Below are 64619 nucleotides of genomic sequence, written 5' to 3'. Positions count from 1 at the left end.
GGGAAGGGCCCCTAATATGGACCACTTTTTGTTTATTGCTGATAACTATAGCTTGTTTTCTTGCAAAGAAGTTTCATTTTGTGGTTGGTAGTCCTTCTCTCTTAGTTTAACAGTTAGGCCTAATTAGAGTGAAATAGCTTTGATAGACCTTCAGCAAAAATGAAATGCAGAAAAAATCACAAATGGTCCATATTAGGAACCTGGGCGCCCAATATGAATATGGACCAGTGAAGCGGCCTTCACGAATCACTGTAAAAAGCCCCCTATACTTCAAAATAACATGATACAACTTAGTGTGCAAGTCAGACTTATTCAAATATGCTTTAGATTGAGCTGTTTCGGGTTGATGAGAGAGAGCATTATTTGAAGCACACCAGGAAACTGAAGAAGCTTATCAAAAACAGAGTGAAGATAAGTGAAATTATCAACTTCCAAAAAAAAAAGATTATTTGTTATATTTTTTTTAAATCTCGAGGGCTAGTTATAGGTTATTTTCAGCAAGCTTCTTAGTGAATTCATTAAAATTGCCTTTAGTTTTTATTTTCTTCGATTTGTTGAAGGTGGTCCATATTAGGGGACTCACGCATACTTTGAGGTTTTGCTATTATTTTTTGTTTGCAGTAGAAACTCGGGGTACACACTGTTAAAATGTATCAAATACTGTCGATCTTAGCTATCATATATAGCCATTCAGTTTGTGTTGTGAAAGCTTTGGCTGTGGACAGAAACGAGTCCGTTTTAGGCGGCAAATTTAGAGTGAACGCTGCCAAAAGTGAAAAAAAGCGAAAAAGCCTAACGGTTTTGAGGTTTGTGTTTCTGCAACTGTTTTGACATACTGTGCAACGTTATCCAGAGAGGGTGAATAAAGCGAATGAAATTGTTTTGAGCGCTCTAGCGCCGTTAGTTTGTCACTAGAACAGGTCTGGAGGTGGTCCATATTAGGAGCCGGTCCATATTAGGAGCCTTTCCCCTAGTAGTAGTGGTTAGGGACTGGATTGGTATCCATAAGCCCAGGGACCTATATTTAGAAGGCCTCACGGCTTTTTTTGTGTCCCATCTCATGATATCAAATTTGATTTTAGGTCAATCATATTAACATGCTCAAAGTCGTATTTACTCAATATCAATTATCGTACAAATAAAGTGACTCAGTTTTGAAAGTGTTAATAGTTTGTGCATTTTTAACAACATCAGACAGTGTGTTCCATGATGGTGCAATTACTCTGTTGGAACAGGAATGTTTCCGGATATTAGTTTTACTAAATTCAATAAAGATTTTGTCCGTATTTTTCCTCGTTACATCGGTGGTAGACTCAGTTCTTGAAAAAAAGACTCGACTTTGACATTATCAATACCCTGAAAGATTGTAGATGTCTGTATCAGGTCGCCTCTGAGTCTTCTCGATTTAAGGGTCGGGAGATTGAGTACCCGGCGTAGTCTTTCAACATATGTCATGTTTGTCAAGGCCTTGACCAGTTTTGTCGCTCTCCATTGCACCCTTTCAAGGGCGGCTGATTGACACTTTAGATACGGATGCCAGATAACGTTGGCATATTCTAAATGTGGTCTAACCAATGCTTTATATGATTTTGTGTATGTCAAGGGCGGATCAATTCACTTTGGAGGGGGGGGGGGAGGGGGTTACAAAATGACTGCGAAGATACAAGTTGACGGCGCCGAAGGCGCCTAAGCCTCAAGGGGGGTCCGGGGGCATGCCCCCCCGGAATTTTTTTTTCATCCAAAGAAGCAAAATAGAGCTATCTGGTGCATCCTGAGCCAATAAATTACCTCTTTTTTTGGGGTGGGGGGGGGGGGGGTGGGGGGTTACGTAACCCGTGTAACCCCCCCCCCCCAGATCCGCCCTTGAATGTGTCATTGTCAAGATAGGAAAATGTTCTCTTTATTATGCCAAGCATTTTATTCGCTTTATTTATTATGTTTTGAATATATGTTTGTCAAAACTCAGGTGATTGTCAAATGTTACACCCAAATCTTTTTCCTCCTCGCACTTCATAACTGTTTTCATTTCATCATTCACCATCATTGAATAAATGTCTCGGATTATTTTTGCCCATATGCAGAACTTTACACTTAGATACTCTAAAATACAAGTTCCATTTATCTGACCATTTCTTGAGATTATCAATGTCATTTTGTATTGTTTGGTATCGCTGGGGTACATCATACAATTTGGTAAGATCTGCACTTTGTACTATATCCGGTAGGTCATTAATAAAGACTGTAAACAAAACAGGCCCCAGAATACTTCCCCGAGGGATGCCACTTAAAACATCTGTACTATCGATCAGAATGCACATTACCCACTCTGACTCTCTGTTTTCTGTTGGATAGAAAATCTCTAATCCATCGCACGACACTTCCAGTTATTTCATAATACTCCAGCTTAACTAATAGGTCTTTCATGTGGCACTGAGTCGAAGGCTTTCTTAAAATCAAAATACACAATGTCAATACAATTTTTGTCATCTAATATCCTTGTTTATTTGTTTGTTTGCTTAACGCCCAGCCGACCACGAAGGGCCATATCTAATATCCTTGTCAAATCTTCCATTACTTCCAATAATTGGGTAACACAAGACCTCTTTTGACGGAAACTGTGCTGACAATTTGAATATAAATTATTAACAGTCATGTGCTCTACAATAGTGTCTCTCACTATGGCTTCAAGGACCTTACAAATAACATGTGTGTGAGGCTGACTGGCCTGTAATTTCCCGGATCAGAGTTTTTCCCCCTTCTTGAAAATAGTAACATCAGCTGATTTCCAGTCATTAGGCCCCGTCGCGATATAACCTTCGTGGTTGAAAACGACGTAAAACACCAAATAAAGAAAGAAAGTCACATTAGGCACTTATGACATTTCCAGGGATTTATTAAATAGTATACAAAAAGTAACGCAAGTTCCTTATTTCGTTCTTTATAAGAACCCTTGATGGGATCTTGTCCCGTCCCTGAGCCTTATTAGGATTTAAAGTAGCCAATATCTTTTCGACTGCTCTTGGTGTTACCCGAAGCTCGAGTCAAAGTAATACCTTCTGATTTTGAAGCAGGACTTTTTTCAGGGAGAGTGGTTACATCCTCCATTGTAAATACGCTTGAGAAAAACTCATTCAATGTATTTCCCTTATCTTCATCTGTTAGGGCAGTTTGTCCATTTGTCATAGTCGGTGGGCTAATACCATCTTTGGGTTTGGTCTTGCTTTGTACGTATTTCCAAAATTGTTTTGGATTAGTCTTACCATTGTTTGCACTGAGTTTCTTTTCGTACTCCTTTTTTGCTTTCTTTATAACCTTGGTACATTTGTTTGTTTGTTTGTTTAACGCCCAGCCGACCACGAAGGGCCATATCAGGGCGGTGCTGCTTTGACATTTAACGTGCGCCACACACAAGACAGAAGTCGCAGCACAGGCTTCATGTCTCCCCCAGTCACATTATTCTGACACCGGACCAACCAGTCCTAGCACTAACCCCATAATGCCAGACGCCAGGCGGAGCAGCCACTAGATTGCCAATTTTAAAGTCTTAGGCATGACCCGGCCGGGGCGGTTCGAACCCACGACCTCCCGATCACGGGGCGGACGCCTTACCAGTAGGCCAACCGTGCCGGTCTACCTTGGTACATTTGTTCCTCATTTCTATGTACTTCTGATAAGGTCAGCTCCTCTTTTTGATTTTAAAAATCTTTGGTAGCATTTATATTTTTTCTTTATCCACCTTAATGCCTTCTTATTCATCCAGGGAGGTTTCTCTGTATATCTAGTTTTCATTTTCACTTTTGGTATATTCTTTTCTATATTGAGATGGATTTGTTCTTTTATTTCCTCCCAACACTTTTCAACACTCAACTCTTGCAAATGGCTCCAGTCCAGTTGATTAAATTCGTATCTCATCAAATCAAAATTCTCCTTCTTTAAGTTAAAACGACTTCCTTCCTGTAAAACATTATTCTTCGGAATGTACAATGAGAAGGATAAAACTTCGTGATCACTCTTCCCCACAGGATAACAGTGTTCAATATTTGACACGCTCTGTTGGTCATTCACAAGGACCAACTCTAAAACATTTGCCATTTGGCCTGTTTGTCTCCTTGGTGGTTTCTCAACCCAGGGTCGGACCAAATGAGTTGTAAGGGGGGGGGGGGGGTTCCTCCTTTTTGGGGGGGGCAAATCAGCGAAGTGGCGAAGCCACAAGCGCGCGCCTGCAAAGCAGGCGCGCGAACTAGGGGGGTCCGGGGGCATGCTCCCCCGTAAAATTTTTGAAAAACGGTTAAAATCTGTGCAATCTGGTGCATTCTGGGCCTTGTTTTGAGGGTTAAGAGCAGCATTGTTTTGGTGCTAAAACTAGTAAAAGTCAAAGCAAGGTACATGCTTTTTCCAGGGGTGGGGTTCCGGAACCCCTGGAACCCCCCTGGGTCCGGCCCTGCAACCATTTGTTCTAAAACTGCACCATGTAAACATTCTATGGATTCATTATCTTTCTCATTTGCCCAAGCACCATTCCATCTGATCCTTGGATAGTTGAAATCACCAACTATGCAGACACAATCATACTTTGTCAAAAGCTCGGACCGTAACATTTTATACAGCTCTTGTACATTTTCTTCTGGTGTGTTGGGGCTTTTGAGTTTTGTATATCAGCCGAAGAGTACTCTTCGACCTTCCTTGCTCACAAAATGAAACATTTTTTCTTCAAATTTACAACAGTTTAAGAACTTTAACTTAGGGCATTCTTGTGCAGTCTTTATGCGCCCACTGTTTGCAGTCATGGCATGCAACACATTCTTCTTCTTCCTCAACTGCGTTATCGCATCCTAGGCATAGACAAAACTTTGCCCTACACTTTTCCGGGCTTTTATCCTCTGTCTTCTTCCCCTTGCCACTCTGGCTTCCCTTAGCCCAAAGGGGATCGATGAACACACAATTTACAATGTATCCGACGGTAATAATAATATTAATAAGGTGTAGATACAAGCAATGTACTTTACCTTTTCAGTAGAGTGGACCAAAAGTGCAAGTGTTATGTGAGTAGCGGGTTAGTGTAACAGACAACAGTAACACTGTGAACAGGGATGAGTTTGTCGATACTCGATCAAACATCTCCTAAACTTTGAATTTATTACTGTTTAAAACTCCACACAGAAAACTTCCATGGGGTGATAATATCTCCGGAGTGGCTAACGGCACGATATCGTTTGGCTAGCAAATATATGCTAGCGGGCACGATATCGGATATAAAGCAAATTCGAGGGCTTGGATGCAAGCGAAACGATATCGTACGCGAAGCAACTGTGAGAGCTTGGATGCTAGCGAAACGATATCGGATGATCAATGTTTGAAGCTTGATGCCTCTTATTACTGCCCGGCGAAATTGAACAATTTTCATCGCAGCCAAAACTTGTTGACGACATGAGCCATGCACATGACCTTGACCTTTATCAACATTTTCCGGGGGGACATGCCCCCAGACTCCCCAAGAAGTCGGCCTTTGTCTTCTAAGTGATGGTTTGGCCGGGAAAGTAGTAGGGTACTGATTTGTTGGGCTCAGGTTGCACCACATCGGTCAATTGTCCTTAATTGTTGTAATCCAAATTTGTCTTCTTCGAGTTAACGCTTCGCGCCCTCAACTACTGAGAAGCCACGGCCAAATTATATATTTATTCACTCGGTTGCATAAACAACACACACGCTCTCTCACTTGCTCCGGCCTCTCTCTTTATAAGTTCTTAATTTTTCAGAGACGTACAATGTGACATTAAGTCACGGATCAGCATGCAATCAATCAATCAATCAATCAATCAATGAGGCTTATATCGCGCATATTCCGTGGGTACAGTTCTAGGCGCTCTGCAGTGATGCCGTGTGAGATGAAATTTTATACGGCCAGTAGATTGCAGCCATATCGGCGCATATTTACCTTTCACGGCCTTATTCCAAGTCACACGGGTATGGTAGACAATTATTAACTGTGTCTAAGCAATTTTGCCAGGAAAGACCCTTTTGTCAATCGTGGGATCTTTAACGTGCACACCCAATGTAGTATACACGCCGGGGGGGTGGTTCGGATCAGCATGCAATCAATCAATCAATGAGCCGGGCTTATATCGCGCATATTCCGTGGGTACAGTTCTAGGCGCTAATGCATGAACGCACGCGCACACACACACACACACACACACACACACACACACACACACCCACACACAGTCACACACACACAGGTTACAAGAATCGGTAAAGTCATGTTTCTCTCTCCCGGTCAGCAATACGTTGCTCTCGTCTTTCAGTAGCTTTGTGTTGTAAGACAATGCAAGGGAAGTCATTCCGACTTCATTCAAGTTACGTACATCCGCTCGGAGAAAACATGGCGTCTGCCGAACTCCCGATGGCGGAAATTCCGATACTATTTTGTGATAAAACAGACAACCACTGACGGTTCACATTGTGCGTTGGCGAATTGTGCAGCTAACCAAACAATTAATCGTGGCCTGTCTTTCTTCAAGTAGAAGGTGTGAACGATGAGCGGAGAAGGCACAAGATCAAGCGACCAGACACACGACCAGACCGGGGGTCGGGTTCAACCCGGACACCCCTCACATTTCTTCCCGACACTTTCTGCAATCTTGCTTAGAAACAAGTGAGCATTGACAGGTTTTTTTTTAACATGCATTCAGCGACAACAAGCTGCGCAAAGTGCGAACTCTATTTCTTCTGTGGCCCAACAGTTAAATTGCTTCAATTGTAAGAACGACCAAGGTTACAGTTACTTACTTACTTACTTGTACTTGTGCGACGATTTAGGTTAAAAACCTGTACGCCGATCCACAAAGGTAAGCTGCATGGGGCTAGTAGCAGCTTGGTGTGTAGACACTTGATGTGTCTGTCCAGTGGCTGTCCAGTTGTGCTTTAAAGCAGTTAACGCTATCAGCTGTCACAACATTGTCGGGCAGGGTGTTCCAGTCTAAGACAACTCTGTCTGCGAAGAAGGCACTCCTTACTTTCGACTTGGCAAAGTTTTTAAACAGTTTAAAACTGTTTCCTCTCATGTCCCTTTCAGTGGGTGGGGGTCTGGGTAGATTGGGTTTCTGGGTAATGTATATACCTTTGAGGTATTTAAAAGTGTCAATCATATCACCCCTGCGCCGACGATGCTGGAGACAAGGAATTCCCAGGATCCTAAGCCTTTCTGAGTATGACAGTTCCTTCAGACTTCCAATCATCCTTGTTGCCCTTCTCTGGACATTCTCTAGGTCTTTGCAGAGCCCTTTAGCCTGTGGATTCCAAACTGAGTGACCATATTCTAGAATGGGCCTGACCAAGCTTTTGTACAGATAGTACGAAGGTTTCCTTGTCCAAGTTCTGAAAGGTCCTTCTAATTACTCCAAGTACATGTACTCTGTTTGCCTTTGACACTGATGTTGTAATGTATTCCTTGAAAGACAGTTTGTCGTCAATGTGCACACCTAGATCTTTCTCTAGCGTCGTTTCAGATAGTTCATGCTGTACTCCATCTGCTGAGTTTGTCATGTGGTATTTTGCGTCCGATTTCTTTGGACCTATTTTCATGGTGTGACATTTCTGGGGGTGGAAGGACAAGAGCCATGTCTCTGACCATTCCTGGAGTCTGTCCAAGTCATCTTAGGCCAAAAAAAAAAAAATTGTCTGTTTCTGGTCACCCGACCGACCCTAAATTTCGGCGCCGACCCTAAACTGGGACTGGGTGGCCGAGTGGTAACGCACTTGCGCTCGGAAGCGAGAGGTTGCGTGTTCAGGCCTGGGTCAGGCCGCAATTTTCTCCCCCCTTTCCTAACCTAGATGGTGGGTTCAAGTGCTAGTCTTTCGGATGAGACGAAAAACCGAGGTCCCTTCGTGTACACTACATTGGGGTGTGCACGTTAAAGATCCCACGATTGACAAAAGGGTCTTTCCTGGCAAAATTGTTTAGGCATAGATAAAAATGTCCATCAAATACCCGTGGGACTTGGAATAAAGTTTAAAAAAAATTCCATCTCACACGGCATTAAGTCTCAGGAAACATGAATACACGCATGCAGGAAAAAAAAAATATGGGTAGCGCCGTGTGTATGGCAGCTCGCTTTCCCCGGGGAGAAAGCAGCCCGAATTTCCATGAGGGTAACCTCACTAGACTGTAAATCTTATCCAATCCAATCCAATCCAATCCAACTTTTTTTTTCCAAACTCAAAAAATTTTTTTTTGTTTTTTGTGGTAAAGGACAGGGTGAGAAAATGAACAACAAAAACGTGTGAAAACGAAAGTCCGCTGACGATTTGTAAATGTGTTGAGTGTCTTGTCTCTATGTATAGTGAATCCAGTCTCTTTCATTCTTTGCGCGATTTTTAAAGTTAGTTTTATTGGTCTACATTTGGGGTAAAAAAAAAAATAAAAAAAATTTTTAAAAAAATCCCTACCTACCGACCCTATTTTTTTTAGCCATGTTACCAGAAACAGACAATTTTGGGGGGGGGCCTTAGATTGAGTTTGTGAGTTCGGTTGAGTCACTTCTTGCGTAAAGCTTGGTGTCATCAGCGAAAAGCTTCACACTGTTGTTCACCACTAGTTACAGAGCCAGCCTTAAGTACACTGATGTAGTGGTAGTGAGTACACACTAATTTTAGCATGAATGAGTGAAAGATAGAGAGAAGAAAAGTGAGGGAGCACATATATTTCAGTACTGTAGTGCTAGTGCTAGCGGGACATGTGAAATGAAAGTTTTACGCCCTCACGGCAAAGCCATTAGGGGCATGTTACACGGGAAAACCCGGCTTTGTATGAAAATAAAAAATAAAAATGCGGGGGAGGGGGGGGGGGGATGTAGACAGCTGGCTGCCGGCTGCTAGAGGAGACCTGAAATGGGCTTGGGACCTGGTTGGGTCGTCTTGGGTCAGTGCTGAAATGGTTACTTTTTTGGCTGTTGGCCGAACGGACACCCGGGCTTCATAGCGGGACATGCTGAGCTGGCCTCTTTTATACCTTCCAAAATCTACGCTCAGTGTCGTGAGAGTGCTGCTGGCTGGCAGCAGGTAAGTGGGTGGGGGTAACGAGGGGCAGGTGGGGGTAACCAAGTGCCTGCATCTGTGGGCAGGACTGCCGTCCTGCTACATTACACCTTCCAGTTACAGTCGATAAAAGTTGCACTCCGTTTAGTCATGTTTGATTAAAAGAGAACAGAGAAAGCAAATTATTTTGTATTTTCGTGTGTCACTGTCAGGGAATAAAGTGAGGTGAAGGTTATGGAGGCATCTTAAACAGTCATTTGAGTCAATGGAAAGTTGTTCACATTTGATGTGACCGAATGAGAAAGCTGGTCCAGGAAAAACTTCAGATACATACAGCGAAGTAACGAGCTCAGTTTTCGTCTAAGACCAGCTTTTGCATTTGAACTAGTTGATCTCATGTAAACTGCACACTGACTATAATTATATCCCCCCTCCTTTCCTAAGATCTGAACATTGACTTGGCATTCGTGGGGTCAAGTTTGTTCAAAAACAGTAATGGTATTTAAAGTTAGAACATTGCTGCATGAAATGCTAAATCCTTCCCTTCTCATTCAGGGATGTAAACACTCGGTGCACTCACAAAGGAATCATCATTTGGACCGGCACGGTTGGCCTAGTGGTAAGGCGTCCGCCCCGTGATCGGGAGGTCGTGGGTTCGAACCCCGGCCGGCTCATACCTAAGACTTTAAAATTGGTAATCTAGTGGCTGCTCCGCCTGGCGTCTGGCGTTATGGGGTTAGTGCTAGGACTGGTTGGTCCGGTGTCAGAATAATGTGACTGGGTGAGACAGGAAGCCTGTGCTGCGACTTCTGTCTTGTGTGTGGCGCACGTTAAATGTCAAAGCAGCACCGCCCTGATATGGCCCTTCGTGATCGGCTGGGCGTTAAGCAAACAAACAAACAAACAAATAAATCATTGTTTGGGGTGAAGTCTTTGACATTTTACCACCAATGTCCTTCATTTGCGAGAAACTGACATGCTTTTCTCCCTGTATTAAGTGTACAGTACAATTTAATATGTTGACCAGGAAACATTTCAGCCTCGGGTATGCATTTATATTACATGTATTGCTTTTCCAAGCTATTGTATTTAAGTACTTTTAGTTGCAGAGAAACCCCGTATACTAATGTTCTATTATTATTATTTAAGTTATTGAGACATCCCAGTGCACTAAGGGATTTATAGAGCAAATGGAGAAAATTCATTATTGAATGAAGCGCTATGAGTTCAATAATTATTTTCGAGATTTGCTCTATAAATCCCTTAGTGCACTGGGATTGTTTCAATAACGATATTGTCAGTACCGCCATAGAAAAAAGACTCAAAAGTTTTTAACACCATCGGCACAAATTCACTCCCCTGAATCCGAAAAAGTCGGCGATACGATCTGGTGACGTCGGCAGTTCAAGGCAGGTCGGCTGTATACGGGAGTGTTTTGTCACTTTTGTCGGCAGAAGTGTCAAAACACAAATACACACACACACACACCCCACACACACACACACATAACACTCACGTATACACTAACAACTTGAACACTCCACACACTCACACGCAGACGGTTGTTGTTGAAGTATGTTGTCAGTTGTTGTTGTTCTTGTTGTTGTTGTTGTTGTACATGCTGATGTTCCTTTTTCTAGTTATCGCTCTCTTTTGCTCCATTCATTCAATCATCATCATGATAATCATCGACATCAGTATCATAATTTTCACCATCATTATCATCATCCTCGCTAGATCTTACAAAATGCATCATAACTCCCTTATTTTTATTATTTCTGTGACTTAAAACTCGATGTAAAGGCAGATGATGTCCTGAAGATACTAGATATATAAGAATAATTATTAAACGACCGTACTTTAATTTGTGGTCGAGGGATTCTAAAAACAATGCGAACATGGTCGGACGCAGATATCCGATGCTTGCACCTTTGCTCGCTAGCTCTTCGAAAATGCATCATAACTTCCTTATTTGTTATTTCTGTGACTTAAAACTCGGTACAAAGTATGATAATGTTGTGAAGATTCTAGATATATATATATATAAAAATATTACATGAACATTCTTTATTTTGAGGTTGAGCCTGCGTTCTTAGATCAATACGAACATGGTCGGACGCTGAACCACGATGCTTTCACTTTCGCTTGATAGCTCGTCGCAAAATACATTATAACTCCCTTATTTTTACATTTAGTCAAGTTTTGACTAAATGTTTTAACATAGAGGGGGGAATCGAGACGAGGGTCGTGGTGTAAGTGTGTGTGTGTGTGTCTGTGTGTGTGTGCATGTAGAGCGATTCAGACTTAACTACTGGACCGATCTTTATCAAATTTGACATGAGAGTTCCTGGGAATGGTATCCCCGGACGGTTTTTTCATTTTTTCGATAAATACCTTTGATGACGTCATATCCGGCTTTTTGTAAAAGTTGAGGCGGCACTGTCACACCCTCATTTTTCAATTAAATTGATTGAAATTTAGGCAAAGCAATCTTCGACGAAGGCCGGGGTTTGGTATTGCATTTCAGTTTGGTGGCTTAAAAACTAATGAGTGAGTTTGGTCATTAATGTAGCCAAGTGCTGTGCCCCGTCTCTTCAGTTGTGTGATTATCTCCTGCCCGACCCAGTTGCCTCCCCTGTCTATAGCTATTCCCTGTGTGTGTGTTCTAGTCACATTGGGTTTACATTTAAATAATGCCCTTTGTGCTAAGAAATCCCTAACTTGAAATGATGAGAAGCAGCAGCGTAACCTCTAACCATCAGTGCCTAAGGAGTGACTAAATAATACCTGGTTGTCTTTGTGCATTGTACTTTATTGTGTGTTTACTATCGTAGGGTAGACCCCGACCGGATGCATTTCTAATCTCTTATCTCAGATTTAGGTGGTCGTTTTGTAATGTGTCGCCAGACTGTCTGGGTATCGTTGGACGGCGGTTTGTCAAGTGGGTGTCATTTCTTTTGACAGGGTACAATCATTGAAGATGTCAGGTAGCTTGAAGGTTTTAGTCTCTTACCCCCCCCCCCCTTCTTTGTAACTGGTTGTAATCTAATGAGTTTTATCCGGTGTGCACGGCAAACAGGCCCCTTCTTCCCCCTTCAGCTAGTGTAACTACTTGTAATATTTCCGGTGCTTGACACCGACCCGGCTTCATGCCTCGGTAACGATCCCTTTCATTTGGGCAGGCAATCTTAAGACGACGCCCCCCGTTGTCTGACACCGGGTATCTTTCCTATTGGCTATTGGGAATCGGAGTTGACCAGCCTTTAAAAGGGAGAGCATTAGGCTAGATCAGCAGACGCGTCTAGTGAGACCGATCATCGAGTGGGCTGTGTGCTGCTCATATGTTGTTGTCGTGACAGTGTCGAACCTCTGCCCAAATTTATCGCGACTTGTGAATTCGTGCCCTTGTGTTTCGCGACTAGCGTCAGCAGCAGTTTTGTGTTTAGGTTCCAAGTGTGCTCACTGAGGAGAATCTGTAAGTAACTAAATGCTTTATTTAGGTATGTTACAAAAAAATTCAAAATTTTCATTTTGATCTATATCACTTGAAAGAGCAGAAAATCAGCATTCCAATGGTATATATAACTTTGAGATTGGATAAGTGTAACCCGAGTTATGAATTTTTAAAGTAATAAAATTCGTAATAGAGGCAAAGAGGATAAAGTGAAACCATTTTTGACATTTTTCAGCTAAAATTAACTGTAACTCACACATTTGTTTATCAATATTGTTCAATTTGGTATTAAAAGAAAGGTTCAGAGCTCTATCTAAACAACTATAAAAAATTAAAAAAACCGCCATGTTGGATGTGAATACAACATGGGTGACAATCCGGGCGCAAAGCGGCGCATCCGTTAAAAGGTACTTCGCATCGCTTTATCGACTTGAAACTTTGGGAAACAGCAGGAAAATGGTCAAACTAACTGTTCAGAGGGGTCTCATAAGAGTTCAAAGGCTATAAATTGGTTTATAAAAGTACCTCTTTTGTGTCTTCTTCGCCCGATATTCTGGCCGGCGAGCTCGACAGTGTTGGACTCGCCATCTTTCTCAATCTTAAAGTCAAGAATGTGCTCTACGTCTTCGACAGGGTGCCCATGTGATGTAAATTTGGACAAGAATAAAAAAGAGGACCCCAAAACTGAGACAGTGTGAGTGATCAGAAAATGGGGGGTCATTTTCAATGACGTCAAAAATTGAGCTGCGCACGCATTTTGTAACATACCTACTTTATTCATTCCTTATGCTGTATTCATTCCTTATGCTGTATTCTTTCCTTATGCCCTATTCTTATGTTTCATTTGATGCTATGATGTTTGCATATATGTACATTTTGACGCTGATTTGGTCCCGGGCGATGTCCGACCGGTCTCGCGTCAGAGTTGATGACGCCATTTTGATCTAGCGGAGAGATCTGTGTATTCTAGATCAGTTTCTAATTACTTTCATGATTTGGCGCTGAAATTGAGCGTTAATAACTTCTAATATTTGATGACCAGTTATTCTAAAGTTGTTTTAGAGTCTTGTAAATTAAAGACTCGTAAGAATCAAGTAAGGCAGACTCGTTCTCATACGTTTCGTTTTCGCTGAGAAAAAGCCTGTCTCGCAATATTTTATGTCGAGAAGACCCATGTGTATCGTTGCGATCTTTTTCCCATTTTCATCACATATTATTTCTGGAGATCAGTAGAGTCTGAGTAGTAGTCGGTTAAAAGCCCAAAGTTAAGCCCCCAGTGCCATTGGCCCGTAAAGCTACCTATTTACGATTTAGGCGCAGAAACCCCTACAATTGATGAACGGGAATTATGGTTAACACATATATTTTGGGTTATGAACTCGATGAAAAGCTTGTCCCACTATGTTTAAGTCGAGTAGACCTATGTTAGATCTCCTTTTTACAAGGACAGTTTTATAACGATGAAGTCCGGTAAGGTAAGTCGAACCTTTCTCAGATCTCGGTTTTCGATGAGAAGGGATTTGAATACTTTGCTGGACGGAATTCCGCTTCGTAGCCAGTTTGTTGAGGAACAAAGAAGTTCTCAGTTTTCGCTTCGCTGAGGATCGCTCTTTGTTTCCAGTACTGTAACTGTAACTTTGTAGGCGAAGTGTACAACAATGACATGCTTTATGAAGTTTTGTGATGCGTTACGTTACATGCGTTTGATCATGTTGCTGCATTTCAAGCCGTATGTCGTTGACGGTTAATTGGCTGATGTAAGATTGTAGTCCTTTTGACCGGCGTCCCCCGTGTAATGATGTCAGAGCGCCCCCATTCCCCTAGGTCCGCCCCTGATACACATTACATGGCTTACCTTCCCTGTCTTTTGTCTGGCTTTGTGTGAGCCAGTCATGTTATGTATTCTGTCCTGTGTCACTCTACTGGTTCTACTCTGTTTGTCACATGCATTTTCATACTCTGATATTTTGCTAGTCTTCATTTGTATTAATACCCTTTTACCTGTACATAATCTTATGAGTTTTGATTATCATTCCTTTGATGAATTCAGGCATGAGAATGATAGAGCTCTTCTGAGTTAAGATCTCAGACAATAGGAAGATATTGTCTACAGGATGCACAATTTCAACTATTAATTCCCATGTTGCACTTTAAAGGCGCTTGCCTACAGAAGAACTTAGCGACTGATAAAACCCTAACATTTTGTGCAGTTGCATAGGTGCATAGCAGACTTTTAATCTAAAGCGATATGATTTAGTCGCGCTTCCCTGTAAAGTAATAGACTGTTGTTTAACGCTTCATTTTGAAGCATGGAAGCTTGCGCTTACCCCATGCCTGAGTTATCTTTCTTATTCTTGTCGTTATTATTCAACTCGATGAAGAAGTGTCTTCATGGCGATGAACATGCTTAATAATAACTATTATTTTGCAGTTGCGGTTCATGCAGTTGTTTAATTTATGTAAAGCATTTTCCTATGCAAGGCTTAGGCCTAAGGGAAGATGTTGGTTACTTCCCTTGACATTAGCTGTTGTGGAGTTGTTTAACTCACTGTGGATTCTCTTTCAGAGAATGCTGTGTCTGCAGGATTTTGGCTGTATTGTTACTTGTCTATATTTGTCATGATTATTTTGACAAATGATACATTCATTGGTTTATGATTTGTATTATGTCATGTGTGACTTAGAAGGCATGTTGTTTATACTTGTATTTTCTTTTCTTTTTAGTGCCTTCTTCTTTACACTGCTTTCTGGTTTGCACCAGAAATACATATATTGTTTCTGGGTCATTTATATACACATAGTTTATATTTCTGGTTGATACCAGAACTCATAGTTTATATTTCTGGTTTTACACTAAATACATATATTGTTTCTAGCTGATTCTGGTACTGGTAGATATCAGAATTCATAATTGGTATTTCTGGTTAGATGTAAGCATTGCTATTTCTTGTATTAGAGCTCTGTTTATTGTTTCTATTTTATAACTTATAGCATTGTTTCTAGTTGCAACCAAATTTAGCTAAACTGTTTTGGAATATTTATGACTTAGATAAGCTAACTGAGTGGTTATTTTTAGTTACATGATCTCCTTCAATAAAAGATAAGTTAAAGCAACCTCTGTCTTTGGTGTCTTATTTTGTATGCTCCTCTGCCTGTGCATATATATCCTTGTCCTTCCACCCGACTTTCCCACATTAAAAATCGGAAACTTGTAATTAAAATTATTTTTTTATTAAACGATCCAAAAACAATTTCATCTTATTCTTCGTCATGTTTCTGATTCCAAAAACATATACATATGTTATATGTGAACCTCCACCACGGAATGAGTCGCATGTCACCTTTGCATGATTTTCATAGTTTTACATTTTTCTAAAGAGTTTTTTATGCTCTATCCAGTGGTGAAAATCGATTTAGAAAAGAGCGAAAACTTGTTTGTTTGAGTTAGAAGCCTGTGACTAAGGTGACCCTCACACTGTTACCAGACACTCCCCGGACTTTTATTAAGCCTAGCGCAGAACCACGCGAGGTGACATGCGACTCATTTCGTGGTGGAGGGTCACATATTTGGATTAAAAACAAGTTCTGAAAATTAAAAAAATTAAAATTATGATCAAAATTAAATTTCCGAAATCGATTTAAAAACAATTTCATCTTATTCCTTGTCGGTTCCTGATTCCAAAAACATATAGATATGATATGTTTGGATTAAAAACACGCTCAGAAAGTTAAAACGAAGAGAAGCACAGAAAAGCGTGCTATGCAGCACAGCGAAACCACTACCGCGCTAAACAGGCTCGTCAGTTTCACTCCGTTTTGCACAAGCTGAGCGGCGGACTACGGTCATTGTAACTGAAAAAAATGCAGTGCGTTCAGTTTCATTCTGTGAGTTCCACAGCTTGACTAAATGTAGTAATTTCGCCTTACTCCGCGACTTGTTTTTTTCTGTGACTGAAAACTTGGTATAAAGTCCGATAATGTTGTGAAGATACTATATATATATATATATACAAAAAAATAGTACATGTACATGCTTAAGTTTTGTAGCGCAAGGTAGTGCAAGGTAGTATTTAGTCAGACCGGATCACAGATATTTTTAAGAATAATTTAAGAGGGGAAAATGTAACCTAGGAACAAATAAAGTCTTAACTAAAGAATGAAAAGAAAAAAAATATGAGGGAACTGTGGGTGTTTGCTAAAGCCTTTCAAAATGTAAGAATTTTGGGGGTGGTCACAGAAGACTGTGATTACCACCGGAACTTGGAATTGTGTTGACATCAGCGCATCGATATGGTACGGTGAAGGAAGTGAAAGGGTGACACTGAGACAAAGAAATAGACTGGTGCTATGTTTTTAGGGTTGACTGTTTATTGCTGTTGCTGTTGTAAGCTTTGCGATCGGAATACACCGCGCGTCGTGAATCGCGTCGTGAATCACAGCGCTCCTCGAAGCGCTGCTCGTCGTTAATATATCCACTTCGAAACAAAATGGCGCGCAAGGTAGTGCAAGGTCGCGTGTGGCCGCGTGCGGTCGCGTAGTCTTTAGTCAGACCGCCGCAAAGACATTGTCGAACGAAGCAAATGTTCAACATTGGATGAAAGTTTGAAAAACAAGTGGAGATGAGATTGGACAGGGGAGAAAGTTGATAAAGAACTTATTGGAGAATTCATCACAGTATCTATAACTTGTTGACTGAATAATAGTGGAGAGAAGTGAAGATGGAACAGAACACTGGAGGCTTGAAGTAAAGTTGAGAGTGAAATTGTGCTGACTGAAAACTCCTGATAACTAACAGTAAGTTTGAGCTTCAATGCATTAGGCAGGCATGAAAACTTTCTCTTTTCAGCGGAATTTCCGCCGTTTTTTTGTCACACTTTCGCTTTTTTTTTTAAATTTCCGCCGGAAAAAAAAGAAGACCCCCCAAAGAAAGAGGCAAAACAAAAGACGTGGCAAGCGTTACCCCCGCCACTGCTCAACAGACAATTGGATAAACCGTAAATTGCCGAGTCCGCAAACGGATCGATTCGAGCCTTTCTTCACTTCCTGCCGCGCTTGAACACATTTTTCTCTTGGAAATTCGGAGGTTTCCAAAGTTTGCGATGACCCTCTAACAGATGAAATGTGGCGATTTCAACAGCGTGGGGCCGCGAATCGGATCATAGAAGGACTGAAGAACGATTGGAGGTGGAACTGGCTTGACCGAGAATACGATGGCTGTCGTATTGGCGACGTTATTAGACTGGATGAAACTTTTGAAAATAGCCTGATTTCTACCCTGGATCAATTGGACTGAGGATATGAAAGTGAGGATATATTAAGCTACAAGGGAGCTGCATTGTGCAAAGTAAATTGCATGTTTATATGTGTTGTCATCACTGTTTGTGTGTTAAAAGTACTAACAATCGTGTGTATGTTATGACAGACATGAACAACAAAATGCTATGTTTGAGCATGTCTTTGTCTTGCTTAAATTTCTGTGAGAATTGTGTGTCAATAATACTGATATTCTTTATAATCTTTTTAGATTCGAATTTAGTGTTAAAGTTTTCAAAGGGGTCCTCATACAAGCTAACAATTTAATACCCATTTCAATATTTTGAAAAGCTAGAGCCCCTATATTTTCAAGGGCCCCATGCAAGCTTGTCATGTATGGTTATTTAATGCCAATTTCAGATTTTGAAATGCCTACAGCCCCTTCAGTTTCAGGGGGCCTTATAAAGCTTGTGCATATATATATATAAATATGCCCATTTTAAGGCTCAGAAATGCTGAAACCCCTTCAGCTTCAGGGGGCTTTGCCCCCTGGCCCCCACAAGGGGCGTTGCCCCTCGACCCCACTGGGGGCCTACTGCGGCCCCCAGGCCCCCACTTTATTGACTCACATGCGAAGCAAAAGTGAGTCTATGTACTCACCCGAGTCGTCCGTCCGTCCGTCCGTCCGGAAAACTTTAACGTTGGATATTTCTTGGACACTATTCAGTCTATCAGTACCAAATTTGGCAAGATGGTGTATGATGACAAGGCCCCCCAAAAAACATACATAGCATCTTGACCTTGCTTCAAGGTCAAGGTCGCAGGGGCCATAAATGTTGCCTAAAAAACAGCTATTTTTCCCATTTTCTCTGAAGTTTTTGAGATTCAATACCTCACCTATATATGATATATAGGGCAAAGTAAGCCCCATCTTTTGATACCAGTTTGGTTTACCTTGCTTCAAGGTCAAGGTCACAGGAGCTCTTCAAAGTTGGATTGTATACATATTTTGAAGTGACCTTGACCCTGAACTATGGAAGATAACTGTTTCAAACTTGAAAATTATGTGGGGCACATGTTATGCTTTCATCATGAGACACATTTGGTCACATATGATCAAGGTCAAGGTCACTTTGACCCTTATGAAATGTGACCAAAATAAGGTAGTGAACCACTAAAAGTAACCATATCTCATGGTAGAAAGAGCCAATAAGCACCATTGTACTTCCTATGTCTTGAATTAACAGCTTTGTGTTGCATGACCTTGGATGACCTTGACCTTGTTGGTAGGAAAAATGTGTAAAGCAGTTCTCAGTGTATGATGTCATTGCTGTAATGGTCAAGGTCAAGCATGTGAGTCGTATGGGCTTTGCCCTTCTTGTTTTCCTCTTTTTTCACCTCCGGTTGTTTTCATGCCTGATTAGGGCGTCACTTAGATCATACTATTGCCAGTATTGGATTATGGATACATGGTTCATTACGTAATAAAATATGCACCATTACAATGTTACCCTTGTTGTGTGAAAGTGGTTTGTTTGTGTTTGGTTGAGGTTGTTTTGGGTTTGTTTGTTTTTGTGTGTGTGTGGGTTTTTTTTGGGGGGGGAGGGGTGGGGGCGGAGGAGCGAGGAGAATGTCTTTTTTACCTGATCCAAACAAGTACGATTTTACTTTCAGAATGCACCAGATTGCACAGATTTTAATGTACCATTCAAAAAAAATCGAACCCCCCAAGAAAATAGTGATTTCCTCTTTTTTCATCACAAGAGAGTCCAACCCCTGAAAAAACATACAGTAACACACACAAAAACTGTTGCTGCACGGCAGTTTGGAACACACTTTGTGACCCAGAAGCGGTTGTATGCTATGTAAATGTTATTTGCCAACCCTCGACACTCCGAAAAAGAGATAGCGGAAGTCAATACATCATATTGGTTTTTCATTGGCTACTTCCTAATGACTAGTTAGGGGGCATTTCATTAATAAAAGAGTTGTAACAGAGCTTTTCATTGTCGGAGTGTATACAGACCTAGCAATCCTGTAAACACTCGGAGTGCGTATAGCTTTTGCCTATTTCACCTGTTTATCGCTGATTTCTGCATACAATGATTACTTTGCATATAGTGATATATATACTGAGAGGCGCGTGCCATGTTTGTAGTTTGTGAAAACAAAACACTTTTGAAAGACAAGACCACGACTTTTTTCACTTGAAAAATTGAAAATGGCTGTTCAGATACATGTTCCTGTGGTGGCTGTGCTATTTTGGTGGTTGTGATGTCGTGTGGGAAGAATTACCATAACGACCAGCTGCCATAGATTTTTTTTTTTGTACTGCAAGTGCAAGCAGAACCATTGCACCATTTCATCCTCGTTTTCTTGTACCATATTTTTTGTTCTTTTTCTACAGTAACGCCGTGAACAGTGGGGAACCATCAAGGCCTTCATTAGTGACCAGACAGGTACATGCAGAAGCTTCTCACTGCAGCATGGAGGAAGGAGACACAGCAATTCTGTCTGACATCAAGATAGAGATTGATGTCGCAGAAGAGACACCACAGTACTGGCACATGACGGAACCAGAGCCATACGGTAAGGTTAACCAAACCTCTCTAACACTAAAACAACAAATGCAACATCCTCAATATACAATGTACCTTGCTGAAAAAATGCTAGCTTTTAATTGTTAAAGTGACATCTTTTAGGTGTGTGACTGTTAGTGTTAACAAAACCTTTTGTCTTTTGAAGAAAAAGCAGAGAGAGCAAGCTTGCAGACAAAATAGTTTACGGTAAGTGAGGCTTTGTATACAGCAGTACATCACTGAGAAAAAAAATCTGCCTTTGTGTGCAGCTCATTGTAAACGTAACATCGATAAGGCAGTTTATGTTAAAACATACGATCGACTGAATTATAAGTGAATAGGCCAATAATTCCCCTGCGGCTGCCATATTCAGCAAACAGATTGCTTTTGTAAGACGTAGTGGCTATACAGTAGAACAGATTGCTTTTATAAGACGTAGTGGATATACAGTAGAACAGATTGCTTTTATAAGACGTAGTGGCTATACAGTAGAACAGATTGCTTTTATAAGACGTAGTGGCTATACAGTAGAACAGATTGCTTTTATAAGACGTAGTGGCTATACAGTAGAACAGATTGCGTTTACGAGGTATGATCCAAACAAAATGATCAAACCCCGATTATACAAGTCTCAGGCCACTGATCATCATTTGAAAGGCCAAACATTTAACTGGTATACCTCCAAAAGACAAAGTCATTTGGTTACTACGTCATACATGACAAGGTTTTAAAATACGTCACTTTTGGGTTGTGCTTCAAAACGGGGTCTTTTGTCAAGCACCATGAAAATCTTCACTTCTTTGAAGAGTGTAAAACGAAAATGTCTACAAAGCTGAAGAATGTTACATGAATCAAAGCTGTTCCATATTCGACAATCTGACAAAAGAAAAGGGAATTTGAAACTGGGGAAAAGGGGAATAACTCTGACAAGCCAAAAAGATTTCCGAAGAGTGCTTTAAACGAGAATAATGTAGCTGCTGTGTCAACATTTTAGAACTAAGATTAAAAAGTGTACATGCGGGTATAAAGAGCAAAACATCAACTTTCATATGGAACAATCCAGAGAGTTCTACTCAATGATCTTCCGCATCAAAAGCTTGCCGCAAAATGGGTGCCTCATTAGCTGACAGAGGAACGGAAGGAGCATCAGGGTCCTCTCGCATGCGATCTGCTCAACCGTTGTGAACCCAGTACAGCAGAACCCCCTGTTTACGACTTTGGAAAAACCTTGAAAATTAGGTCGTAAAAAGGGGGGGTCTTAAAGGCATATGTACTCGATGACTATACACGCTAATTGCTTTACCAACAGCTGGAGACATGCTAAATTAAGTTCCCTGCAAGATATTGTGGTCTAGGACCCCTTAAATGTTGAGATATATTTGAATTTTTATTTTGATCTAGATCGTCCTATTTATAGATTTGCCAACAGAGGTAGCGTTGACGCAAGGGAAATAACTCCGCGTCTTTGTTGACATCCTCACTTTTTCAGAGGCTAGAACAAGCTGTAATGCATGTATTATGGTCCGCGCATGGTGACATATCGTCATTATATGGTCTTATGGTGCGTTTGACATCGATTATGGGCAAACTACACTTTGTAAACACGGGAGCGCGTACATATGCCTTTAAATTAAAAGGGGGGTTTGAGTTTTTGGCCGGTCGGTCATGAATTTGGTTGCAGTGTATGTACTGTCATGTTTACACACAAACACACAGTTGCAGTTTACTGTCATATCAAAACACACAGACACACACACACACACACCCAAACACATTACAGCAGAACAACTTGAACTCAAATTTCAAAGAAAATTTACTCATGGCGTAATGCTCGCTCCCCGCTGAGTGAAGCACATTTGACATTGTGGCGCAAGCAGTAAAATCCGAATGTCCTAACTCGATAGAAAGCATAACGACTTTTCTCCAGAATCATCTTTCCGCTCATATGAATGATTCGTCGCCTTGCATTGCTAAACTTGACCACGATCGTTGAGGCCTTCGTACAGGCTCCTCTCTTTGCGTACTTTCGCTTTGCTATCCTTCTCACCATCTAGATAACATCGAGTCCTTATTATCCTTGACGACACGCAGGATTTTTGTATTCCCGACTCCCAAGGAAGTCACCGCGGATTGCCACTTCGCTCGATTAGCGATTACTTTATTAGCTCTCTACTCAAGAGTCAACGCTTTTCTTTTTCTTTCGCGAATCTTCGTTTGTCAACAAGACAGTCATCGTGACTAGATAGCGTGCAGAAAAAAAACCGGATGTACGCGAGATTTCGTTTTTATTTCTTCTCGCGATAGTTGGAGGAGCGAGAGCCGCCATGTTGTGTTTTCGTCTGCTCGAAATATGCGCAAAAGTCGTAAATCATCCCAAAAAGCTCGGTCGTAAGTCGCGTTTTGGGTCATTATCCTTGACGATACACAGGATTTGCATCTTCCTGACTCCTAAGGAAGTCGCCGCGGATTCTATCGTGCGTGAGATTTAGTTTTTTTTCCGTCTCGCGATAGTTCGAGGAGCAAGAGCCGCCATGTATTGTTTTTGTCTGCTCGACTACAAATCTGCGAAAGTCATCCCCAAAAGCTCGGTCGTAAGTTGCGTTTTGGGGTGAGTCGTTCACTGGGAGGTTCATTATATAGAATGCATCCGTGGTAGCAAAATCGGTCTACTGTATCAATTTTAATAACAACTTTAATGAGCCAACTCATTAATTAATTTTTAAGCCTCCAAGCTGAAATGCAATACTAAAGTCCGGCCTTCGTCGAAGATTGCTTTTCCAAAATTTCAATCAATTTGATTGAACAATGAGGGTGTGACAGTGCCGCCTCAACTTTTACGAAAAGCTGGATATGACGTCATCAAAGGCATTTATTGGAAAAAAAACGAAGAAAAAAACCGTCAGGGGATATCATACCCAGCAACTCATGTACAATTTCATAAAGATTGGTCCAGTAGTTTACTCTGAATCGCTCTACACACACACACACACACACAGACAGACAGACACACACACACACACACACACACACACCACGACCCTCGTCTCGATTCCCCCTCTATGTTAAAACATTTAGTCAAAACTTGACTAAATGTAAAAAGGACAGAGGTTATGAGCAATAAGAAAACAGGGTCTTAACCTTTGCCGTGCTTCCTGGGTTCACCTGTACCCAGAGACACACTAAAATCATTGTAACTCTGGAACCATTAAAGGTATCGTTTTGAAATTTTAAGTATCTCTCACACACCTAATTTTCTCTCTGTCTGCAAATGTTTAGTGTGTACATGACAAAACATTAAAATTGATTGATTATTGAGTCACTTGAAAAAAAGTGACTATGTAATCGGTCAGTGTTAGTCTGTCCGGCCGGCCGGCCGTAGACACCACCTTAACGTTGGACTTTTCTCGGAAACTATCAAAGCGATCGGGCTCATATTTTGTTTAGTCGTGACCTCCAATGACCTCTACACTTTAACGATGGTTTCGTTGACCTTTGACCTTTTTCAAGGTCACAGGTCAGCGTCAAAGGAAAAATTAGACATTTTATATCTTTTCTCGGAAACTATCAAAGCGATCGGGCTCATATTTTGTTTAGTCGTGACCTCCAATGACCTCTACACTTTAACGATGGTTTCGTTGACCTTTGACCTTTTTCAAGGTCACAGGTCAGCGTCAAAGGAAAAATTAGACATTTTATATCTTTGACAAAGTTCATCGGATGTGATTGAAACTTTGTAGGATTATTCTTTACATCAAAGTATTTACATCTGTAGCCTTTTACGAACGTTATCAGAAAAACAAGGGAGATAACTAGCCTTTTCAGTTCGGCAACACACAACTTAACGTTGGGCTTTTCTCGGAAACTATAAAAGTGACCGGGCTCAAATTTTATGTGAACGTGACTCATTGTGTTGTGAATAGCAATTTCTTCCTGTCCATCTGATGCCTCATATAATATTCAGAACTGCGAAAGTAACTCGATCGAGCGTTTGCTCTTCTTGTGTTAATTAACATAAACACTACCGATTGCGCGGGTTCACGCAAACCCATACTTTTAAAGAGTAGTAGTGATTGTAACTATCCCTCTGCCGACGGCGCGGGTTCTGCTACACCCATAATTACCAAAGCGGCGGAACAGTGTCTGTCTGCCTGTTTGTCTCCAAGAGACTGTTTGTCTCTCTGTCTGTCTGTCCGTATCTCTCTGTCTGTCTGTCTGTCTGTCTGTCTATCTGTCTATCCGTCTATCTGTCTATCCGTCTATCTGACTGTCTGTCTATCTGACTGTCTGTCTCTGTCTCTCTCTCTCTGTCTCTCTCTGTCTCTCTCTCTCTGTCTCTCTCTGTCTCTCTCTCTCTGTCTCTCTCTCTCTCTCTTAGTCTCTCTCTCTGTCTCTCTTTCTTAGTCTCTCTTTCTTAGTCTCTCTCTCTCTTTCTTAGTCTCTCTCTCTCTTTCTTTGTCTCTCTCTGTCTCTCTCTCTCTGTCTCTCTCTGTCTCTCTTTGTCTCTCTCTCTTAGTCTCTCTCTCTGTCTCTCTTTCTTAGTCTCTCTCTCTCTCTTTCTTAGTCTCTCTCTCTCTTTCTTAGTCTCTCTCTCTTTCTTAGTCTCTCTCTCTCTTTCTTAGTCTCTCTCTCTTTGTCTCTCTCTCTCTTTTTCTTAGTCTCTCTCTCTCTCTTCTTTCTTTGTCTCTCTCTCTTTCTTAGTCTCTCTCTCTCTCTCTTTCTTAGTCTCTCTCTCTCTCTTTCTTAGTCTCTCTCTCTCTCTCTCTCTCTCTCTCTCTCTCTCTCTCTTTCTTAGTCTCTCTCAGTCTCTCTCAGTCTCTCCCTCCCCCTCTCCCTCCCCCTCTCCCTCCCCCTCTCCCTCCCCTGCAAGAAGTCGGTGAAGGGAGAAACTTGATGCACCCACTGAAGTAGCGCTGTGGGTTTCCCTGAACCCACCCCGTCGTCAGAGAAATAAACGGTAAAAACCCTCTTTCAAATGTATGGGTTCAGACAAACCCGCATCGTCGGGCGTGTGTAGTCAAAAGCGGCATCCGGCAAAGGTTAAAAGGGAGGGTCAGTCTTAAAAGGGGAGGGGGGGGGGGGGGTGCAACTGTAATACCTGTTATTAATTTTGTAAGAAGGCACATGAAATACACAATGCCATGCAATCACACACACACACACACTTACATAACACACACACATACAGCAATCACCCTAATCTCACCATCCCAGTCTTCCACAAAACAATTAGTCAAATCTTGACTATATTTCAAATGTTAGTTAGTTAGAAAACTTACCGCAATCAGTCTAAGATTATTGCAATTTGCATTCAATCAGTTTTGACGTTATGAAGTGCTGCTTTCATAAAGACTCAACATTGATGCCTAATTGTTACTTCAACGCGCTGTGGCCGGGTGGTAAGACATCAGCCTCATAATCGGAAGGTCGAGGGTTCAAATTCTGGCCGCGGCCGCCAGCTGGCTAGAGATATTTTCGATCTCCCAGGTCAACTTATGTGCAGACCTGCTAGTGGCTTATCCCCCTTCGTGTGTACACGCAAGCCAAAGACCAAGTGCGCACGGAAAAGATCCTGTAATCCATGTCAGAGTTTGGTGGGTTATAGAAACACAAAAATACCCAGCATGCTTCCTCTGAAAGCAGCGTATGGCTGCCTAAAGGGTGGGGTAAAAACGGACATACATGGAAAAATCTACTCGTGCAAAAACACAAGTGTACGAGGGAGTTTCGGCCCATGAACGCAGAAGAAGAAGGAGTTACTCTTAAATACCGGTAGATGCAAAGCTAAGTCTCACCCCCCCCCCCCCCCCCCCCCCGAACACACACACAGAAGTACAAAACAGTCACAAAGGAGATGCATTTATTGCTGTAATAGATACCAGAGACTATAGAGTACATAGAGACGCTTCATCCTTCTTTGCACTGCGGTGCGCAAGTGAGACCGGCCGCCAGCGCTTGGGAAAAGAGCAACTCCCTGCCGCACAAGGAAGTTCGCGTATAGCGGCTGCTGTCGGCTGTGTTTATATATCACGTTTGTATTGATCTATCTGTTCTGTCCGGCTGACAGTGCTGCAAAATGTAACTGAATGAAAAAATATGTTTGGTTTGTTAACATCTTTTTTAAATGACCATATAAACACCGCAGAAAATGGTGTAGATTGAAATTAAATCAAATTTACGTAGGCAATACCCGCTGCATCGCTGTTGTTATGTGAACAGCTCAGATCATGGGTCAATAAAGTGTTACACAGATGGTCAAAATTAAAGTACAAGATATTGCACTAGAAGTGGAACTACACTGTTGCTTAGTGTTTGTATGAAGCTACAAGGTGAAAATAGAAAAAGAAAAACACGATTCTTGACTTTGATGGGCTTTTTCTGCTCGTAAGCACACATTCTTCTACTCATCACAGCATGCCCCATTATTGAGTTTAAAACACCAATTAAATTTGTTTTGAATAAAACTCACAATTTTACAATAAAAATTTAGAGACCTAAATCAATTAGGTATATCCTACTTAGTTTGACTTTTGCAAAACTAAGTAATTACACATTTAATTGAATCAGTCAGACAGACGGAGACATAGAGAGACAGACAGAGGGCAAACAGAAATCTGAGAAAGAAACCCCGTTAAAAATGTTACCATGTTTGAAATGAAACATCGCAAGGTGAAGCCATAATTCATCACCTTTCAGTATGACGTCATGAGCGTGTTCCACACTTGAAATGACGTGTTTTTATCATGTTGTCAGCTGCACGGAGCTTGGAAGTATAATTTCCATTGAACGATCCGAGTTTGTTAAGTTGTAGCCTATTTTCAACGTCAAACACCATGAAACTATATATTTGGAATCAGAAAATGGTAAGGAATAGATAGAAGTTGTTTTTAAGTGTCTTTTTTCATAAATAAAGATAGTGGTTATTTATCGGTTTTCTTCATTTTTGAGCATAATTTTCAATACAAAACAACAAAACTATATAGTTTTAGATACAGGACGCAATAGGGAATACACCAATATAAATTTTTGACTCACATGCGAAGCAAAAGTGAGTCTATGTACTCACCCGAGTCGTCCGGCCGGCCGTCCGGAAAACTTTAACGTTGGATATTTCTTGGACACTATTCAGTCTATCAGTACCAAATTTGGCAAGATGGTGTATGATGACAAGGCCCCAAAAAACATACATAGCATCTTGACCTTGCTTCAAGGTCAAGGTCGCAGTGGCCATAAATGTTGTCTAAAAAACAGCTATTTTTCCCATTTTCTCTGAAGTTTTTGAGATTGAATACCTCACCTATATATGATATATAGGGCAAAGTAAGCCCCATCTTTTGATACCAGTTTGGTTTACCTTGCGTCAAGGTCACAGGAGCTCTTCAAAGTTGGATTGTATACATATTTTGAAGTGACCTTGACCCTGAACTATGGAAGATAACTTTCAAACTTAAAAATTATGTGGGGCACATGTTATGCTTTCATCATGAGACACATTTGGTCACATATGGTCAAGGTCACTTTGACCCTTATGAAATTTGACCAAAATAAGGTAGTGAACCACTAAAAGTGACCATATCTCATGGTAGAAAGAGCCAATAAGCACCATTGTACTTCCTATGTCTTGAATTAACAGCTTTGTGTTGCATGACCTTGGATGACCTTGACCCAAGGTCAAGGTCACATGTATTTTGGTAGGAAAAATGTGTAAAGCAGTTCTTAGTGTATGATGTCATTGCTAGGTTTAGTTATTTGACCCTGAAGGTCAAGGTCATCTAAAGGTCAAGGTCAAGTATGTGAGTCGTATGGGCTTTGCCCTTCTTGTTTGTTTCATAACTCATAACTCATAACATTTATTGATCCAACAAAGGAAATTAAATTGGTCATCAGCACATATAGGTCATTAATTAATAATTATAAAAGAATAAGAGAAGAAAATTCATAAAACCCATGATAACAAAAAAAAATATCTAAAGTAATATATGTACAACTACAATACCCTTTTTACTTGCACACTTGACACACCGACACACCAACACACATGCATACAAGTTTTTATGTAAATGATAACAACAATCCATAATTAACGCTATTGCACTACCAAAAGAAGAGACCAACCAAACACATAAAACCAATCACAGTAATCATCATCAGTTATCACAGGTATCACAGTAGATTAGCCATCAGGTAGTTAGACTCAATTGGGCAAAATATAGTGTCAACACCATCACAACAGTGCTAAAGCTCATTATCACAGCACTAGTTATGATCAAAGGTCAAACAGTCATCAAATATTAGTTTTTAAAAATTTGAAAAAATGACATATTTCGAACAAACATTTCAATAACAAAACTTTAAGTGACCAAACTGAAATGCAATCCCATAATCCGGCCTAGATCTGAGATTGTGTGATAAGAAATTCGATCAAATTGATGAAAAACTGTAACTGAAAGTGCTGCCTCGACCTTTTGGCAAACGGTAAAATATGACGTCATCAAACTGTCCTATCAATAAACGGAAAAACCTTCTATGAGAAAATCTAGTCAAAAATATCCATATCAAATTTCATAAAGATCCACTCCGTAGTTTTTGAGATATGATCTGCAGTGTGAAAAAACGCCCAAAATGCAAACTCATTTGTCATGATTTGGTCGTGTTCTGCCGATACTATAATGTTTTTCTTTCCTAAAACACACTATAATAGTAGCCTTTCCCAATGTCTATGCTAAAACTGACTTGTCTGTGTTGTCAATGATTTTGCTGCAGTGTGAGAACAAAAAGTCTAAACAATCTCACGCCCATAACGCTGTGACACGAAAACTCATTTGGTCGTGTTCTGCCGATACTGTAATGTTTTTCTTTCTTAAAACACACTATAATAGTAGCCCTTCCCAAATAGTAGCCCTTCCCAAATGCAATGCTAAAAATGACTGGTCCGTGGACTATCTGTTTGTCGCAAAGACCGTGTGACACGAAAGTTATGAGCGGAAGACAAATCTGCTGAGTGCAATTACGTTTCAGAAGATAGTTGGTTAAAACAGTTTATCACTCAGACACGCAAAGGAACACGATAACTTTATTATTCAGGCCATATTTGCTTTCCTTTGTCATGTATGAAAGTACTGGCCTTGGTTGAAGAAAGTGACCTGTCGCTGTGCAACAAATTTGTCGCCATTTTCCGCCGTGTTTTGTAAATAAAACGTGTTTACTACCCACACATACAAAACGATGCTGTTGGTTCTTTTTATTTTCTTATTGTTTGATTCATGCTTAGCAGTTTAGTATGCTTTGTTTTCTTCTCAATTCAATGGATGGCTATAAAATAAGCATTTAAATGTGAAGGTGTTAAAATTACCCATGATCTGAGCTGTTCACTTATGCAAACATGATTTAAATCAGTGTCTTTTCGTGAACTAACCGTCATTATTTTTGTGTGTTCTGGTCGAATACAAATACATACTGTATACATGGTCAGTTATGCCTGAGAAAAAATTGTCAGGAATAAATCGTTAACAAAATAGTTTACGGTTAAATCGGTAACTAAGGCATTTAGTCAACTTTGCTTTGTCCCAGCACCTCAAACTGATATGGGTAGATGATATCATTACTGCTGTGGAAAGCGAAAGTAGGTTTTTACATGTGTCCGCGTGGTGGCGCCGCTTCCTGTTTCAATTTTCAGCGCCGTATGAAGCGTCTCTGTGTACTCTACAGTCTCTGTAGATACTAATTTGCATCACCTATATCACTTGCATTCCTTTCAGTGCCGGACAGGGAGGTCAAAACAGCTACCATGACTGCAGTGCAGTCATTGGGCAGAAAAGCTGCAGTCAACACAGCTACCATGCCTACAGTGCAGTTATTGGACGAAAAAGCTGCAGTCAACACAGCTACCATGCCTACAGTGCAGTCATTGGACGGAAAAGCTGCAGTCAACACAGCTACCATGACTACAGTGCAGCCATTGGACGGAAAAGCTGCAGTTAATGGGCACAGCGATGCCTGGCTCAAACCAGAGATTCAGACACCAGAAATACAGACTGCAGTCGACAATTGCAGTCATACTTGGCTGAAACAAGAGATACAGACACTAGAAACACAGACTGCAGTCAACACTCATAGCGATACCTGGCTGAAACAAGAGATAGAGACACCAGAAACACGGACTGCAGTCGACACTCATAGCGATACCTGGCTGAAACAAGAGATACAGACACCAGAAACACAGACTGTAGTCGACACTCATAGTGATACCTGGCTGAAACAAGAGATACAGACACCAGAAACACAGACTGTAGTCGACACTCATAGCGATACCTGGCTGAAACAAGAGATACAGACACCAGAAACACAGACTGTAGTCGACACTCATAGCGATACCTGGCTGAAACGAGAGATGCAGACACCAGAAACACAGACTGTAGTCGACACTCATAGCGATACCTGGCTGAAACGAGAGATGCAGACACCAGAAACACAGACTGTAGTCGACACTCATAGCGGTACCTGGCTGAACCAAGAGATACAGACACCAGAAACACAGACTGTAGTCGACACTCATTGTAGTACATGGCTGAAACGAGGGACATGGATAACAGAAACTCAAAGCATGGGTAGATTAGAACTAAATGAGAGACGTGAACCAGATCCAGTTCCAATGTATGACACCACATTCCCGTGTTCAGGTCGCAAGAATCAGCAGGTTGTGATTACAACACATACAGGGCAGAAAAGGCATGCATGCAATGAGTGTGGTGCCAGGTTTTTACGGTCTGGTCATTTGAAGCAACACATATTAACACATACAGAGGAGAAAAAGTATGAGTGTACTGAGTGTGATGCTAGTTTCAAACTGTCTTCTTATTTGAAGCAACACATGTTAACACATACAGGGGAGAAAAAGCATGCATGCAATGAGTGTGGTGCCAGGTTTTTACGGTCTGGTCAGTTGAAGCAACACATGTTAACACATACAGAGGAGAAAAAGTATGAGTGTACTGAGTGTGATGCTAGTTTCAAACTGTCTTATTTGAAACGACACATGTTAACACATACAGGGGAGAAAAAGCATGCATGCAATGAGTGTGGTGCCAGGTTTTTACGGTCTGGTCAGTTGAAGCAACACATGTCAACACATACTGGAAAGAAAAAGTATGAGTGTACTGAGTGTGATGCTAGTTTCAAACTGTCTTCTTCTTTGAAGAAACACATGTTAACACATACGGGAGAGAAAAAGTATGAGTGTACTGAGTGTGATGCTGATTTCAAACGGTCTTCTTATTTGAAGCAACACATGTTAACACATACAGGGGAGAAAAAGCATGCATGCAATGAGTGTGGTGCCAGGTTTTTACGGTCTGGTCAGTTGAAGCAACACGTGTTAACACATACAGAGGATAAAAAGTATAAGTGTACTGAGTGTGATGCTCATTTCAAACGGTCTTCTTATTTGAAGCAACACATGTCAACACATACTCGAAAGAAAAAGTATGAGTGTACTGAGTGTGATACCAGTTTCAAGCTGTCTTCTTCTTTGAAGCAACACATGTTAACACATACGGGAGAGAAAAAGTATGAGTGTACTGAGTGTGATGCTATTTTCAAATGGTCTTCTTGTTTGAAGCGACACATGTTAACACATACAGGGGAGAAAAAGCATGCATGCAATGAGTGTGGTGCTAGGTTTTTACTGTCTAGTCATTTGAAGCGACATATGTTAACACACACATGAGAGAAAAAGCATTTCGGTTCAGAGTGTAATTCCAGGTTTTAGAGAAGCATCGATGTTGTTGCCGTTTTCTGATCGGGGTCAAGCTCAGTTGGCGTTTTTTAATATCAGATTTTTGTCAAATTTTATACCAATTTGCATTTGGGAAAGTTTTTGAAGAGAATTGGGGTGAGAACCAAAAGGTCGAGGACATTTGGTCAAGAGTCAAAAGGTCAAGGGTGACAAAAGGTCAACGGCAAAACGTCTAAAGGACAAAAGGTGGAGGATTGAAAAAAGGTCCAGGATTAACAAATTTTATTTTATTGTCAGTGTCCATTCGTGAAGAAAATTCTGCTTCGAGTGTCTATTGGATTTTATTGTCAGTGTACATTCGTGAAGAAAATTCTGCTTCGAGTGTCTATTGGATTTTATTTTCTGTGATTTGCAGAGCTCCATTCTGTGTCTGTGTCCCTGTCCGAATGTCACTTTTTCTCCGCTTGGAAATGCTTTTAAAGTTGGAATGTGGAAGAAAAAGAAGAGAAAACAAGTCGAGCTTTATAGCGTATCAGTGACATGTTTCACCAAACAATCTGTTGAGTATCGAGCTGTGTTCACCGTTGATCACACTACGCTTCATTTACCGACAAAACTGTTCTGAATAACTAAAAACAAGGCGCGCAAGTTGAAATTACTACATTTAGTCAAGCTGTCGAACTCACGTGATGAAACTGAACGCACTGTATTTATTCACTAAGACAGTACAGCTTTGTCAATCCCCGCGTGAAGGAAATCGCTCACCTTCCACGTGCAAAACGTAGTGATATTGACACACCAGATTAGTGCGGTAGCGTATTGTGCTAAGCAGGAAAGCGCGCTTTTCTGTATTCTTGTAAACTTTCTGAGCTTGTTTTGAATACAACCTATCGTATCTATATGTTTTTGGAATCAGGAAATGATCACGAATAAGATGACATCATTTTTGGATCGATTTCTTACATTTTAATCGTAAGACTAATTATTCTATTATCGTTAATTGTAATCACATTTTAAGAGTAAACATGACATGTAGATTCAGAATGTGATGAAGAATACGATGCAATCAATTTTAAATCTGTTTGCAAAAAATCGATTTTAATGACAACTTTAATTAGCAAACTCATTAATTAAATTTTAAGCCTCCAAGCTGAAATGCAATACCAAAGTCCGGGCTTTGTTTGAAAAATGAGAACGTGACAGTGCCGCCTCAACTTTCACGGAAAGCCGGATATGACGTCATCAAAGACATTTATCCAAAAAATGAAAGAAACGTCTGGGGATATCATACCCAGGAACTCTCTAAAATTTCATAAAGATCGGTCCAGTAGTTTACTCTGAATCGCTCTACACACACACACACACACACACACATACACCACCACGACCCTCGTCTCGATTCCCCCCTTTACGTTAAAACATTGAGTCAAAACTTGACTAAAGGTAAAAAGAACACACAATTTATAAAATGCACAATAGGCACACAAAGCAGCGTTTTCTTCAATCCCCCCGCGGGTTAGGGGTGTCCCATATTGGGACGAGAAAGAATTTACCCGATGCTCCCCAGCATGTCGTAAGAGGCGATTCTGTTTCTCCTTTTACCCTTAAGTGTTTCTTGAATAGAATATAGTCCATTTTTGTAAAGATTTTAGTCAAGCAGTATGTAAGAAATGTTAAGTCCTTTGTACTGGAAACATGCATTCTCCCAGTAAGGTAATATATTGTACTACTTTGCAAGCCCCTGGAGCAAATTTTTGATTAATGCTTTTGTGAACAAGAAACAATTGACAAGTGGCTCTATCCCATCTCACCCCTCCCTCCTTCGCGATATAACCTTCGTGGTTGAAAACGACGTTAAACACCAATTAACGAAAGAAAGTTTTCTTCAAGTAGTCAAACAATTGAATTTAACACGCAGAAAATTATGTCGACATTTTCAAACTTCGACAGTTTTTTAATCCTCGACCTTTTTTTTAATGTTTGACCTTTTTCAATCCTCGACCTGTTGTCCCTTAGACGATTTGCTGTTGACCTTTTGTCACCTTCGAGCTTTTGTCGCCCTCGACCTTTTGACTCTTGACCAAATGTCCTCGATCTGTTGTGCCTCGACATTGTAAACCTTGACCTTTTGTAACCAATATAGGTGTGTCGATCTGTGTGTGTTTTTGTCACTTTGTGTGTGATTTTGCCGGTGTTTGTCACTGGGCGAAAAGGGGCGTTGCAATTTACAAAACTACTCAATATACCACAGGGTTCATACAGAGTCCTTGAACCCTGGAAAACTCCTTGAAAATTGGAAAACCTTTTCCAGGCCTTGAAAAGTGCTTGAAAATAGAGTTTTGTTAGTCATTGAAAAGTACTTGATTTTTCCAAATTGTTGCCTATACATTTCGTCAGCAGCTTGTCTTATTTAAAAAAAAAATGCAACCCCCTTTTTTTTCGTCAAATACAGTACACACATTTTGGGAGAATAAAAGATCGAGTGAAAACGAAAGTAGACGAACTAACTATTACTAGTCACCCGTAGTTGCTTCCCTTCCCGGAAGTTGGCAAGGCAAACAACTACGGAATGACTAATAGTTTGCAGACTTGAAAAACTGAAGGTAAGCTTGGTGCTTTGCATTAATTTGAGGAAAATCATGTCCTTGAAAAGCATTTATTTGGTCCTGGAAATGTCCTTGAAAACTCATTGAATTGTATCAGCTCTGCCCTGCAGGAACCCTGATACCAACAAAAATTCAAGTTTCAATGGGTTTATTACATTACATCGACTCTCCGATTTTCAGTGGCACGCAGCTTGGATTCTTCTTGTCAGTTTCCCTGTTTTGGACTAAAATCAAGTACACAGTTGTGTTATTATTCTGCTGTGGCGGTAAAGGCAGATAGTGTGTGTTCTGTTCATGTTTTGGTATCACTTAGGAAATGTGACCCTCCACCACGAAATGAGTCGCATGTCACCTCGCGCAGTTCTGCGCTAGGCTTAATTTAAGTCCGGGGAGTGTCTGGTAACAGTGTGAGGGTCACCTTAGTCACAGACTTATAACTCAAAGTTTTTGCTCTTTTCTAAAAACGGTTTTCACCACTGGATAGAGCATACAAAACTCTTTATGAAAATGTAAAAATATGAAAATCATGCAAAGGTGACATGCGACTCATTCCGTGGTGGAGGGTCACAAATGTTCTTTCTTCGAAAGGGACTAGCAGACGAACTTTTGCACCTGTGTTCCAATGTTAAAAATGTATGAAGTTCAGGTTTCTGGTAGGGCAAAATAAGGTATGAAACCGCTGTATGTTCTTTAAATTGATGTGATGCGTGCATTTGGTTGCGTGTGATCTGTTTATAAAATGAAATATTGTCAAAAACTAACCGTCGGATTGCAGTCTTTTGTCCACGCAACTACTCTTATCGCTAGACAGATACTTGCCTTGGAAGTTTGCTTGCACTCATAAGAGATCTAAAGCGAGTTTCTCTGCACTGATAGTTAGATTTGGATTTAGAAAACAACAAAACTTATGGATTTTATATGGAGATTAATGTGTTCAAGCCTGTAGTTGCTAGTTTAAATGCAGTATATGTTTGTATTAATTGTTTGGTCTAGAGATGTATATTTCGTACATTTGAGCGTTCGGAACTTCGCTAAAGTAGTTCCCTCTAAGTCATCAACCTGTGAGCTATCGAGGATTCAGGCCCGTTGTTGGGTAAGTGATTTTGGTTGTTGGGTAAGTTACCGAAAAATAACTAGCCCTACACGTTTACAGACCGGCACGGTTGGCCTAGTGGTGAGGCGTCCGCCCCGTGATCGGGAGGTCGTGGGTTCGAACCCCGGCCGGGTCATACCTAAGATTTTAAAATTGGCAATCTAGTGGCTGCTCTGCCTGGCGTCTGGCATTATGGGGTTAGTGCTAGGACTGGTTGGTCCGGTGTCAGAACAATGTGACTGGGGGAGACATGAAGCCTGTGCTGCGACTTCTGTCTTGTGTGTGGCGCACGTTAAATGTCAAAGCAGCACCGCCCTGATATGGCCCTTACACGTTTACAGAGAGAAAGAAGCAGGGGGGGGGGGGGGGGTGGGGGGGGGGGGGGGGGGGGGGAATAATGCTGGTTTAATATTGTCAAAGAATAAACCAAAGACACTAGAAGAGAAAGTCAGGGTAGCAAAGTAATTAGCGGGGTGACGCTGGCAGGTGATTTATTTTCCCGCAGTGGGGCACTGCGGTTATGAAATTAAAGGCCTCTCCTGTTTTTGGAACCGCAGGAGCTTTCTAGTTTGCTGTTAGGTAGATTTTTGGTTCCTCTTTCCTGTCATGCTCTCTTTTTCTTCATGAATTCTTTTCTTTTTTCTGCCTTCTTGCTCATTCACCTGTATTTTTTCCAAAAATCTCTTCTCTTGCCGCTTGTCTCGCGATTCATGTATAGTTTCATCTGTTAGTGTTCTGATGTAAGTCCAGCAGTAGATAGGTTAAGCCTATTTTAACATACTGGAAACTGGTAATCTTCCAGTAGGTATTAATTTAGTTTTACTAAAGCCTGCTGGGACACAAGTAATGGGTTAGTGCATTTGTAAACAGGAATCGCTTGACAAGTGGCCCCCTTCATCCCCCCCTTCCTTGTCCTGATATGGCTCTGCGTAGTCGGCTGGACGTTAAGCAACAAATAAACAAACAAAAGGTGATTTATTTCGCAAAGTCGAGATCGCGTTGGTACCGCTAGGTCTGTTTGATGTTCGCCATCCTTGGTGGTGTCAGGGTTGATGATAGCTAGGTCTGTTTTATGTTCGCCATCCTTGGTGGTGTCAGGGTTGATGATAGCTAGGTCTGTTTGATGTTCGCCATCCTTGGTGGTGTCAGGGTTGATGATAGCTAGGTCTGTTTGATGTTCGCCATCCTTGGTGGTGTCAGGGTTGATGATAGCTAGGTCTGTTTGATGTTCGCCATCCTTGGTGGTGTCAGGGTTGATGATAGCTAGGTCTGTTTTATGTTCGCTATCCTTGGTGGTGTCAGGGTTGATGATAGCTAGGTCTGTTTGATGTTCGCCATCCTTGGTGGTGTCAGGGTTGATGATAGCACACAGAGGAAACAGGGGTGGGAGCACGTACGTTAGTCTCTGGCAGAGGGTCATAAGAGGCTTTAGGTTTCAGTGCGTTTTAAGGTTTAGAAAATAGTTCCCAATGAATTAATTGATGAATATTAATAAAAGCACAGGGTTTGATGTGGTTTTTGTTGTATGGTTTGACTATGTAATTAAGCATGTGTTGTATTATTGACTCACATGCGAAGCAAAAGTGAGTCTATGTACTCACCCGAGTCGTCCGTCCGCCCGGACGTCCGGAAAACTTTAACGTTGGATATTTCTTGGACACTATTCAGTCTATCAGTACCAAATTTGGCAAGATGGTGTATGATGACAAGGCCCCAAAAAACATACATAGCATCTTGACCTTGCTTCAAGGTCAAGGTCGCAGTGGCCATAAATGTCTAAAAACCAGCTATTTTTCACATTTTTCCCATTTTCTCTGAAGTTTTTGAGATTCAATACCTCACCTATATATGATATATAGGGCAAAGTAAGCCCCATCTTTTGATACCAGTTTGGTTTACCTTGCTTCAAGGTCAAGGTCACAGGAGCTCTTCAAAGTTGGATTGTATACATATTTTGAAGTGACCTTGACCCTGAACTATGCAAGATAACTGTTTCAAACTTAAAAATTATGTGGGGCACATGTTATGCTTTCATCATGAGACACATTTGGTCACATATGATCAAGGTCAAGGTCACTTTGACCCTTATGAAATGTGACCAAAATAAGGTAGTGAACCACTAAAAGTGACCATATCTCATGGTAGAAAGAGCCAATAAGCACCATTGTACTTCCTATGTCTTGAATTAACAGCTTTGTGTTGCATGACCTTGGATGACCTTGACCTTGGGTCAAGGTCACATGTATTTTGGTAGGAAAAATGTGTAAAGTGGTTCTTAGTGTATGATGTCATTGCTAGGTTTAGTTATTTGACCTTGACCCTGAAGGTCAAGGTCATGTAAAGGTCAAGGTCAAGCATGTGAGTCGTATGGGCTTTGCCCTTCTTGTTATACATGTAAGAAATGCAGTGTTTTAGTTGTGTGAGTTAAAAGTCAAGTGTATGAATACTGCAGCCACAAAGCATGGGAACTATTTTGAAAAATGAAAGAGGGGGACATTGGAAAGAGAACGGAGTCGGTGCCAGGGTTCCAGAGACGCAAGATACTAAATCGGCCAAGACTGGAACTGGAGAAAGAGAACACGTCAGTGAAGAACTGTGGTATTCATCTCACAAGGAACCCCCCGCGGGTTAGGGGGAAGAATTTACCCGATGCTCTCCAGCAATGTAAGGGGTGACTAACGGATTTTGTTTCTCCTTTTACCCTTGTTCAGTGTTTCTTGTATAGATTATAGTCAATGTTTGTAAAGATTTTAGTCAAGCAGCAGTAGTCGGCTGGACGTTAAGCAACAAATAAACAAACAAACAAATATGTAAGAAATGGTAAGTCCTTTGTACTGGAAATTTGCATTCTCCCAGTAAGGTCATATATGTGACCCTCCACCACGAAATGAGTCGCATGTCACCTCGCGCGGTTCTGCGCTAGGCTTGATAAAAGTCCGGAGAGTGCCTGCTAACAGTGTGTGGGTCACCTTAGTCACAGGCTTATAACTCAAACAGTTTTCGCTCTTTTCTAAAACGGGTTTCACCACTGGATAGAGCATAAAACTCTCGTTATGAAAATGTAAAAATATGAAAATCATGCAAAGGTGACATGCGACTCATTCCGTGGTGGAGGGTCACATATTGTACAACGTTGCAAGCCCCCGGAGCAATTATTTTGATTAGTGCTTTTGTGAACAAGAAACAATTGACAAGTGGCTCTATCCCATCCCCCCCCCCCCCCCCCCCCCCCCCCTTTGCGATATAACCTTGAACGGTTGAAAACCAGGTTAAACACCAAATAAAGAAAGAAAGATCTGAACTGAATTGATCATACTGAACTGTTCGTGTCGTCTTCTCAGAAACCCTAATAAGTGTGTAACCAAGAACTCTATGATATCTATTCAGTGAACCCAAAAGTGCACCGACCACACAAGATATATATTGACATCCACTGAAAGCAGAGGACCACCACCAACATTCCGTATCTGAGACTCGAAGAGAGATATTGTGACATTGGTGTGGGTGTGTGTGATTGTGCGAAATCAGTGCAGTAGTTAAAAACCTGGCCAGGTAAGGTGAAATATCATATTTTATATTTCTGTTTTCCCGGGAAACCTTAGTGTTTGTTAAATTTTAGTTTGTGTTTATAGTTCAAGATTATTTGGTCAATTGTGAATTGAATTAACTTTACATGGTTTAAAATTGTGTTTATGTTGATGAGAATGCGTATGCATATTTCTATGTTGTACGGAAGAAGCTAAAAGATGTCCAATTGAGTGGGCTCTTGCGTGTCTAGTTTAAATAAGTCAAGTGTTAGAAAATATCATTGTTCCTAAATATTACATCCACATCAAAACATTAATCCTATCTCGCCACCTTTGACAATTATGCAGCACCCAAGGAGTACTGTATTACACTCGATAGGCAGCTCCCCATGTTATGTTGGTGTTACAGCTTGCTCAAATGCCTATTAACACCATGTTTTGTTGATGTTAGGCTTGATCATTAATGTAAAAACACACACCATGTCATGGCGTTCACATCATTGTTTTCACCTGGATGGAATTTTGTGTCAGAAAGGAAAGCATGATGTTTGGGAATTGTGTGCGTGGTTCATGCTTGGATATTGCACTTTGCTGACTAGCCACAGGTTAATATACATTTAACAATGTTAGTTTTCATATGCATCATCTCTTGACACATTATGTAAACATCTTAACATTAACTCTTTGGTTGTAAAAGTATTGCACTTTGTTCAAACAGGACAAAAACAAAAATGCTGACGGTGATAAACCGAATGACACAACCATGTTGCTTTTGTTGTGTTTTTGTGTGTTTTTTTGTTTTTTCAAGTTCCGAAATGATGAGGCCGGTGTGGAGGAAGAGAAGGTGTGCCGCCGAAAGCAACTAATCTTAAGTGTTCACACACACACACACACACACACACACACGGGTATACCCTGATCATAGCAGTCAAACCGACTGACACACACTCACAATCACACACACACACACTCACAATCAGACACACATACACAATCACACATACACACTATCACACACACACACACACCATGGTGTGTCAACTGATTCCGTTCATACACCGGATGTTTCCGTTCATCCGCAGGATGTTTCCGTTCATACAGCCTCATTTTCGTCACTTGCGTGGGGAAAATACGTGGCGGTAAGTGTGGGCAGCGCGCTTTTGTGATATTGCAAGAATAAGGTAGTTAATTGGTTGGGCTATGTGTACGATAAATACCAAGGTGCTAGTAATCCTCATTATAACACACGCGGGCCGAACGTGGCAGAATTGCCTGATTTTTTTTAAACATTTTCTTGTTTTTCTCGCTCTGTTATCGAATCTGACCCCTGATTTGCACATGATCACCAAAACCATTGCCTGTTACGACATTTCGCTTGATCAGAAGTTTATAGAAACCCATGGCTTTTGTACAATCACTTGTCTTTTGAAAACATGCAGATTCTGTTCATACACCATGTTTTCGTTCGTACAAAAGTGCATGTCTTCCTTCGTACGAAAAGCGTTTCCGTTCGTACACATTCGTTAGATCAGAGTGAAACAGGCAAGGGCGGATCAATTCACTTTGGAGAGGGGGGTTACAAAATGACTGCGAAGACACAAGTTGAAGGCGCCTAAGCTTCTAGGGGGGTCCGGGGGCATGCCCCCCCCCCGGACATTTTTTTTAATCCAAAGAAGCAAAATAGAGCTATCTGGTGCATCCTGAGCCAATAAATTACCTCTTTTTTGGGGGGATGGGGGGGGTTACGTAACCCGTGTAACCCCCCCCCCCCCCCCCCCAGATCCGCCCTTGAGGCCCCCACTACAAGTTCTGTGTGTTCCAATGGTCTTCAAATAACACAAAGTACGAATGCGTGTGATATTGGACCTATGTGAACCATGAAATGAATTGAATTTGCAAAAAACAGTTTTGTGTCCGTTTGTACCGATTTTGACGGAAAAATGTGTCCATTCGTACCACTTTCATCAAATTGTTTCGTCGCGATATAACCTTCGTGGTTGAAAACGACGTTAAACACCAAATAAAGAAAAGAATCAAATTGTTTTCTTTCGTACGCTTTTCAGTAATGTGTTCGGTGACGGAAACAAGAAAGGAAGAAATAACGACAGAAAGAAGAACAAAGTTAATATATAAAAATAATGTTAAAACAAATAAAATAAAATAAAATAAATAAATATTTATGGTGGAAAGAAAGAAACAATGGAGAGAAAAAAGAAGAAAGAAAGTAAGACAGACAGAAACAGAGGGAGAGAAATAAGTATCAAGAACAGAAGATAAAACAACAGAAGAAACAAAGAAAAACAAAAAGAATGAAAACAAAATCGAAAGAAAGAGAAAAGACTTGCAGACAGGCAAACAGACATTCAGACATCCAACAAGACAGACATTCAGACATCCAACAAGACAGACAGACAGACTGACATCCAACAAGACAGACAGACAGACATCCAACAAGACAGACAGACAGACATCCAACAAGACAGACAGACAGACATCCAACAAGACAGACAGACAGACATCCAACAAGACAGACAGACAGACAGACATCCAACAAGACAGACAGACAGACATCCAACAAGACAGACAGACATCCAACAGACAGACAGACAGACAGACATCCAACAAGACAGACAGACAGACATCCAACCAGACAGACAGACAGACATCCAACAAGACAGACAGACAGACAGACATCCAACAAGACACAGGTATGAAAATTCTCCGTATTTTCCGTATTTTTGAAAAAAATCAACCGTATTTTTTTTTAATTTCCGTTTTTTTCCTTTTTTTTTAATTTTTTTTTTTAATTATTTTTTTTTTTTTTTTTCCCCTAGTCATAGTTATAGTAAAATAGTTTTGGGGCCATGTTTGAATCCAATTTTAAGGCTCAGATAGCCCCAGATTGCACCAAATTGCACCCTTGAAAAAAAAAATTTCCGGGGGAGCATGCCCCCGGACCCCCCTAGAAGTCTTGGCGCTTCGCGCCTGCGAAACTTGGCGCTACGCGCCTTCGAATTTTGTTTTCAGTATTTTATTTTTTTTTCAGTTTTCATGCCTGAAGACAGACAGACAGACAGACATCCACCAAGACAGACAGACAGACAGACAGACAGACAACCACCAAGACAGACAGACATCCAACAAGACAGACAGACAGACATCCAACAAGACAGACAGACAGACATCCAACAAGACAGACAGACAGACATCCAACAAGACAGACAGACAGACAGACAGACATCCACCAAGACAGACAGACAGAATGAGAGACAGACATCCAACAAGACAGACAGACATCCAACAAGACAGACAGACAGACAGACAGACATCCACCAAGACAGACAGACAGAATGAGAGACAGACATCCAACAAGACAGACAGACATCCAACAAGACAGACAGACAGACAGACAGACATCCAACAAGACAGACAGACAGACAGACATCCAACAAGACAGACAGACAGACAGACATCCAACAAGACAGACAGACAGACATCCAACAAGACAGACAGACAGACATCCAACAAGACAGACAGACAGACATCCAACAAGACAGACAGACATCCAACAGACAGACAGACATCCAACAAGACAGACAGACAGACATCCAACAAGACAGACAGACATCCAACAGACAGACAGACAGACAGACATCCAACAAGACACACAGACAGACATCCAACAAGACAGACAGACAGACATCCAACAAGACAGACAGACAGACAGACATCCAACAAGACACAGGCATGAAAATTCTCCGTATTTTCCGTATTTTTGAAAAAAATAAACCGTTTTTTTTTTTAATTTCCGTATTTTTCCTTTTTTTTTTTTTTTAATTTTATTTATTTATTTTTTTTTTTTTTTCCCTAGTCATAGTTATAGTAAAATAGTTTTGGGGCCATGTTTGAATCCAATTTTAAGGCTCAGATAGCCCCAGATTGCACCAAATTGCACCCTTGAAAAAAAAAATTTCCGGGGGAGCATGCCCCCGGACCCCCCTGGAAGTCTTGGCGCATCGCGCCTGCGAATCTTGGCGCTTCGCGCCTGCGAATCTTGGCGCTACGCGCCTTCGAATTTTGTTTTCAGTATTTTATTTTTTTTTCAGTTTTCATGCCTGAAGACAGACAGACAGACATCCACACAGACAGACAGACAGACAGACAGACATCCACCAAGACAGACAGACAGACAGACATCCACCAAGACAGACAGACAGACAGACATCCACCAAGACAGACAGACAGACAGACATCCAACAAGACAGACAGACAGACAGACATCCAACCAGACAGACATCCACCATGACAGACAGACAGACAGACATCCAACAAGACAGACAGACATCCAACAAGACAGACAGACAGACAGACAGACATCCAACAAGACAGACAGACAGACAGACATCCAACAAGACAGACAGACAGACAGACATCCAACAAGACAGACAGACATCCAACAAGACAGACAGACAGACATCCAACAAGACAGACAGACAGACATCCAACAAGACAGACAGACAGACAGACATCCAACCAGACAGACAGACAGACATCCACCAAGACAGACAGACAGACAGACAGACAGACATCCACCAAGACAGACAGTCAGACAGACAGACATCCACCAAGACAGACAGACAGACAGACAGACAGACAGATATCCAACAAGACAGACAGACAGACAGACAGACTATCTCAGAAGAAGAGACTCCATCTGTGCACAGCAAATGTTTCTATTTCCTGACTTTCAACATAAATATGGTAGACAAGCGTGGAAATACATGACTAGTAATACATGACTGATTATACATGACTGATTATACATGACTGATAATACATGACTGATAATACATGACTGATAATACATGACTGATTATACATGACTGATAATACATGACTGATAATACATGACTGATAAAACATGACTGATAATACATGACTGACTATACATGACTGATTATACTTGACTGATTATACATGACTGATTGTACATGACTAATAATACATGACTGATAATACATGACTGATTATACATGACTGATTATACTTGACTGATTATACATGACTGATAATACATGACTGATAATACATGTAACATGACTGATTATACATGACTGGTTATACATGACTGGTTATACATGACTGATTATACATGACTAATAATACATGTCTAATAATACAGAACTGACAATACAGGACTGACAATACAGGACTGACAATACAGGACTAATTATACATGACTGATTATACATGACTGATTATACATGACTGATTATACATGACTGATTATACATGACTGATTATACATGACTGATAATACATGACTCATAATACAGGACTGATAATACAGGACTGACAATACAGGACTGATCATACATGACTCATAATACATGACTGATTATACATGACTGATTACACTTGACTGATTACACTTGACTGATTATACATGACTGATAATACATGACTGATAGTACATGTAACATGACTGATTATACATGGCTGGTTATACATGACTGGTTATACATGACTGATTATACATGACTCATAATACATGACTCATAATACATGACTCATAATACATGACTCATAATACATGACTCATAATACATGACTCATAATACATGACTGATTATACATGACTGATTATACATGACTGATTATACATGACTGATAATACATGACTGATAATACATGACTGATAGTACATGTAACATGACTGATTATACATGACTGGTTATACATGACTGATTATACATGACTGACAATACAGGACTGATCATACATGCCTCATAAAACATGACTCATAATACATGACTCATGATGCATGACTCATAATACATGACTGATTATACATGAATGATTATACATGACTGATAGTACATGTAACATGACTGATTATACATGACTGGTTATACATGACTGACAATACATGACTCTATATACATAACTGATAATACATGACTCATAAAACATGACTCATAAAACATGAGTCATAATACATGACTCATAATACCTGACTGACAATACATGACTGATTATACATGGCTGATTCTTTCCTTTCTTTCTTTATTTGGTGTTTAAAGTCGTTTTCAACCACGAAGGTTATATCGCGACGAGGGAAAGGGGGAGATGGGATAGGAGAAAGGGGGGAGATGGGATAGAGCAACTTGTTAAGTGTTTCTTGTTCACAAAAGCACTAATCAAAAAATTGCTCCAGGGGCTTGCAACGTAGTACAATATATGACCTTACTGGGAGAATGCAAGTTTCCAGTACAAAGGACTAAACATTTCTTACATACTGCTTGACTAAAATCTTTCCAAACATTGACTATATTCTATACAAGAACCACTTAACAAGGGTTAAAGGAGAAACAGAATCCGTTAGTCGCCTAGCTCATACGACATGCGGGATGCAGAGAAATAAGGATGTGGAAAAGAAGACTTTTGGTAAGTGAAATAAAGGTGATGGATCCAGTCAGGTAGAAATAAGACAACAAGAAAAGAATTGGAAAACTGCAGGGAATAGTAGGGAGAGTTTTCTTGGAAGGAAATATAGGTGAAACAGAAAGGATTGGTAAGGCAGAAATAAGACAAAAGAAGAGAAGAAACAGAACCGTTAGTCGCCTCTTACGACATGCTGGGTAGCATCGGGTAAATTCTTTATAATAATAATAATAAAGATAGCTTATATAGCGCCGCTTCACAAATTTAACTATGCTCTTAGCGCTGTACATCGAGATATAACAATTTCAATAATATAAATACAAAGATGATATTATCATAATACACATTTACAAATATCACTCACGTGCATACATCCTCGTGCACACCACGCGCATACACACTCCCACTCATTAGCAAGTGCTTCCATCCCCCTGCCACTGAGATGTTCATATACCCCCCCCCCCCCCCCCCCCCCCCTGGACAAGCTCACACCATGTCCGTCTCCTCTCTTGACTGTACATACACTCAGCAAGAAAAAGAAAGACTAAATGCAAATTTCATACACAACCCTATGACTCAATCAAAACTGAAGCAACTATACAAAAAAGACACACTCAAACAACGAATCTAACATCACCTCTAACAGTCTATAAAGATGGCAAGGACAATTTACAAGGATTCGCGAAATCAATATGGGACTCCCCCTAACCCGCGGGGGGTCATGGCTGATTATACATGCCTGATTATACATGCCTGATAATACATGACTGATAATACATGACTGATTATACATTACTGATAATACAGGATTGATAATACAGGACTGATAATACATGACTGATTATACATGACTGATTATACATGACTGATAATACATGACTGGTTATACATGGCTGATTATACATGACTGGTTATACATGGCTGATTATACATGACTGATAATACATGACTGATAATACATGACTGATTATACATGACTGATAATACATGACTGGTTATACATGGCTGATTATACATGCCTGATTATACATGCCTGATAATACATGACTGATAATACATGACTGATAATACATGACTGACAATACAGGACTGATTATACATGACTGATAACACATGACTCATAATACATGACTCATAATACTGTGAATGAATGCAAATGAGCTAATATGCTGTCAAACAGGAATCAAACACAACTCCAAATGTAGGTTCCCTCCACTGTATTATTCAGCTATGACAACATACACACAAATACACAATCATAAACATAAATGTTAGGTATTCAAAAATCCGGTACTCAGTTTTGTAGGCAAAAACAACTCAAGATTACAATCTCGTACACAATTGCCCTAACAAAACTCTCTACCCTTCACTCGGACATCAGTAACACTGTGAACAGGGGTGAGTTTGTCGATACTCGATCAAAAATCTCCCAAACTTTGAATTTACCACTGAAAGGAGTTTAAAACTCCAGACAGAAAACTTCCATGGAGTGACTAAATATCTCCTTGAATGTTTGAAGCTTGATGCCTCTTAGTACTGCCGAAATTGAAGAATTTTCATCGCAGCCAAAATGTTGACGACATGAGCCATGCACTTGACCTTTATCAACATTTTCCGGGGGAACATGCCCCCAGAACCCCCAAGAAGTCGGCCTTTGTCTTCTAAGTGTCAAAGTGATGGTTTGGGAAAGTAGTATAGGGTAATTTGTTGACTCAGGTTGCACCACATCGGTCAATTGTCCTTGTAATCTAAATTTGTCTTCTTCGAGTTAACGCTTCGCGCCCTCAACTACTGAGAAGCTTCGCGTCGTCGAATTACGGTCCCTAAAGAATTTTGGAAACCCCCTTTAAAAAGGATGTGATCCGCCCCTGCTTTCCACAAACTTGGACGAAGACCACTGTCAGTTCTTTGATTTGAACTTTAGAATCTTAATGAACGATCCATCGTACGGCCTTGAAAAATAAAGGTAACTTGTGAATACTGAGTGCTGGTTCCCGATCCTGGGGGCTCCGTATATTTATATATTTATGGCAGGGATTTAATGGACCAGCAAATTAGATGGACAAGCAGCAAAAAAAGATGGGTTTCAACAGCAAATTAGCTGCGATAAATATATTTGGCAGCAAAAAATATACTTAGCAGCAAATTGGAAATTTTAGCAGCAAAAAAGATGGTTAACCAGCAGATTTGCTGTTTGAACAGCTGAAATGATATTTAAACTGCAAATTAGATACTTTACCAGCAAGAAAATACAACTGACAGCAGAATTGATGGCCACAGCAGCAGAATAGATGAGCACAGCAGCAGATTACATGAATTCAACAAACGTGACTACATATGAACTGTAATCAGAGTTGTATCTGGGTCTTATTCACCTGAGCTTTGCCGGTTCGCCTTCTAGCTATCGTGGGTTGACATGTACTTTATTACGGCACGCTTTATTACTGAGACTGAGTATTTTCATCTTCTGGATAAGGCTTCTTGTGACTACATCTGAACTACTGTGGGGCATCTTTTTTTACTGTTAACGAAATCTGCTTGGCTGTTCAATTAATCTATTCTGCTTCACATTCGCTGCTCACTCCTTCCTATTTGCTGCTGAAACCATCTATTTTGCTGGTAAAAAAATTGTATGCGTATATTTATTCACTCGGTTGCATAAACAACACACACGCTCTCTCACTTTCCTCTCTCTCTCTTTATTTCTTAATTTTTCAGAGACGTACACATTAGGTCACGCGCACACACACACAGTCACACACACACAGGTTACTAGAATCGGTAAAGTCATGTTTCTCTCTCTCGGTCCGCATTGCTCTTTCAGTAGCTTTGTGTTGTAAGACAATGCAAGGGAAGTCATTCCGACTTCATTCAAGTTACGTACATCCGCTCGGAGAAAACATGGCGTCTGCCGAACTCCCGATGGCGGAAATTCCGATACGATTTTGTGTTAAAACAGTCAACCACAGACGGTTCACATTGTACGTTGGCGAATTGTCCAGCTAAACAAACAATTAATCGTGGCCTGTCTTTCTTCAAGTAGCCAAAAAAGGTGTGAACGATGAGCGGAGAAGGCACACGATCAATCGACCAGCCACACGACCAGACAGGGGGTCGGGTTCATCCCGGACACCTCTCACAGTTCTTCCCGACACTTTCTGCAATCTTGCTCAGAAACAAGTAAGCATTTGACAGTTTTTTTTAACATGCATTCAGCGACAACAAGCTGCACAAAGTGTGAACTCTATTTCTTCTGTTCCCAACAGTTAAATTACTTCAATTGTAAGAACGACCTATAGTTACAGAGCCAGCCTTAAGTACACTGATGTAGTGGTAGCGAGTACACACTAATTTCGGCATGAATGAGTGAAAGATAAAGAGAAGAAAGTGAGGGAGCACATATATTTCAGTACTGTAGTCTGTAGTGCTAGTGCTAGCGGGACATGCTGAGCTGGCCTCTTTTATACAAGTCTTCCAAAATCTACGCTCAGTGTCGTGAGTGAGTGCTGCTGGCTGGCAGGCAGCAGGTAAGTGGGTGGGGGTAACGAGGGGCAGGTGGGGGTAACCAAGTGCCTGCATCTGTGGGCGAGGACTGCCGTCCTGCTACATTACACCTTACAGTCGATAAAAGTTGCACTCCGTTTAGTCATACATGTTTGATTAAAAGAGAACAGGAAAAACAAATTATCTTGTATTTTCGTGTGTCACTGTCAGGGAATAAAGTGAGATGAAGGTTATGGAGGCATCTTAAACAGTCATTTGAGTCAATGGAAAGTTGTTCACATTTGATGTGACCGAATGAGAAAGCTGGTCCAGGAAAAACTTCAGAAACATACAGCGAAGTAACAAACTCAGTTTTTGTCTAAGACCAGCTTTTGCATTCGGCCTAGTTGATCTCATGTAAACTGCACACTGAATATCCCCCCTCCCTTCCTAAGATCTGAACATTGACTTGGCATTCGTGGGGTCAAGTTTGTTCAAAAACAGTAATGGTATTTAAACTTGCTGCATGAAATGCTAAATCCTTCCCTTCTCATTCAAGGACGTAAACACTCAGTGCACTCACAAAGGAATCATCATTTGGGGTGAAGTCTTTGACATTTTACCACCAATGTCCTTCATTTGCGAGAAACTGACATGCTTTTCTCCCTCTAATAAGTGTACAGTACAATTTAATATGTTGACCAGGAAACATTTCAGCCTCGGGTATGCAGTTATATTATTGCTTTCCCAACCTATTGTATTTAAGTGCTTTTAGTTGCAGAGAAACCCCGTATCGGCGTATACTAATGTTCTATTATTATTATTTAAGTTATTGAGACATCCAAGTGCACTAAGGGAGTTTATAGAGCAAATGGAGAAAATTCATTATTGAATGAAGCGCTATGAGTTCAATATTTATTTTCGAGATTTGCTCTATAAATCCCTTAGTGCACTGGGATTGTTTCAATAACGATATTGTCAGTACCTCCAGAGAAAAAAGATGATTCAAAACGCACATTTTGCTACGCGCATTTGAATAGGCATAACTGTGTGGTCAGGTCGTGGAAGACTGAAGTTTTGTGTGGGCTGTCTCAAGTGTGTCGTGCTTTCGTCACACGCAAACTCTTGTTTTAATTTCTGTTGGTAACTTCCAGTGTAGCGTTAAGCTAAAAAGTGATAATCTTTAATAGAAATCTCATTTGAACTCGGAGAAAGGGCTGTGCACTTAGACAAGTCATTTGCGATTCAAAACCTCCAGTCGAGTTTCGGCGGATTGACTGTGCAGAGTGGTGCCCCTTGAATTGACTCAATGATCGACTGCTCGACGGTTAGCACATTTTCAAAATAAATGTATGTTTCTCGTGTTGTATCTTCACTCATCGAGGAGTCTGGAACTAAATATGAATGGTAAGAATGCTCGGAACTCTACACGTATTATATCCCCATCGGTTTTTCGTTCACATTTGCCCAACATGTTTATTTGCTGAGCGGGGTTTATGTTGTCTGCTAGGCTAGAGCAATCGAACAACGGCAGTATCATTTCAAAAACAAAAATTGCTCGTCACGTTGCATTGAATCTGCACGCATGAGGCAGGCTGGTAATAAGTCTTATATATATGGTAAGAACGTTCTGAACCCTACACATTTTCAATTTCGATTGTTCTTGCCTTGTTCTAGAATCTATGCAAGTCGAAAATTAGTTGAGACGCAGCGGCTTCTATTTTTAGATCAGTGGCACAGGCACATGCAATCTGTCAGAAAACCCCCACTTCTGCTTTAATTGAGAAGCAGGAAATTTATGGCCATTTGGTATTGTGGAGAAAATAAGCTACATGTCATTTATTAATTCTGAGGATGAGACTCGAGTACAGTCTCGCTTAGGCAAAGGGCGGAAGAATACGCTCTGTGGAAAAGTTAGCACACTCCAAGAGTGCGCTAACAGTTTTAGCGCATCGCCATTAGCCAATCAACTGGTTCACATCAGTCATGTGACACCAGTACTTGTTATTATTATTATTTTCATTATTATTAAGACATTATATATTACTACTATTATGAGCAGTAGAAGTAGTTTTTTTTCAGTGTTCGTACAATAGAGGCATATTATGAAGCAGCTAATAAAGTACCCCCTGCGGGTTAGGGGGAAGAATTTACCCGATGCTCCCCAGCATGTCGTAAGAGGCGACTAACGGATTCTGTTTCTCCTTTTACCCTTGTTAAGTGTTTCTTGTATAGAATATAGTCAATGTTTGTAAAGATTTTAGTCAAGCAGTATGTAAGAAATGTTAAGTCCTTTGTACTGGAAACTTGCATTCTCCCAGTAAGGTAATAAGAATGATATTGTACTACGTTGCAAGCCCCTGGAGCAATTTTTTTGATTAGTGCTTTTGTGAACAAGAAACAATTAACAAGTGGCTCTATCCCATCTCCCAACCCACCCCCCCCCCCCCCCCCCCCCCCCCTTCCCCCGTCGCGATATAACCTTCGTGGTTGAAAACGACGTTAAACACCAAATAAAGAAAGAAAGCTAATAAAGTAATCTCTAGATCTGACACGGCTTGCAGGTTAATTACATTTCTAATTATTTGTGTGTTTGATGCACTGTAGTCTACATAGCACATGCAGAATTTCAACAGAGGCATGAAATACACATAAAATGGGTATATATTTTGTGTTTGGGTTCATTTTGTTTACCTTTTATTTGCAGCGTAAACAACGGCTGCAGGAAACTCATACCAGGAAGTTTGCCACCTCTGGGTATGCCATTACCAGTGAGATATGTTTCTACGCCACAACTACAGCCTCACAAACCACATGTAAGGGAATGATTACATTTTATGATGCTTGACATCATTTATTTTCTGTTTGCATTTTGATCCACTGTATTTTGTACTCTGTGGGAGCGGAATCTTCCCATCATTATAACCATGTAGCATTGGTGTGACAATTTGTTATTCTCTTTGAGACTAAAGTGAAAATATCAAAACATGCAACAGTGAGCGGGTTTGAGATTCACAGTATTTTGACTCTGAAGTTTTCAGTTTAATTTAATTGTCCTTACTTGAGTCCTTACTGAAATTTCAGTGCCAAAACTTTGTGCAGTGAACTTAGTGAAGTAGACTGTCCTATGTTGACTTGGCCTATTGATATCAGGCTTCAGGTAATATTGTATGTGAACAGCAACACTAATGTTGTGACATCACCATAATTTGCACAATAATCAAATGACCCAGCTATCTAGCACAACAACTGCAGTTGACAAGCCTGGGTTCTGAGTATTAAATCAAGAAAGAACTTAACATGGAAGATCTATTCTTGAGGCTTTCAGAGCAAAATTCAGGAATGATGCGGTTGTAATGTACAAGAATTCCCACCAGGGAATAAAGTCTATTCTTAAAACACGCCAACTGAGCCCCTGGTTAAACTTGTCTGTGAAGAACAATGCAGGCAGAATCCTTTGCAGCTTGTGCTGTGCAACACGTGGCAAGCAGCTCAGTGTAGCGGCAGGCAAGTGGTTGGCAATCCCCTTGCTGCATGATGTCTGATTGGACAATTATAAATGCACACACCATTTTGTTATTAGCCTTCACCAGATCATGCTTCGGACTACACAGTCCGGATGATGTGGGTCGTGTACGACACATACTTCCCAAAGAAGGATTCAACGTAAAAAGTATGGGTCATACACGACCCACTGCACGCCATCCGAATAGAATGAACGTTTTTCCGCCTCTTTACAAAGTATGGGTCGTACACGACCCTCGCCATCCGAATAAGGATAAACAGCGTAAAATTTCTTACGTAATTCCATATGGGTGGCCTTTCACCACCCACATCATCCGGACTGTGTAGTTCTTCTTCTTCTTCGTTCATAGGATTAGACTCCCACGTTCACTCATGTTTTTAGCACGAGTGGAGTTTTACGTGTATGAACGTTTTTACCCCGCCATTCAGGCAGCAAACGCAGATTTTGGGGGGACTGTGTAGTTTAAATTACGTCATCGTTTATTTGTTTGTTTACAAAGATAATTTTTCAAAAGTTGGGCAATGGGAAGGTCGTATAGTGATTGGAGATTACATGAAGTCTCAAATCAAAACTCCTGATAGTTTCAGAGATAAAGACGATTTTGTTAGGCTATGGGTCGTCCACGACCTATGAAGAACGGTGAAGGTTAAAACTGTACATGTTGGTTTCCACTGGCCATCTGTATGCTGAAGGTTATCTGAATAGCATCCAGTTGTTTGAAGAAACCATCACCTTTTATTGTTGCAGCAGCAGTCAGAGGATAGAAGCCAAGTAAGACAGACAGTGAGAGGCTGTGACAGACTGGAGGAAAAAAAGACAGAAGTGAAGACAGAGGTCACGACAGAAAGAGATACACAAGAACCACTACTAGTAAGACGACCAATGTCACAGTGCACGACAGAGCAACATTCACAAGAGCCAGAGGTCAAGATAGAGGTCAAGACAGAAAGAGATACACAGGAACCACTACTAGTAAGACGACCAGTGTCACAGTGCATGACAGAACAACATTCACAAGAGCCAGAGGTCAAGACAGAAAGAGATTCACAAGAACTGGGGAGACAATCGGTGTCACGGTGCATGACAGAGCAACATTCACAAAAGCCAGAGGTCAAGACAGAGATCAAGACAGAGATCGACGTTGCAGAAGAACCACCACTAGCATGGTGCATGACACAGCAACACTCACAAGAGCCAGAGGTCAATATAGAGATCGACGTTGCAGAAGAACCACCACTAGCATGGTGCATGACACAGCAACATTCACATGGTGAGTGTTTAGATGATGGTTAGATTTTACAGCTGCGTGTATTCATAAACATCAAAGTGCATCATTTGCAAATGCTGTCAACAGTCTCATCTAGATGATCACTGGTGTCAGTTTGCCAGCCATATAACCACACAAGTCAAACTTGGAACTAGCTGATGATGCAGAAGGGGTCTAATTTAAAACAGAACGCAGTTTACTGTAGTCTCACGTAGGACACTAGATTGAGTGCTGTCTCTTTTTTAGCCAGGAATTTCAACCGGGCTCATTTCTGTAATCAGGAAAAATACCCCCAGGAAGTGCACTTACAGGAAAACTGCCCACTAAGGTTAAAATAAGATCACTTCTGAACTGATGAAGTTTTTGTCACTGTATCAATACCTACAGAAAGTCATGAAACCACCCATGCCCTCTGTTCACCACACAGAGTCAGTGTGTGTGGGGGTGGGAAGAGGGGGCACATTGTTAAAAATGTATGCAAGGATGATAGCCGAAAGTGTGATTGATGCAAGGGAAAAGAACTCGAGAAGGAAGAGGGGATGGAAGAGCAAGGAAAGGGAATGAGGAACATATGGAGCACAACTTTGGAGACGAAAACTCTGTTTCAATTTCAAATGTTCTCTCTGCATAGTTGAAGTTCAAAGTACTCTTTCTTTTTACTGGTAGCATGGTGTACCTATTATACACTGACTATGCTAACATTGCCCCTCACTTTACAAAGTCCGTCGCGATATAATCTTGAATGGTTGAAAACGACGTTGAACACCAAATAAAGAAAGAAAGAAAGAAACTTTACAAAGTAAGCATGAAGTCTTTAACCTTCACCGTGAGTTCGATCCCAGGTTCGGCGGAAATTTATTTCAGAGTCAACTTTGTGTGCAGACTCTCTTCGGTGTCCGAACTCCCCCCGTGTACACTACATTGGGTGTGCACGTTAAAGATCCCACGATTGACAAAAGGGTCTTTCCTGGCAAAATTGCTTAGGCACAGTTAATAATTGTCTACCTATACCCGTGTGACTTGGAATAATAGGCCGTGAAAGGTAAATATGCGCCGAAATGGCTGCAATCTACTGGCCGTATAAAATTTCATCTCACACGGCATCACTGCAGAGCGCCTAGAACTGTACCCACGGAATATGCGCGATATAAGCGTCATTGATGGATTGATTGATTAAGTGCAATCCTTAATTCTTAGTAAATGTGATGCATGTCTTTTACGTCTGTGATCGGCTGACACTGCATGGCAATTTTCCTTGTTTTTATAAGGACAGTAAACATTTTTAGTCTTGAGTCTATCATCCAGAATGTGTAGTTTAAAGCGTCATCCGGTAAAGGTGAAACTAAGAAGAGAAATGAGGTGTGTGTCGTTAACAACACATTTTATGTATTATGTCAAAAGTGCTTTTTTGGGGGGGGCAATGATTGTTTTTATTCTTTCTTGAAACGTCATTACATTTGGTGACTTAAATTGTCAGTTCCTTGGTTCTGAAAAATGTCCGGTTGCTCACTACATGTACTGCACTGTGTTTGTTTTGTGTGTTGCAGTGTCGGTCCAAGCAGACTTCACAACAGAGAGCACAGCAAGTATCATGAAGGAACAGACGACACAAACTCAGGCTGAATTCTTTGACCAGTGTTCGTCGTCACAAGAGTCAGTGAAACATCACAACAGACAAGTGAGTGAACACATCAAGTCCGAGTCAAGAGATGCAGAAGACACAACAGTTGTGACAGGGGACACACAGTTTATTCCAACACACCGAGATGAAGGAGCCGGCGCTGAATCAAGCGCAATGGCAAGAGACGACACGACACAGCTGACAAGGTCATTTTGCAACAGTCAGAGTCCTTCATCACAAGATGGCGTATGTTCAGAGGGAAGCAGCACTGGATTGGATCACCTCACAGCTTGTCGGTCACACAGTTTGCAGGGGGAAAGTCTTGACAAACACATGACAACACAAACAGAGAACTGCACAGGACAAAATAAAAGAGCGATAGCACACACAACACCAAAGAAACATTCCTGTACACAGTGTAATGCTTCATTCAGTCAGACATCGGCGCTAAAGCAGCACATGGTCATTCACACCGGTGAAAAGCCATATATATGTGCACAGTGCAATGCATCCTTCACTCAACGTTCCACATTACAGCGACACATGGGAACTCACACCGGTGAAAGGCCATATATATGTGCACAGTGCAGTGCAGGCTTCACTCAACGTTCCACATTACAGCGACACATGGTAACTCACACAGGTGAAAGGCCATATGTATGTGTGAAGTGCAGTGCATCCTTCCGTCTGCCCTCAAGGTTAAAGCAGCACATAAGAACTCATGCAGCTGAAAGACCATTTAGATGTGTGCAGTGCAGTGCATCCTTCTGTTGGCAATCCACGTTGGAGAAGCACATGCTAACTCACACAGGTGAGAGACTATATAGATGTACACAGTGCAGTGCATCCTTCAATCATACTACCAAATTAAGGCAGCACATGGTCACTCACACAGGTGGAAGGCCATATGTATGCGCACAGTGCAGTGCATGCTTTGGACGCCCTTCCATCTTAAAGCGACACATGCTAACTCATACAGGTGAAAGGCAATATAGAAGTGCCTGGTACCAAGGCTCTTTTGAAGGGGGCTCTGTGAAGAAGATCATATGAATGTACTCATTGCAGTTCCTCCTTTGCTCTCTCTACCAACTTAAAGCAGCACATGCTAATTCATACAGAAGAAAGGAGAAAAAGAAGCGCACAGAAACATGGTCCAGATGATCTGGATCTGGATTTGTTACGTTGCAGGGACCACTGTTGGTCATCTTCGCAACGGATGCGGGAGAGCACATGATAATAATTTAGAGTACAATAAAAGTCCTGACTTTGGTGGGACGAGTCATACAGGCTGTTGCTTCAATGTCTTTCCCACTCTTTGCAACTTGTTAAAATGATAAAAACTACTGGGCTCTGTAGGCAATCAGTGTTGGGGCAGCCCTGATGATGGCAGTCTCAGCGCTGAGGATGCTGCGCTGGCTGGCTGGGCTGGTCGTGCTGGAAGGTCTGCGTCACTCAGCTGATTCCACTCTGCGACTGTCCGTACGAAGGAGTTCTTGTACTGGTCTGTCTTGCAGGTGGGGATGCGGAAGCCTCGTGTGTTGTTGACGGCCTGCCGCTCGATAATGTTGCTGCTTTCATACCCCTGGAACCTTGTGGGGATGACTCTTCGTCGTCCGCTAACGGCCGGGGTGAGGAACTTGTCTGGAGGGAGTGCGGGGATCAGGCCCTCAGAGATCCTGTTGAGGAGGTTGAGGCGTGACTGCCTGCGGCGCTCTTCCAGTGGGGGGAGGTTCAGGGTTTTCAGCATGTCGCTGACGCAGCCCGGGCTTCTCGACTTGTAGTCTTGCGTGACAAAGCGGGCTGCTTGGTGCTGAACTCTCTCCAGCCTTTCGATGTCCCGTCGGAGGTAAGGGTCCCACACGGTAGCTCCATACTCCAGCGTGGATCGGACAAGTGTTATGTACGCCAGGCGCCTGCACTCCCGTGGGCAGTTCCGGAGATTCCGGCGTAGGAAGCCCACAGTTGATCCAGCTTTGCGGCAGATGTTGGAGATGTGGGAAGACCAATTCAGGTCGGCGGAGAGTAGTACCCCAAGGTAGGGGTTGTGTTGGACCTGCTGGAGGATGACGTTATCCAGGCTGTATAGGTAGGACGATTTGCTTCTGGTGGAGAGGATGTAGCACTTTTGCGCGTTAAAACGCATGCCCCACTTCTTGGCCCAGATCTCCAGCTGTTTGAGGTCTGCCTGCAGGGTGAGGTGGTCTTGGAAGGTGTGGATCTCCCGGTACAGCAAGCAGTCATCTGCGAAGAGTCGTACTGTTGACTTCGTAGATTCAGGCAGGTCATTGATGTGGCATAGGAACATCAGGGGTCCTAAGACAGTGCCCTGGGGCCTGATAGGACTGCCGCTTCTTCGGACGCTTCACCCTCGAGTGTGTGCTAGGAGTGTGTTAAGCTTTTGTGTTTGCTTGCATGGAGTATGCTGAGTATGCTATGTTATGTAGATTGTGGGTCTTGTTCATTGTGTATGGTTTTATTATTAGTTATGTTAATTCTAGTTATTGTAAAGCGCATTGAGCATATATATGATTATGCGCTATAGCAAATGTCCATTATTATTATTATTATTATTACAGTATAGACCGGATGTATAAAACACCGGATGTATGAAAGTCTGGATGTATGAAAGGGGTAGATAGATAGATAGATAGATAAGATAGATAATTAGATAGATAGATAATTTATTGCCAAGTGTACAATACATGAATGAACATAAAAAAATACACGAGGAAAGCAGCTTGCTGTGTGATAAAAACAAAAATAAATAGCATTCATACATCACTGGCGCATAGCATCATACATACATGGGTAAGACAATTTGGTATCACAGTAACATTTTATGTATTATGTCAAAAGTGCTTTTTTGGGGGGGGCAATGATTGTTTTTATTCTTTCTTGAAACGTCATTACATTTGGTGACTTAAATTGTCAGTTCCTTGGTTCTGAAAAATGTCCGGTTGCTCACTACATGTACTGCACTGTGTTTGTTTTGTGTGTTGCAGTGTCGGTCCAAGCAGACTTCACAACAGAGAGCACAGCAAGTATCATGAAGGAACAGACGACACAAACTCAGGCTGAATTCTTTGACCAGTGTTCGTCGTCACAAGAGTCAGTGAAACATCAGGGTAGGCAGGGTCCCGGCAGAAGCTACTCTTTGTTATTACTCAGAATTTTCCGGTTGTATGAAAATCGGATGTATAAAAGTCTGGTTGTATAAAAGCAAATCTCTGGTCCCGAGCAGCACAAATGCGTTGTTGCAAGACCGGTTGTAAGAAAACGAAAGTAGACCCAAGTCACCAAATGAGGATGCCCTGAAAACTTCCCCACCAACTGATTTTTATCCAGATTCTATAGCTGTCAACGAGTTGTTCTGTTTAATTTGTTTCTCCATTCAATCATTTTTTTAACCTGTTACAAATTCGTCACGAAGACCCATAAAATCCCAGAAGGCATTTGTGTTACATTTATAACCAGAGACATTGGTCATGGATGTGAATCAGTTGTTATCTGTTTATGTTGTTGTATTTTATGTTGTTGTATTTTATTTTGTTATATTTTATGTTGTTGTTTTTATGTTCTTGTTGTTGTTTTTACATTTAGTCAAGTTTTGACTAAAATAATGTTTTAACGTAGAGGGGGGAATCGAGACGAGGGTTGTGGTGTGTGTGTGTGTGTCTTGTGTCTGTGTGTGTGTGTAGAGCGATTCAGACCAAACTACTGGACCGATCTTAATGAAATTTGACATGAGAGTTCCTGGGAATGATATCCCCGGATGTTTTCTTCTTTTTTTCGATAAATACTTTTGATGACGTCATATCCGGCTTTTTGTAAAAGTTGAGGCGGCACTGTCACACCCTCATTTTTCAATCAAATTTCAATCAAATTGATTGAAATTTTGGCCCAGCAATCTTCGACGAAGGCCGGTGTTCGGTATTGCATTTCAGCTTGGTGGCTTAAAAATTAATTGATGACTTTGGTCATTAAAAATCTGAAAATTGTAAAAAAAACATTTTTTTATAAAACGATCCAAATTTACGTTCATCTTATTCTTCATCATTTTCTGATTCCAAAAACATATAAATATGTTATATTTGGATTAAAAACAAGCTCTGAAAATTAAAAATATAAAAATTATTATTAAAATTCAATTTCCGAAATCGTTTTAAAAACTATTTCATCTTATTCCTTGTCGGTTCCTGATTCCAAAAACATATAGATATGATATGTTTGGATTAAAAACACGCTCAGAAAGTTAAAACGAAGAGAGGTACAGTAAAGCGTGCTATGAAGCACAGCGCAACCGAGCCAAACAGGCTCGTCACTTTCACTGCCTTTTGCACAAGCGGCGGACTACGTTCAGTTTCATTCTGTGAGTTCCACAGCTTGACTAAATGTAGTAATTTCGCCTTACGCGACTTGTTATGTTCTTGTTGTTGTTGTTGTTGATTTTATCCATTAAACTGATTTTATGTTTAACTCCATTAATAATCTGTTTTGTTTGTCTATTCAGTCATTTTAGCCTGTTATAAATTTGTCATGACTGAAGAGCCATAATAGCCCAGGAAGGCATTTTTTTGTACAATTAAAACCAGAGGCATTGGTCGTGGGTGTGACTCAGTTTTTTTATGTTGTTGTTGTTGTTTTAATCCGTTAAACTGGTTTTAAGTTTAACTCACTTTTTTGTATTCAGTGCGCGCGCGTGTGTGTGTGTGTTATAAATGTGTACGTTTTGGAGAGAGAGAGAGAGAGAGAGAGAGAGAGAGAGAGAGAGAGAGAGAGAGAGAGAGAGAGAGAGAGAGAGAGAGAGAGAGAGAGAGAACTCAGAAAATGTTATTTGCTACGCCAACGGTCATTACAAATCTTCCACGACCAAAAACATTGTCAAAAGCGCAAAAGGGTTGTGGAGGGAACACACACAATACAGTTGAGCCACACACAAACACACACACACACACACACACACGTGCGTCGCACGTACGCGCACACACATACACACACGGGGGTGGGGGGGGGGGGGGTGGGGGTGGGGGGCGGAGAGTGCACGGCCTTATGCAAAGCAGAACAGTTCCTTACACAAACAGTTGCTCTTTCTATCGGTTGTCCTGACTGTGTCAGTGTATGTAAGTACATGTACTTTTCCACTTGTTATTCACAAACCTTTTCTTCTAACAAGGATATGTATCAAAACATTTAAACATAAAAAAAAACAAATAAATACAAAAATGATATGAAAAAACCCCTACTTTTATCAAGTAACAGACGCGTGGCCGGATGTATGAAAGTCAATCCACAATATTTTCATACATCCGGTTAACCGGATTTAGTAAAGACCGGATGTATGAAAGACAAAAAGTGGGTCCCGACCACTTTCTTACATCCGGTCTTGACTGTAGATTATCTCATGTGTATTTTGTCCGGACGGTCCAGTTCAAATTACTCATTGTTTATTTGTCTGTTTACAAAGATAGTTCTTCAGAAAATGGTCAAAGGGGGCTGCCTGTTGTGTTTGAGGATTGCACAAAGTTTCAATTAAAAAATCCCAGTGATACAGACACTTTTGTGAGGCTCTGGGTTGTCCACGACACAGGAAGCATGTTGAAGGTTAAAGAAGCTTCTTAGGTAATGTTATAGGTTACAGTGGCATGAGTGATGTCTTAGTTCAAAATTGCATGTGATATATCGTAGATTAAAGTGTCGTCTGCCATTTCAGTGAAGCACGTGTCATGTCAGATCAAAGTTATTTGGTCATGTCATAGGTCAAGTAGCATCTGTCTTGTTATACCATATCATTGGTCAAAGTGTCATGTCATAGATCAGTTTACTGTAGCACTTGTCATGTCATAGGCCAATAAAGACTCTTGTGAAAAATGTACAACTATTATATGTCAACTGTTGTAATGAGTGCTGGGAAGAAATGCGTAGTCGGTGAAGACTCTTGTGAAAATGTACAACTATTATGTGTTAACTGTTGTAATGAGTGCTGGGAAGAAATGCGTAGTCAGTGAAGACTTGTGAAAATGTACAACTATTATGTGTTAACTGTTGTAATGAGTGCAAATGCGTAGTCAGTGAAGACTCTTGTGAAAATATACAATTCTGTGTGTCCACTGTTGTGTTTAACTGTTCTGATGTGAAGCAGTATGTAACTTGCTTTTGTAATCCTGCAAGAATCCTAAAACACACAAAAAGTCATATTATAAATCCTGGTTTGAAGACCTCAGAGCAAAACCATTGCTTTAAACTACACGTATTGGTTCAAACATCTGCACCAAAAAGATCAATGTACAATGCACAAGTATTGAAATTAGGAACTGGAACACACACTCACACACACACACACACACACACACACACACACACACTGCTGTGAGAATGCGGCCACCTTTACACTCTCTCTCTCTCTCTCTCTCTACACACACACACACACTGCTGTGAGAATGCGGCCACCTTTACACTCTCTCTCTCTCTCTCTCTCTCTCTGTAATGCATGTACTGAATTTCATAGGTTTTTGTTTTTACTGACGTAAATTCTTCATGTGTGCACATGATACACACACACACACACACACACCCCACACACACACACACATAACACTCACGTATACACTAACAACTTGAACACTCCACACACTCACACGCAGACGGTTGTTGTTGAAGTATGTTGTTGTTGTTGTTGTTGTACATGCTGATGTTCATTTTTCTAGTTATCGCTCTCTTTTGCTCCATTCATTCAATCCTCATGATAATCATCGACATCAGTATCATAATTTTCACCATCATTATCATCATCCTCGCTAGATCTTACAAAATGCATCATAACTCCCTTATTTTTATTATTTCTGTGGCTTAAAACTCGATGTAAAGGCAGATGATGTCCTGAAGATACTAGATATATAAGAATAATTATTAAACAACCGTACTTTAATTTGTGGTCGAGGGATTCTAAAAACAATGCGAACATGGTCGGACGCAGATATCCGATGCTTGCACCTTTGCTCGCTAGCTCTTCGAAAATGGCTGTGCGAATGGTGACATTCCGGAACTAATTTTCGGCAAACTTAGTTGTTTGCAGCAATGTATTTCTAATTTTTTTGTCATTCTTTCTTGAAACTGTTACAGCATGATGCAAAATTACCCTATAATAGGTTATATAATACAAAAAAAACCTATCTCAGATCTCACACGCTAAAAATATTTAAAAAAAACACATTAGAGCGACATCAATCGCAAACCATCTACCTTCCGGTGGTGTTAGCAGACGACAGAGTGTTACAGCATGATCAAGGCAGCTACGATTTTATTCCCATACCACTCAGTGATCGCCCACTGAATGACACATGTATTTACTTTTGCTAGAATAGTAATTTCGTAAATCATTCGTTTATGTTATTAGCAACAATTCGTGTCTGATGCTCTTCCGAATTTTGGGAAACTTTTATACGAAACTGCGATTACATCGGCAGCTTTATGACTTAACGCAGATTTGCGCATGCATTCCATCATCGAAGAGACTTTTACCGGGCGCGCCATCATCGAAGAGAAGACAGACTCAGCTTCCCAGACTCAGCTTCACCGCGCCAACGAGTTTTCCTCTCAGCATCATGGTAAGAACCTCTTTACTTGCAAACCTTCACCAAGGCTGTGGAATATTTGGTTCTTTTGCTGGCCGCCAATGTACTGCCATAGCTCTCGCAGCATTGCTGCTGTTTGTCCGATTGTCAAATGACTCAAATGTGACTTTCGTGAGGACGTTCTCACAGTGATCGCGCTTGGTATCTTTGAAACCTATATGACATCAAGAGCTGATCAAATCACATGTTGGCTTTTTCTGCTGCTAACGCTCACACTGCCTGTTAAACTTTTGTACACTATTTTTGTTCACAGATTCACATGGCTGTCTCTTTACCCAGATGTCAGAATACCAGACGTTTCGCACCTTTGACGGTTCGCACTTCGGACGATTCGCACTTAATTGAAAATTTGGACATGACGTTTCGCACTTTTTTTGTCTTTTCGCACATTTTACTTATGACGTTTCGCACTTTTCAGAATGACGTTTCGTACTTTTTTCCAAGATGTGCGAAACGTCATTGCCAAGACGGCAAGAGGTGCGAAACGTCATTGTCATATATATTTGAAAGTGGGAACTTCGGAAGCAAAGTTGCCGATATGTGTGTGTGTTTCTTAGTTTGTAGAGAATAATATAGGTCCCTGGTAGAGAGAGAGAGAGAGAGAGAGAGAGAGAGTGTGTGTGTGCCGGTGTGTGTGTCAGTGTGTGTGCGCGTGTTAATCTGTATTTAAATACTGGTCTGTTATTTTTCGCCCAGCGTGCTCACCCAATACAGAGTCGCCACTCACTGCATGCCTTCACAAAAAATACTGCCGATAGGAGAAACGCTTGAAAGGAAGGGTGGCGCGTTCATGAGTGATTGTGCAATTTCTAACTTGAGCAGGCTGAGGGAGTGTTAGTGAGGATAATTGGCTTGATAATTTTAGCTACTTGGCCAGTTGGGGAAATTGCATGTTGTTGTTTTTCAATATTTATTTTTTAGTTTTAAATTTGTAAAAAGCTTATATTTATATTCAGTTATCGCGCTAGATATCTTTCAAACTGGTATGACATCATGAGCGGCACAATGCTCTCACGACGATATAGCTCAGTTGGTAGCGCGCTGGATTTGTATTCAGTTGGCCGCTGTCAGCGTGAGTTCGATCCCAGGTTCGGCGGAAATTTATTTCAGAGTCAACTTTGTGTGCAGACTCTCTTCGGTGTCCGAACCCTCCCCCCGTGTACACTACATTGGGTTTCTTTTGTGGTGATGCTGTCATCTTTTCAGCGATTGAGATGTCGGTACTTTCCCCCTGAAAAAACAACAACCATGGAATAGAAAGGGTATCTATAAATCTACAGCCGAATTTCTAACATTCAGAAATTGTTCTGTTGCAAATTTGTCGGTTCGCTGAGCTAAAATAGTGGCCGATGTGAGCGAGAATTCTGC

At 41.0% G+C, this 64619-nt stretch overlaps 2 protein-coding genes across 9 annotated transcripts; both read left to right on the top strand.

The window, feature by feature from the left end:
* The first annotated feature begins 6383 nt into the window (after window positions 1-6383).
* On the top strand, window positions 6384-60220 carry LOC138949704 (oocyte zinc finger protein XlCOF6-like). 8 transcript variants are annotated; one of them, XM_070321494.1, is made up of 5 exons: window positions 46669-48903; window positions 51914-52022; window positions 53480-54002; window positions 55547-56431; window positions 58623-60220. In XM_070321494.1, exons 1-5 carry the CDS (start codon window positions 48785-48787, stop codon window positions 58835-58837), a joined length of 1851 nt encoding a protein of 616 aa, XP_070177595.1. In that variant the 5' UTR covers window positions 46669-48784; the 3' UTR covers window positions 58838-60220. The 8 variants fall into 8 exon arrangements, with proteins under 8 accessions (XP_070177596.1, XP_070177597.1, XP_070177598.1 ...); XM_070321498.1 differs by having other exon boundaries at window positions 46672-48903; window positions 55547-55652; XM_070321499.1 differs by having other exon boundaries at window positions 46674-48903; window positions 55547-55677; window positions 58623-58803.
* LOC138949702 (zinc finger protein 436-like) lies at window positions 30085-40047 on the top strand. The gene is made up of 2 exons (XM_070321488.1): window positions 30085-36722; window positions 37663-40047. The coding sequence occupies exon 1, from the start codon at window positions 30107-30109 to the stop codon at window positions 32042-32044; it is 1938 nt and encodes a 645-aa protein (XP_070177589.1). The 5' UTR covers window positions 30085-30106; the 3' UTR covers window positions 32045-36722; window positions 37663-40047.
* Window positions 60221-64619: the final 4399 nt, after the last annotated feature.

Source organism: Littorina saxatilis, linkage group LG16 (genome assembly GCF_037325665.1).
Source record: "Littorina saxatilis isolate snail1 linkage group LG16, US_GU_Lsax_2.0, whole genome shotgun sequence".
NCBI lineage: Eukaryota > Metazoa > Mollusca > Gastropoda > Littorinimorpha > Littorinidae > Littorina > Littorina saxatilis.
This window is presented reverse-complemented; position numbering and strand designations above follow the sequence as displayed.

Bases quoted from the DNA above. Each gene is read 5' to 3' on its own strand.
- LOC138949702 (XM_070321488.1), top strand. From the start codon at position 30,107: ATGACTGCAGTGCAGTCATTGGGCAGAAAAGCTGCAGTCAACACAGCT.
- LOC138949704 (XM_070321492.1), top strand. From the start codon at position 48,785: ATGAGCGGAGAAGGCACACGATCAATCGACCAGCCACACGACCAGACA. The intron at 52,023-53,479 runs GTAAGGGAATGA...TTATTGTTGCAG, and splicing joins TACAGCCTCACAAACCACAT to CAGCAGTCAGAGGATAGAAG. The intron at 54,003-55,546 runs GTGAGTGTTTAG...TGTGTGTTGCAG, and splicing joins GACACAGCAACATTCACATG to TGTCGGTCCAAGCAGACTTC.